Below are 72,089 nucleotides of genomic sequence, written 5' to 3'. Positions count from 1 at the left end.
CCTGTAATCTCTTCTCAGAGATCAAAAGGTGCTTCAATCAGAAAGTCAGTCATAAGCCGCAGGCAATGCATGGTGCGGGATTTAAATAAGCTCTTTTGTCTTTTGGTTTTATTGCTTGCAAGTTTCTGTTTGCTAGAAATTTTCTAAGTTTTTTTAAAGGCCTTGTAGAGAAAGGAGTAAGCAGGCGCCCTGAACCACAAATGAACCAGAGTACGCAGAGTGGAAATTGATTAAACCACGAATCAGCCGCGGTCAACGGAGCAGCAGCTGACAGGGTGCGATGGCCCCTCCCTGTCCCTTTCTGGTGTCTGGTTCCTCTCTGTCTAGAAGGAAACGTTGTGTTAAAAAACAAAAAAAGAAACATCCTGCACTTTTCATTGGCAGTCTTTCTAGACGGTCTTTTTAAAACAACACACCACCGTCAAAGCTTCACCTCAGTGCGTTGCTCTATTCTAAATCACTCCAAATCAACTTATAGGTTTATTCACGCTGCGCGAGAAATCGGGAAGCCAGAGCTGCAGGCTGCAACAAAATACGCTGGTGCAACTTCCGGGCGCATCTTGCCACTCCGATGTTTCCAGTGCGCTCGCGTACCGAGCGCGGTTTGCTAGCAGGAAACGCTGCGCTGCAGGCCCCGCTCCTTGCGCATCAGTAATACGGGGACGGGAGTCCAGTAGGCGCTTGCCGATCGTCCATTCCTAGTCATTCTGACCGCCAATAGATGACGCCAAAAGCGGACGTGCTTTAAAGCCTCTTGATACCGCCGCAGAGCACGGGCGACGCGCTCGCGTGTTCCCTTTCAAAAACGACGACCCTGTACATTGTGTTTTTACGTTCCTTAGAAGAAGGTCAACTCCCGAATGACTGCAGAACAGCCCAAGTAATACCACTTCATAAACACGGTGCCAAACAGTGTATAAAGAATTACCGTCCGGTCTCTTTAACCTCTAACACTTGCGAATTATTAGAACGCATAATATATAAACATATGGTGGATTTTTTAGATACACATACCATCTTAACAGAATGCCAGCATGGATTTCGGAAAGGGTACTGAACTTGTACACAGCTAGTTGCTACCATCCATGATTTTGCCGTATCTGTAAATAACGTAAAACAAATTGATGCAGTTTTTATGGAGTTTTCGAAAGCTTTCGACAAGGTATCGCACAGTAAATTGTTATTTAAATTGCATAGTCTGCTCAGAAACTCTCAACTTGGTGTTAAAACGATGGTGTTAAAAGAGACTGTTCTTGCAGTCAGAGGGGTTGACGTGTCCTGATGCGAACTCAAACGTTTAATATGCTCCTACATTGACTGGGCTTCCGTATTTGGAGACGGTGTAAATAATGTAAAATAAACCATTTTCCCTTCATTCCTACTACCGGACGTACTCGTCCATGGGCTTGGTGGATTCCTGGCCCAAACGTCACCTCGAGCCACAACAAACTGGTTGACAGCGGTAGGATCAAGAAGGCAGTACTCACGATCTGGGATTGGCGGACCTGCGAACCTTCGGCGAGCTTGAGGGGGACACAACCGTCGCTGTAACGACGTGTAGTCTTGGACTACTCGAGGAAACCTGAAGGACGAGCAGCAGCAGGCAGTCCTCGCAAGCTGGCATCGGTGAACCTGGGAACGTGGCTCCGGGAAATACGACCTTCGCAACTTCGAGGTTGGGTGAATGCTAAAGCGACTACGTTTTGCCGCACGATAAAGACAGGGTTCGTTCGGGCAATTAGCTCTGATTGATCGCCACCGGTTGTGCGGTCAACACAGGGGAAGTTGTAGTCAGCTCTCGGGAAAGCATGGATATCACAGTGTTAAAGAAAGAGGAGCTGTTGCTCTTGGCAGCAGCCCTCGGTAGAGATCAACCACAAGTTGAGGAATCCCGAAATTTGTACTGCAATTGACGAAGTGGGTTTCGATGAGGACAAGCTCACGGTTGTCTGGGAAAATATGTCACGAGAGGTAAGAGAGGGCGGAAGAGAAGGAGAGGCAGGAAAAGAGGGAACAAAGGCAGGCAGAACTTGAGCTCGCTAAAATAAAACTAGAGCTCACGAAAATAAAACTAGAGCAAGCGAGACGGCGCGCAGGGCGGATGCGGCACCGCCACAACTGGAAAGCATGAAAATGACGAGTTTGCTTCAGCTGTGCAAAACAGGATATGACATCGGTCTCTACCTGATTAATCTTGAACGGATTTGTGCGAAGCAATCATTTCACCAATTCGCACATGGCCGGAGCGGTTGCTTGCGTCGTTGCAGGGAGAAGCCTCGCAATTCGTATACCCCGACTGAGCGCAGCCGAGGCAGGCGTATACAGTTCAGTGAAGACGAGTTTCCTCGCAAAATACAAGCTTTCCACAGAAGAGGAATTTCGGAGGAGATTTCGTCAGGAAAGAAAGAAGCCTAACCAAAGCTTTGCTTAGTTTGCATGTATGCTGAAGGATAATTTTTAAAAGTGGGTGAAAGGAGCAGAGGCAGATAACTTCAGTAAGCTGTCAGATTTAATTTGCTTAGAGCAGTTTTTCGAGACCCTGACAGATAACGTGCGCCTTTGGATTAAGGACAGACAAGAAGGAAGGTGTGTGACTGTAGAGTGCGGCACAGCTGGCCGATGAGTATGTGACAAGCTGTATATCTTCAGGCCACAGAGCGGTAGCGCACAGTACTTCCAAAAGCCTTCTCCACGGCCGAAATCTTATCCTAGAGGGCAGCAAACCACAAAAAAGAACGAGTCGTCACTAGTCGCAGTTCAGCGCGCACCGAAGGCATAGCGATATCACCCGAAACGGGTAGAAAGGAACCTGGAAATAATTCGGAAGAGCTCGAATCGAGAGTTCAGCTGGCATGTTATTGGGGGCGAGCTCCACCACTGGAAAAGCTGGCGTCACCGTCGGCGTGACGTGGCATGAGGGATCATGTGGACACAGCGGCCGCGTCGCCTGCTCCGGAAGCGCCGAAGCGAGCTGAAAACGAAAGTTTAAAGTCCCACCTGCGCTGCGGTTCTGATTAAGTTATGAGGCTTTCCCACCTCAGGGGTCTGCGTGACAACATTTGAAAGCACTATAATAGGTAGTGGTTACCTTTGGAGGCGTGCAGCATGGCAGGCTACTGCACAATGCCGCAGTGTCGGACGTACGCAACGGAGCCCTGTGTCAGCCTTATTCACACGTAGCCGCAGGACAAGAAGCTGCGTGAAGCTTGGCTCGCGAAACTTAGAATCGGCAAACAGCCATCGGCTACAAACTGGGTATGTAGCAAGCACAGAAGTGAGGAATATTTCTGCAGAAAACGCGAACTGACACGTTCGCCCGCTCCCGTTGCCCGACTAATGTCATGACGGTTTGGTCTATGAACTTGTCAATGCTAGATACTGACAAGTTCACTGGAATTCAAAGGGAGCGGTAAGAAGCACAAAGGCACGGCATATGGTAATGTTTGTGTTATGAATTAATGCATTGAATTTCAAAAAAAGCAGCGGTAAATCGCACGCTGAGAAGACCGATAAACATACAGTGCGACGCAACTCGAGAAATAATATTGAAACGTCCAAGAAGTTAGAAAAAAAAAGATTGAGTCGTCGCGACGGCACATCATAGTCCCCTCCCTGTAAGAGTCGAAGTCTCTACAATGAAATTACTTTTGAACAGCTCTGATAGCGCCCACGCAACAATGGTTGCTTGTATACTCTCAAATGCTCATATTCTGCGGCCTAAAGCTCATGGCACGGCACGAAAACGCGCACGCAGCGAAAGCGAAACAGTGCGCGGACAAGCATATGCAGACGCGCAGTCGGTCGCTGCGAAGCTGTGCGATCGCTGCATTGAGGCTTCATTCTATTACGCTCTATTTAGTTATATAAACACTATAAGAACATATTTCACATAGTTTGCTCTCAGCGTTTGCCTACCTTTCACGCAAGAAGCCGGTTCGGGGTACTCCATCGCGGCGACCGCGCGCAGTGGCGTTCACTGTACGTATTCGGTAGATAGCGTCTGTAAATGATTCTTTCAGTTTGTCCGAGAATATTATTTCGACAGTAAAAAACTTCCCTCGTTTTGAGAGTACTTACAGAAATGTCCAGGAGGGCTGCCGCGTGACGTTTTCATTTAGCGCCGAAAGCCAAACCTGTGAGGAGCGCGCCGCGTGATCCCTCATACTACGCAAGGGAGGCGCTTCCGACAGATGCCGACTCTGTAAGTCCTCGCCCCCAATAGCTGTAAGGAAACGGGTCACTTCGCCTGAAACTGCCGAAATAAATGGCCAGTATTTGCTTGCATAAGCAATCATCTGACTTGCATAGATCTTCTAAAGCCATACGTGACGGATCTAATGGTAAATGGCAAATAGTGTAGGATACTAGGGACTCCGCCGCCACCGTGGACATCGCGTCCATCCAAAGTATGTGAAAAGTGAAGACTACGTGCCCGAATGTGCGCGGATAAGGCAGGCCGTCAGCGAAGACTCAGTGTGCCTACCGATGGCAAATGTACAGATTGAGGGACCTTTCGGAGATATCGAGACAGTGGCAGCAGTCTCCATTGGGCTACCGGAAGGATGCCCTTACCTTTACTCGAACAGCTCAGAGTCGCTACTGAATAAAAATGGGTGCATATTTGCAGAAGCCCAGGTCATGGCTTTGACAAGGTTCAAAACACGCGAGCTAGCTGCGCAGATAAGTCACGATGATGAAAAAAGTGCACAAAAAAGAAAAGGATGAAACAGCTAGCACAGGAGACGTAGTTAAGCCGGAGGAGGAAATATTTACGATTTCTCCCACAGAAATTCTGAAGAGCCGCCAATGGGAAGAAATAATATAGACACTCGAAAATGAGCACCAGAAAGCGTGCTATGAGAAAAAGGAGTCGCAGAGTCAGGAATGCGGCAGAGAAGGCAACGTGGCCGAATAATGTGAAAGCCACTATAACCGATGGGGAGCGCAATGAAAGGTTTAGAAAGGCACGTTTGTCGTTTGGAGGAGGAGGAGGAGGAGGAGTAACTTTATTATTGCAGAAACCGTTGCGCGGTTTATTCCTGGGTGGTTCCCTCTGACAGGGCTCCACTGCCGATCGCGGCTCGCCGGGCCTGGTCGAGGGTCGCCAGTTGGCTTCCCAGGTCCAGTTCGGAGAGTCTCGCCTCCCAAGACCACGTAGTGAGTGTGTGTGTTGTGACTCGTGGCGAAATTGCGTCGCCCGGACGGTCGGTACATTCGTGTGTTACGTGCGCGAGTGTCGCTGTGTGGTTGCTACACCAGGGACATGTCCGGGACGTATAACTGTCTGGGGAGATTGCGTGTAGATGAGACAAGTGTGGGTATGTGTTAGTTTGCAGGTGGCGCCGGTCCCTTGCCTGGAGTTTATTGAGAGCTTTATGTGGGGGAGCGAATTGCGTTCTTCCGAGAAGTTGGTCCTGTAGTATTTGTTGACCTGTCGTTAATAACTCGTGAGTCGCTCGTCAGTTCGGGGGCTGAAGGACGGTGTGCTCTGCCGCTCGGCTAGTGAGACCTAGAGCTGCGCAGTCCGCCTCTTCGTTGCCCCGCAGGCCCTCGTGCCCGGGGCACCAGACGATACCGTGGGTCCATTCTAGTGGGCGACCCACGATTCGAGTGGCTTGTATAGTGAGTGTTTTATTCATGTATAAACGACACGCCGCTTGTGAGTTCGTAAGGACGCGGGCGGACATTCCCTTGCTCTCGGCGTCGCGAAGTGCGAGAGCGATCGCTGCTGCTTCTGTTGCTGCGCTGCATGTGGCGCGGATGGAGGCAAAGGCTACCAGGTTCCCCTGATTGACAACGGCGAGTGTGCATTTGGGCCCGCAACGTGGCGACGAGGGATACGGGCTAGCGTGCGTGTAGATGTATGTGGGTCTCTGAAACAGCGTTTGTGCAACATGCGGGCACGCGCTGCTCTTCTCTCTTGATTGTGGGTGGGGTGCATATTCTTGGGGATAGGGTCTACTACAATGTTCTCTCTAATGTGGTTAGGCAAGAGTTGTGTTTCGTCTTTGCAGTACTGAGGTGTCAGCGGGTACCCTAGCCGTTGAAGAATGTGTCTTCCCTGTTCAGTCTTGTTGAGGCGCTCCCTCTGCGCTATGAGCGTGGCACTTGCTAGCTCCTCAAATGTGTTGTATACGTAGTTCTTTGTGCTTGTGCTTGACGGTAGCTGTAAGGTCGTTTTGTACGCCATTCTTATGAGAGTGCCCATGCGCTCTGTCTCACTTTTGCGCTTGACTTGATACGGGAGCGCGTACGTGACACGGCTGGTGACGAGGGCTTGTACCAGTTTCAAGATATCGTCCTCTGTGAAACCATCTTTGCTTGCGCGCTACTCTGGCGATGAGTGATGCGATGCTTCTTATAATGTGATTTAATTTCTCTGAGGCTACCTTTATGGCGTTGTTCTCCTGGACGTGCATACCTAGTAAGCGTGCGGTCGGGACGCGCTTTAAAGGTTGCCCGGCAATCTCGAGATGTATAGGCGGGGCTCGATGTTCCTTAGTTTGCTTGGGCCGGACTTGAAGGTACTCCGACTTGTGTGGGGCACACCTCATTCCTGCTGTGGTTAGGTATGACTCGATGTGTCCGATAGCTGTGAGTAATGTGTTTTCTCTGTCGCCGTATGAACCCTTAGTCGCCCATAGGGTGATATCGTCGGCATAGAAGGCACATCCGAGTTTTGGGATGTTTTCCAGTTGTAAAGCAAGTTGTCTAGCTCCGATGTGGAAGAGGAAAGGAGATATTATTTATCTTTGCGGAATACCCTTCTGCGGTAGATCATAATACCTACGTTGGAATGAATATGCATAAAGGTATCTCTTTGGGGTCATACCCTCGTTATATTCGCAATCTACAGAACTCCTGACTCCCCTCCTGAATTTCTGCATGAATTACGGTCTTGTATGAATAACTATTTACACAGTAAGATTATCCTACTAGGCGATTTTAATTTGCCCGGTGTAGACTGGATGCGCCTTCAGCCTGGGCCACATCACAGTCAGAATATTAATGTACTCTTTGATATCATGTTAACACATGATCTCAGGCAAGTTGTTCTTGAACCGACACGTGTGCAAGGTTCTTCATCTTCAGTTTTGGACCTTGTTTTCTTATCTCGGAAATTCGATGAATTCACGGTGGTGATCGAGCAGGGGCTATCCGACCACTGTCTTGTTTGTGTTTGCTTACAGCTTGTTTCCTGTGCTAAAACTAAAAAATCATCTGTCCATTTTGTCAAAGATTATTCTCGCGCGAACGACGCATGCGCGATTGATTACTTGGAAAATTGTCTAACTGATTTTGACGAAAATAATGTTAACTTACTTTGGACCCGCTTTAAGGACATGTGTCATTTTTGCCTCGATAAATTCATACCAAATAAGAAAAAACAAGTTCACAAGCAAACACCATGGATCAATCGCAACATCATTCATATGAAACGTAAAATTAAGAGATTAAAAAAGGCCCGTACGCAGCCAAACTTAATATCTGAACTACAAGACACGCTTGCACTTGCCGTGCGTAAATCAAAGGATTATTATTTTAACTCATCTCTGCCGAATTTTATTACAAACAATCCAAGTAAATTTTGGAATTACATTGCCGAGAAGAAGAAACCAATATCCCAAATGACAATAAATGGACAGATGGTTACGGAGAAGGTTGAACTTGCTCATCACTTTAATATGTTTTTTCACAGTGTCTTCTTAACTCCCAGTAATTGTTCACGTAACTGCCCAGCGTACCAACCGTTCGATGTGAATTTTATATCGTATGCCGGTGTACTGTCTATGGTGCTGAACCGAAAACCGAAATGTTCAAGTGGACCTGATAATATTACCTAATTTGTTTCTCCGAAGATATGCTGTAACCTTATCAAAGTTTCTTGTTATAACATTCTGTGCTTCATTATTGTCGTCTGAGTTACCGAATGACTGGAGAACAGCCCGAATAGCACCAATCCATAAAAAGGGAGACCGTCTACTTGTAGATAATTACCGTCCTATTTCCTTAACGTCATCATGCTGCAAACTCATCGAACATATCATAGCAAAAAGCATAACCACATATCTAGAAAAGCATTCAATTTTAACTAAATTCCAGCACGGGTTCAGAAGAGGGTATTCGACTGTCACACAGCTGGTCACTGTAGTTCATTCGTTTGCATCAACCCTTGACAAGAACGGACAAATAGACATAATTTTTCTTGACTTCCGTAAGGCATTCGATACGGTCCCTCATGATAAATTAATCCTAAAACCTGAAAATGCAGGGATCCCTCAGATGTTTATCTCTTGGATTTCTGCTTATTTGTCTAACCGGAAACAATTCGTTGAGATAAATGGCGAAAAATCGGGCTGCCTTCCGGTCACATCGGGTGTTCCCCAGGGCAGTGTGCTCGGTCCCCTTCTTTTTGTTCTATATATTAATGATATTGTTAACACGGTTGAAGGTGGTGTACATATTCGATTATTTGCCGATGATTGTGTGCTCTTTAAAGATATTGTTTCTCTCCATGATCAAACTAGTTTATGTTGTAGTTTAAATAATATTCTTGCATGGTGTGGGTGCTGGGGAATGACACTAAACACAGATAAAAGCGTGCTACTGCGAATGACACATAAGAAATCACCCCTGCTTTATACTTATAAGTTAGGTCCATCACCTCTTCATGAAGTCACTAGCTATAAATACCTAGGAGTGACCCTTAACAATTCACTATCATGGAATGATCACATAACTAACACTTGCGCTTCAGCCTTCAGAAAACTATGCCTGCTGAGACACAAACTTAAGAAAGCTCCACCTAACGTTAAAATGCTATGCTACATCTCCCTAATTAGACCTAAGCTCGAATATGCTTGCATAGTTTGGGATCCATACACAAAAACTAATATCAACAGTCTTGAGAGAATTCAGAGAAAAGCGGTCAGATTTATATTTAACAAATTTTCCAGATGTGATTCCCCCACCGAACTTATGAAAATTAACAACCTTGAACCACTAGAACTTAGAAGAAAAAAACAGAGACTTGAATTCCTTAAAGTACTTCACACTAACAATTTATCCCTTGACCCATCTGAACATTTATCGCAGTTATCGACCAGAACTACACGCCACCGCAGACATGATGCATTAACGCCTTACTTTGCAAGAACAAACACATATAAGTTTTCTTTTTTTCCTCGAACTGTAACCGAATGGAATTGTATATATTGAATCCACTTCCTGATCTTGTTTTTCATTGTTCTGTTTGTTTTGTCAATCTCATTTTCTTTGTATGTACCATATGTCGCCCTCCTGCTTGGAGCACGTGTCCACAGTATTCATAAATAAAAAAATATGTGTCTGATTGTAGGCTTGCTATGCCGATGCGGGCTTTGCGGTTGCTGAGGAAAGCCACGGTATAATGATATACTCGCTCTCCGCATCCTATGGCGGCGAGGCCATCTGGGATGGTTTCGTGTGCTATATTATCAAATGCTTTTTACAAGTCGAGGCAGGCACGTACCCAGGGGGGGGCCCAGGGGGGTGCGCCCCCCCCCGAAATCAAGGGGCATACCCCCCCCCCTCCCCAACCACGCCACCACTCTTCACACATTCCTAAAGCGCCGCCAGATCAATGTTAAGACTTCGCAGCTGTTCATCGGTCAGCATTATGCTGCCTTTTTCACTCCTTTTAGATGGCGGTAGTTATCGGCATCTCTTGTAATGTGAAGGACAGTTTTCTCGTAGATTCCGCACCCGCGCGATTAACTCGAGATACGTTCAGTTGTCACCATCTATTCAACCGTCACGCGCATAGCTGTTGCTTTTGTTAGTCCAACCTTCTTTGTTTAGGCTGATCCTGGGACGAGGAGAGGGATGCGGCTGTTACTCAGCTGGTCTGTACTCTCATGGAACGAGTTGCGGCCGGAGAAAACGCCAATTGCGTTTAACTTATCCCTTTGCATCATTGTTTCCTTGAGTTACGGCTCGCCGCGACGCTGGCAGATGCCTGGAACCATATACACGTGATATGAGTTAGATAAGGTGGGAAATAAAATAATGTGAAAGAGCGTCCATCATGAAACCCTGCAATAACCCTTAAACCCATAAGCAAGATGACTGTCGCCCGTTACCTCGTCTGTTTTTCCCTAACTGTATAGCACTTTTCGTTCAAAATTGGCAACTGGGAACAAAAATAGCAAGGAGTTGAGAAATTAAGCGATCTACTAAGGGAGAGAGCCCAGGCAACAACCAAACTGGAAGCAAAAGCGAATAATAAAAAAGTTAACCATTGTTTATGAGAATATTTATGGATTAACATCTTTTTATTTAAAAAGGAAGTAGAGAAAACGCCGCCGGTAGTGGAGAACAATTACTTGTTTTGAATGACGCTTCTACAGTTATCGGTCGAACCGCCTCACGTAGCCACTTCTCTGCTGTGCTTATGTGGGTGTTTTTCTAACCTTTCGCAGTGAGCGCAGTACGTCTAGAATCGCAGAGTCCTGCGCTCTACGCGGTTGTATGGGACTGGCGGCCGCACAGCGTTACGCAATTCGCGGTACTGTCAAAACTGATCAACAAGGCGAACATAACTGATATTTGAAACTATAACATGAGAAAGACTGAAGAAGCCGTAAAAAATGAACGCAGCCTGAAATCAGTAAAAAAGAAACCTGGCATAGGACAAACCATGATGTATGCACTAAAAGATAAGAAGGATAATATCATCAGCAATCTCGAAGATATAGTAAAAGCAGCGGAAAAATTCTAAGCTGACCTGTATACAATACCCAGAGGAGTCACGATAGTTCACTTAGAAACAGTAATGAACAGTATACAGAAACCCTCCTATAACTAGCGATGAGGTCAGAAGGCCCCTGCAAGACATGAAACGATGAAGAGCGGGAGGATAACGTGGAATAACAGTCGATTTAATCAAAGATGGAGGAGACATAATGCTTGGAAAACTGGCGGCTCTTTATACGAAGTGTCTATCGACTGCAAGGGTCCCAGAAAACTGGAAGAATGCAGACATTATACTAATCCACACAAAAAAAGGAGACGTCAAAGAATTGAACAATTATGGGACCATTAGCTTGATCCCAGTATTATATAAAATATTTACCAAAATAATCTCCAATAGAATAAGGTTAACACTGTATTTTGTCAACCAAGGGAACAGGCTGGCTTCAGGAAGAGATACTTTACAATGGATCACATCCATGTCATCAATCAGGTTATCGCGAAATCTGCAGAGTACAATAAGCCTCTCTATGTGGCTTATATAGATTACGAAAAGGCATTTGATTCAGTAGAGATACCAGCAATCGTAGAGGCACTGCGTAATCAAGGAGTACAGAACGCTTACGTAAAAAGCTTGGAAAATATTGCTACATGCTTGAGGTATTTGTTTGTTTGAACGAGGCGCGTAGGCAAAATCACTCCAGAAAAGAGGAGGAAGAACGAACTGTGCTCGCGCTGTGAATCTAACCGGTCAGCGCTGCAACCGTTGTTGTAAATATAATCTATAAATAGTTTCTCGTCTTACTGACTCGTCTTTCGCGTTAGAATATCTACAGAGGTTCTACAGCTACCTTAATTCTACACAAGAAAAGCAGGGAGATACCTATAGAGAAAGGGGTCAGACAGGGAGACACAATTTCTCCAAAGTTATTTTCTGCGTGCTTAGAAGAATTCAAGCTATTAAACTGGGAAGGCTTAGGAGTAAAGATCGACGGCAAATATCTCGGCAACCTTCGGTTTACCGATGACATTGTTCTATTCAACAACAATGCAGACGAGTTACAACAAATGATTGGAGACCTTAACAGAGAGAGTGTAAGAGTGGGGTTGAATATTATTATGCAGAAGATGAAGATAATGATAAATAGCCGGGCAAAGGAACAAGAGATCAGGATGGCCAGTCGGCCACTAGAGACTGTGAAGGAGTACGTTTACCTAGGTCAATTAATCAGAGGGAACCCTGATCATGAGAAGGAAATTCACAGAAGACTAAAAATAGGTTGGATCGCATACGGCAGACATTGCCAGCTCCTGACTGGAAGCTTACCATTATTATTGAAAAGTAAGGTGTGCAATCAGTGCATTTTGCCAGTGCAATATGTCCAGTGCCAATGCATTTGCCAGTGCATTTCCCAGTGCATTATGCCAGTGCATATGGGGCAGGGACTTGAGAGCAAGTTAAGGACCACGCAAAGAGCGATCGAACGAAGATTGATAGGCATAACGTTAAGAGAGAAAGAGAGTGGTTTGGATCAGAGAGCGAACGGGTATAGACGATATTCTAATTGACATCAAGAGGAAAAAATGTAGCTGGGCAGCTCATGTAATGCGCCGGTTAGATAACCGTTGGACCATTAGGGTTACAGAATGGGTACCAAGAGAAGGGAAACGCAATCGAGGACGACAAAACACTAGGTGGAGCGATGAAATTAGGAAATTCGCGGGCGCTAGTTGGAATCGGTTGGCGCAGGACAGGGGTAATTGGAGATCGCAGGGAGAGGCCTTCGTCCTGCAGTGGACATAAAACATGATGATGATGATGATGATGATGGAGGTGGTGGGCCCCCCCCGAAAAAAAATCCTGGGTACGTGCCTGAGTCGAGGGCTGCCCGGTTGTGGGCTGAGGACCTCTTCCTTGAGCAGGAGGAAGACATCCTATGCTGACATGCCTTTCCGAAATCCGTACATGCAATTGAGGTGTAGTCCGTGTTCTTCCATGTGTTGTTCTATTCGAGTGAGTACAATTCGTTCAAGAAGCTTGCCCAGGCAAGAAGTGAGCGAGATCGGTCGTAATTGATCGAGCCTGAGCGGTTTTCTTGGTTTGGGTATAAGGACTATGTGAGCTGTAGTCCATTCCTCGGGTAATGTTCCGCCCGGTGTTCATATTTCTTCGTTCAGCTGCTTTGTAAAGGCTCGCAGGGTTTCATCACTTAGGTTTCTCAAGATGGCGTTGGTGATCCCGTCGGGACCCGGTGCCGTGTTTTTCTTGAAGCTCTGTGCTGCCACGTATACCTCCGCATACGTGATGGGTGCATCAAGTATCTCGTTCGGATGTCCCGGATATTGAGGGTATGGTTTCGGATGCCCCGTCCGGATTCCCGTGTATGTTTGCTGTAGTTCCTGTAAGAGTTCATCCTGGGTTCTCGGATATTCGCCAACGAGTTCTTGTAGGGTTGTGTTTGTTTCTGTTTTCGTATTTGAAGGATCGATGATGCTGCGGAGTATGTTCCACGTCTTTTTGGTGCTTAGCGTGCCTTTAAGCGAATCGCAGAACGTGCGCCAATTGTCTCTGTGAACCTTCAGGACATAATTGCTTGCCTGTTTAGTGACGTTTGATATCCTAAGTCCAAGTTTGCGATTTAGCTTCTGTTTGCGCCATCTTTTTGTGAGGCCTCTGCATGTTTCCCATAAGTGTATTAGATGGTTGTCGATTGGAATGTTTCCAGTCAGAGTGCGTCCGAGCCTACAAACAAAGAAGAAAGTGAAGTTCGGCACGAGGGTAATAAAAAAAGCTTTGCGAGCTGAAGAAGAAGTCATGTCACGCGAGCAGCTCGTTCTAACCGCGGCCCTGGCAAGTAAGCTCGGTTCTGACTTCTCCTGCTTTGGAGGCTTAGGTCAAGTATCGGGTGGTATTTTCTTTGCTCAGCTTGTAATTTCACATTACCTTTTTATATATATACATTTTTCCTGATGTGTTTTTCTGTTAGCCTTGCTTGATGTCTGTAGCATCACCTGGCTACGGGGCTTCCCCGTGGTCAGCCTCGGTAGCTCTTCAGGAGCTGCCGCTTGAGTTTTTTCTTCGCAGTGGAGCCGGCACTGTTCCTGTGGCCATGGTGCCGACCGACGGCAGTACGATCAATGTGAAAAACCCAAAAACGATTCAGGGCGAATTGCAGAAGGCCTCACCCTACTTCCGACAGATCACAGAGGTCCGTCAGTTCGGCAGAGGGGGTATACTATGCTGCTCACCAGACCAGACCTGTGTCAAAGAATGACTCAATTGTACCACCTTCGCTTCACATCCGGTGAGCTGTTTCGTACCGCCACATCTCGCATTCTCTAGAGGCATTGTGCGAGGGGTAGACGTCACTTTAACCCTTGAAGAGATTTTAGACATGGTCTCGGTGGCTGGAGTCATATCCTTTTACCGGTGTAGCCGTGTAATTTACAATAAAAAGATACCAACAGAGTCGGTTATAATTACATGTGCTGGGACGATGCGGTCAATGGAAATTAAGGTCTGGCCCCTAATTTACAAGGTAGAAGCTCTGGCTCCAAGCATTCTACAATGCAACAAATGATGGCGATTTGGTCACAGCGTCAGGGGCTGCAGATCTGCTACCGTACTTGTGGAGACAACCACAATTTAGTGATTATTCGTCAAAAGAAGAGAAATGTCTCTGGTGGTGGTCACCCCGCCAACTATACTCGAATTTCCCTGCAAGGTCACAGGAAATGCAAATTATGGACGAATTGAAAGGAGACGTTGCTCACGCCGTGTTGCTGTTGTTGAGGTCGAGGGGAGACCTAAGGGATATGCAGGTGTGACAGCCCGTCAGCAAATGGTTGCAGACTCAGCCCTTTCCGATTCTATTGCGACAGTGGTCGAAAAGGCGTTGTGAAAAGCTATGGAACAATTAACACCAAACCTGTCGGAGACTCTAGCTCAAGTGTTGACTTCACAAATGATTCAGCTGTTTAGTCCTTTAGCGAGTTCTAATGCTAGCTCGCAGATTCTTACACAGACCCTAACATCGAATGCTCAACAGCTAATGGATCCCTTATCAGTTATTGTAGAAGACGCAGACAATGCGAGGCCATCAACTTCAACTCAACAGACCGACAACGGATGCTTCTCTGGATCAGTGTCGGAAAACAACCAGGATGTAGAAATGGACCTTCCGACGCTCAAACGCACAAGATCACCTAACGATAATTGGTCGGTCTCTGTGCCGCACTCAAAAAACAGAAAGTTTGTGAAAGATAGCCTTTCCAAGTCAGATTCTAATCCTAACTCTTCCAGCTCTGTCCCTGAATCAAAACCCACAAAGTACGGTAAAGACAGTATTTCGAAGAAAGATTTTCTAAAAGACAGTATGTTAGAGCAAGCGGTCTCTAAAGTAGGCATTAGGTTATTTAGAGGTATTACAGTGGAACTGCCGTTCCATTATTTCAGCAGCTACCGATTCAATATATTTTTGTTCACAACTTTCTCCCGACATTATTCTTTTGCAGGAAACTTGGCTCTCCAATGGCCAAGATTTTCATATCAAGCATTATCGCTTATTTCGATTGGATCGTCCATCGAGAGGCGGATGACTTGCTTTCTTGATAACAACTAAAATATGCCACAAAGTGAACATTTCCTAGCAGTATATGTCTACGGAGTGTGAGATACTAGCAATAGATGTAACTATTCCTGGTTGTTCCCCATTTTTCTTAGTTAATACATACTTTCCCACAGGCGTGCATGATATTCGTTTCCTTGATACCGTTGTCAAATCTTGTAGGAAGGAAATTGTGGTAGCCGGAGACTTTAATTCGCATCATGTGTCTTGGGGTTTCAAAACGGACTCATGTGGAAAGCGATTGTCGGACTGGACAATTAGTCAACATTTTTGTTGCTTAAACACGAATTCAGCTACCTTTATTCAGGGTCTTTCTAAATCAGCATTGGATCTAACATTTGCCAGTTCAGGAATTTCCGTAACTTCCTGGTCTACTGTCGACTCAGCCTCAATTAGTGACCATCTACCTATTAGGTTTGATATTATCTGCCCTGTTATTCCTCTGAAGTCTCCGACGCGGACTTTTGTCAACTACCAGAAATTTCAGAGTAGCTTGAAAACGGTCCTCAACTCCCAGAAAACGGTACCCAATGACATCAAAGCCATGAGGCTTTGCGCTGTATTAAAAAGTACCTTTAAAAAGTCCCAATTTAATCTTAACATAAGCAAAAGTACTACCTCTCCTTGGTGGAATTCGGATTTCACGCGGGATTATAGAAGACGAAAAGCTGCGTGGAAGAAATTACTTTACAATCAGTTTCTGAGTAACTGGAGTGATTATAAATTCGCAGCTGCTGCGTTCAAGAGAACAGTATCGAATGCCAAACACGAGTATGACAAAAACATCATGACTTTCTCTCTAAGCCCAACAACAAAAAAGCTCTGCTCAGATTCCTTCGATACAGAAAATTTATACCGACACCAGCGAATACTGAATCGATAATACTTTCACCACGCGAGATATCTGCTTCATTAGAATTCATAGGAAAGGGCTTAGCGCAACGCTTAACATCACGTTTGCCGAATGGGCCACTAAGGCCTCCCATCGCCGATGACTGTGGAAGTCACAGTGTCAGAACTGTCTAATATCCTTAGATCTATGCCTGCCTCAGCTCCAGGTGCTGACGGCATTTCCAATGCCATGCTAAACCTATTGTTTGAAATGTCTTCTGATGACATTCTGAACACAGTAAATTATTCTCTACAAAATGCTTGGATTCCACAAGAATGGAGGACAGCCAAAATTATTCCGTTGCTTAAAAAACAAGGAGCCGGCTACAATCTTGACAAGATTAGGCCTATCTCTCTTACGTGAAATGTGGTAAAAGCAGTTGAGTTTTATATGATCCTATGATTGATCATATATCTCAAAATTCGTCACTGAGCCCACGTCAGATAGGTTTCCGGCCCGGTCTCTCCATTTGGTGTGCGCATGTAGATTTAGAAAGCCGCATCCAACTTGCTCAACATAGAAAAGAAGTTAGTGCTTTAGTGACTCTTGACATCGGAAAAGCTCATGACAGCGTTGAGTGCTCTCTACTGCTGGACAGATTACAGTCCTACAATTTTCCGAGATATATAACGGCATGGATTTTTGAATTTCTAAAAAACAGAAAATTTCATTGTTTTCACAACGGTTTTTCTTCAAGAATGTTCGATCAGACAAGAGGGGTGCCCCAGGGAGCTGTTCTGTCTCATGTACTATTTAACCTATTGATGAGTTCAGTACCACTGCACCATGGATGTGAATCTGTATGTCTATGCAGATGATATTGCATTTTCCGCGACCAGCTAGAGATATCAACTCTCTTCACCTGTCTTTGCAAACGTACCTCTGTACTCTATAGACGTGGCTTCACAATCTGCATCTGTCACTAAACGTAAACAAAAGTGCAGTCCTTGTTTTTCCGCTTTCCAGGCCATTACAGTTGTCATTAGTATATGAACAGAGAACCATTCCGCAGGTGGAGTCGCTTAAATACTTGGGTATCATATATGACGGAAAACTTAACTGGCGTTCTCAAATAGAAAATATTGGAACGAAGGGGAGACAAGCCGTAGGTTTACTGCGTAGAATCAGTAACCGACGTTCTAGTATGCGAAGTGACACACTAATTATGATTTATCGTATGTATGTACAACCAATTCTAGAATTTGGCTGTGTTTTATCCTCCGGAAGTGCAAAATATATATTAAGACCCCTTGTTCTGTTAGAAAGAGAAGCTCTTTGACTATGTTTAGCTCTCCCTAAATTCTTTGCTAATAATGTATTATACCAGGAAGAGCGCCTACCTGCTCTTCACACGCGATTCCGCATGCTTACGGTTCAAACCTACTTCAGAGCTTATGAATCTTCGCTGCGACGTGGACAATATGCATTTATTAGTGAACCAAATCCATTTTTTGAGGACACGTGGTCACGGTTGCATACCCCACAAGTTGTATTTGTGCAAGCACAATTAGCACCTTTAAATGTTCGCCTTAGAGAAATAATTCCGTTTCATAGATCTCCGGGGTCGCTGAAAATTGAATTTGCAGACATTTTTCCAAACAATGTAAAATTTCTGCCCACAACATATTTGAATGACCGTTTACAGGAATATTTGGCCCGTTTCAAAATAAGTGTAATAGCGACTGATGCTTGTTCGTGTGAAGAGAAGGCAGGCGTGGGTATCTACTCACCATCCCTCGATTGGTCTTTTTCACTTCGCCTACCAGATTACACATCAGTTTTTCATGCCGAACTTCTGGCAATAGTTCTTGCCTTGCGGAAATTACCCCTTAATACTGCAAGAGCCATTATCGTCACAGATTCTCTATCTGTATGTAGCGCACTTACTGCGTCTACAAAGTCGACAACATTGAACACGTTTTATTCATTAGCTCCGCCTCACTTAACTTTAGTTCATATGGTATGGGTCTCAGGCCACCGAGACATTCATATTAATGAAATAGCCGATTCCTTAGCACGAGCTTCTTTAACAGGTCCTGTGCTATCTGTGCTGCCGGTAACGGCGCACATCACTGCAGCGAGATATAGGCAATTTTCTTTGAGCGAAGACAAAAAAGCCCTGTCATTAGCAAAATGTACAGATTTCTCGCACCTAAATTATTCTTGGAACTGGAAATGGTGTACTAACCGGAAATTCGAAGTTTCATTTACTAGGCTGCGTTGCCGTATTCCAACACTTAATTTTTACTTGCACAGATGTGGTCTGGCGGTATCCCCTCTATGCTACCTCTGCAATGAACCGGAATCTATAGATCGTTTTTTTATTATCCTGTCGGCGGTTTTCTGCTCATCGAAAAATATGTCTAGAAATCCCACTTCAAAATTTAGGATTGCCTTTAAGCAGCACTGTTATTCTCTCCCTTGGAGCAACAGTATTGGGATACAGCCACAGGAAGGTTTGCCTAGCCATTTATAGTTTTCTATGTGGCACAAAAAGAATGCCTCGTTAATAGTTCTTAGTTTCCACAATTGATTTACTTCTACTGCAGTTTAGAAAATTCAGGAAGTAAAAGCACAAATGCACAGTTTAAATGCACAGTTTACTAGTATTATTATTCAAAATTTACCTTACTCAAGTTTAAGTATTTTTTTTTCTCTTTCCTTTTTAGTATTCCTATCAACGCAAGGCTTACTATAGTATTGATCACTACTTTTACTCATGTATTCACTCTTTATTTTTCGTCTTGGATTATATAATTATTTTACTTTTTTGTGTGTTATTTTTCACCAATTTCTTTTTTTTATTCAATCATATTACCACCCGATTCGTGGCCTATCCCCCATAGTGGGTTTGTGCCAATGATTGAGGCTTCATCATCATCATCACAAAAGCCAAAGCACAATTATGTTCCCCCTCGTTTGGTTTTTTTCGAGGCGTAACCTGTAGAACACAAGAGAGCGCGGCGGCAGGCGACGCGAAATGGTCATACCAGGCAGTGCATTCGCATTGCGATGCCTAGAAGGCAAGCGGACGGTACGTAAAGTGTCGGGGATCTGTAGCGAATGGATAGGCCTACGTGCCCTTTGTTTTCCCTCTGTTGCGGCTCGAGGTGGCGTTTGGGCCAGGCATCCACCAAGCCCATCGACGAGTACGTCCGGTAGTACGAATGAAGGAAAAATAGTTTATTTTACATTATTCACACTGGCTCCAGCTGCGGAAGCCCACTCCATGCAGGAGCGTCAGAACTCGTCAGAACCACTCACTGCACCAAAGATCTCCGCTTTTAATATCGTCGTCTTCCCTAGGTGACTAGACTGGGGAAGCTGATGACTGCATCGCAGCCAATCACAATCGCATCGCGGCCAATCACAATCGTCGAATCGGTCTCAATATCCCGCCTATGATATCGCACCATTCTGCCGAACTACGCCTCCGATGTTGTACCTCCACCGCATATTTAGCAAGCGGGTAGCACTTTGGGAATCCGAGGTCGAAGCCTTTCCCACGATAGCATTCGACATTGGCCCTTTTCATCATTAGTTCAGGTTGTCAGGTGCAGGTAGAGGGATCTTTTGTTGACCCGTCAACCGTCGATGTCAACGCTGCGCTGACTGCTAGATAGGCGCTGATGAATTGGTGGGGTTAACTCGTGGTAAACGTCTAATTAATGCCCTTGGCTGTGTTGAGACGTAACACCTGGTTGACAAGGTTGACAAGAGCTTTCAGACCGCTCCCTCCTTGAGTACGGCTTAAAGAGACAGTTTTCGCACGCATAGATTTTCGAAACTTTGTTTTCTCCATATGTCGTTGTTTCTTTTTAAGCAGATAGGCACGTTGTCGCCGTGTTTGTCTAGCAACTGTCGCGATGCACACACTCGCGTTACACACACGCACACAGATTTACTTGGCGTACACAAAAATGTTGGTACATGTGGTAAAGCTTCCCGTATAACCCCAAACGATACTCCAGATAGATAGCTGCCTGCAAAATGATTCACGTAACATTGGTTCTCACAGTGCATGCGACCTGCATAACTTAAATGTTTTGGGGGGTGGGGACGAAGGGGGGGTCATGTCGCCACGGAATCTAGCGTGCTTTTGCGCAGGATTGCATGCAGGATTTCGTGCAATGATTTCGTGAACGACTTAACTATCAAAGACATTTCCTTTATTATTGCTTTTAAATATGACTCAAACTGAGCCTTATCGCTGCACCATGTTACTCGAATCTGGTCAGCTCATGAGCGTTAGAAGGACAAAACGATGTCCCGGCGTTTTCCCAGAGAACTCGTGAGCGCGAAGCATGAAGGACAGCGTGGGCGGAGACTTTAGTCCTTAATTATGACAGCTTGAGAATTATAATCACTGTCATTCTTTCAGCATAAAAGCTTCCACCAATCACAAACTTGCAGGACCAAATTAGAGTTCATGGGTAATCATGAACCGCCTTGCATACAAGCTGCATACAAGCCGCCGCCGCCGCCTTGTATGCAGGAACGGCGTTACCGGGGGGGGGGGGGGGTGCTAAGAGATCCATGTTACGGACCATTCTGGCATGAGGGAAATTGATACCTCTTCCGCCGCGGCCTTTTTTTTTTTCGTGCACGTTCCGTGATCGTCATCCACGGAAACAACCGCAATATATGGGCCCCCTTCTGTAGCCAGAAGTGAGCGGACCTGGAGGGGGAGGAAGCAGCCACTAGCTCAATCCTGCCCCGCATGGGTGGTTCGAAAAGAAACTGCCTTTTCGTGGCTGCTCCTTCACGCTACAAAGGAGAGGCTCGTCCATCGTGCGCGGACCCGCACCGTGCAGCGCGCCGTCCGTCGTTGCCCGCTCGCCGGGCAGCGCTGCCATCGGGGGAGCTCGGCACAAGCACCACCTGCGTTGGCAATACGTCGGCCCCGTCGGCCGCGCAGCCGATGGGGGTGGACGAAGAGAAATGTGGGCAGCAATGCGTCCTTTTTTTTTAACGATGAGCTTTTAATGAAACCGCGTGATTATTCTTTACAGGCGCGCTGGTCGAGGCACGCAAATACTATTTACATTGCTTATTCAACACTATACAACCGTCGAAATTCTTGGCGAGAAATTCGACATGGGGTCTGTCGTTGGTGTGCGCCCCAGGCTGTGACTCTCGTTTGGACCTGGAATGGAACAGTAATGAGAACAGGCGAAAGCAAGCCGCTCGTCGAAAGCAAGCAATTTACAGAGCCACTTCAGTCTCTTTAAGTGCATTGAATGCGAAGGCAGTATGACTCTTCCGCGCGATACTTTTCCCTCGGTCATGTGCTTGAATTGGACAAAGTCAATTTCGGGAGCGGGCCAGGTCGGTTTTAAACGTGGGACAACTCAATGTTCGAACTGGGCATAGTCAATCTTTAGGGTGGGCCACGGCGTCCGTCCCGCGCAGTGGTTGTTCACCGTGGGATTTTTCAGTGCGAGCCGCAGCAGGTCTAGCGCCAGGAACGTGACGTCATCACTTGGTCACGATGGTTTTGGTACTATCGGATGTTAACGCCGGACGCTCGCCGGACTTTCCGCTTGATGGGGCATATAATGATTTCGCATTGAAAAAGCAGCAAGCACGGAGGCCTCTAGTCAAGGCCTTGTGCCACCACGGCCGCCTCTCAATTCGTAGGCTGCACTGCGCTCTCCCATACGGTGGTCAAATGCGACAGCATTCTCTGGCTGTGAGCCGGTTTAGGTTTTCGTTGTTCCTGTGAATTCGTATTTTGCTTGTCGCTTCGTCATCGTTTTCATGCTGCATCCTGACAAGCTAGAGGTTGAAAAGTCAAACCTACTGTATGCTCGCAGTCCTCGGTAGCCAGTAGGTAAACAGTTGACGTTCACATACATTCGGCCTGCTGAAATATATTTTGCTCAAGTTGATTAATTAATTGACTGTGAGTCCCGAATGGTACAAGTGTACATGTACCGATTACTGGGCGTTGTACGCTTCGCAAAAGCTTACAGGGGAAATAATGTTTCGTTTGCATTCAGGCGCGCAGCTTAAGTTACATATCGAAAGCTCACTAATATGAAATACTTAGAATGTCAAAGGCCGCGTCCTGAAGGAGGCAAACACGTTTCAAAGGTTGTAGCTAGAGCTGGGTTCTCTTCAACATCCACTGGTGTAAATCCGATCGTCAACTGCTTGATATCACATACCCGGAGCGATGATATTGACACTACATTCTAATCGTGCATAGCTGCGAGTTAGTCACAGCCGAGAAATGCTGCAGCGATATGAACAAGTAAGCTGCACGCTCCGATAGCTCGACCGAGTCGAGGGTGGCGCCCGCGCCGCTGAATTGAGGCATGTTCCTTTACCGTGGCGTTACTGGGCCTCGACAGACGACTGGGCTCCTCCGGCCTGTTGAAGGCTTCCCTGGAATTGGCTCTGGAAGCCGCCGAACTGGGGGCGGCTGTTGGAAGCGGCAGCGGCATTGAATCCTTCAAAGCCCCCAGTGAAGCCGGAGGTGTCGAAGCCGGCGCCGGCGCCCGCACCGTCAGCGTCGCCTCCGCCGAAGCCGCCACCGAAGTCGCCTCCGCCCAGCTGCGCGCCACCGTCGGGAGACCCGAACGAGCTGCTGTCGAAGCCGCCAGCGCCAGCGCCGCCGTCGTATCCACCGCCAAACTCGAACTGGCCGTAGGACAGGGCCACGCAGGCGAACAGTGCTGCGACAACCTGCGCGCACGACGGCTCTCTATAGGGACCGCTTGCTTCCCGGACGCCGACGATTGACTTGGCCGGCCGACTTTGTTCGCGGGAACGGTACGCTGCGCTTCGGTCGGCGCCTGTTCTAACGAAGTGTGCCATAGAGCGTGCTGTCGGCGAATGCATTTCCCAAGTGTACCCGTGAACGCCGGCAACCGTGCGCATCGCTGGAGCTGCAGCAGCCGTATGTGTGTGTGCCTGCTCATAGCCGACATGTGCTTTTAAAAATGTCCCCTGTGTGCTGCCGCTAACAACCGTTCAGTTGAGCATTCATTCTGTTGCCTCGAACTTCGGCATTCGCGAACGCGGTAGTCGAGCTTGTATTTTTATGGCCACAGGACGAATGTTAAGCATCGCAGGTTGCGCTAATAGGGCCTACCGTTAGCGATGCGTTTTCCTTCTCCTAAGAAGATGAAAGACGCTGTCTAGAGGTCAGTTGAAATTGTGCAGGTTGAGATATAAGCACGGAAATTGTGCCGATTCTCAGAAACGCCTGTCTATGGTCTTGCGACAACCTCTTTGTTTAACAACAATATGAAAGCGGGACAAGCAGTAGAAAGCAACAATCCAAATTCAGCTTTGTTTTTCGCTTGAAAAGAAACTATCATGTTCGGATTAGACTGTTATCTACGGTAAACAGCTGATGAAATCACGAATGGAAATTCATGCGACGTTCTTTTTAAAATTCGCTCATGGACAGAGTGCCGTGCGAGTGCTGGCCATGTCCAGATTTCAGAAAGCTTCCTAATTCATGTAAGTGAACCGATCGAACTTTAACCACATTAACTATAGCCAATAGTGACTTCTTATGTATCCGGAAGTAGCCGAGGTACCCATCTCAATAGGGTCAACTTAGGACACGTGCTGCTTAAGCTGCTCACTAGCTGGAAATGTGCGCACGGGCTATCGGGATAGCTCAAATATTCTTGAGACATTTTAACCATACCCCTGGTTGTTATACGACTGCAGATGTCGTTGCCGTAGTAAAACCGCATAGTAAGGGGCTTAATAGAGGTGACTTTTTTTTTCTTACACAGTGGAGGGACATAATAAAATACGTAGCAAGCTTTAAAAAATGGTTGAAATAAAGTTGATCTCAAGTTAGCGGTGATGGAATGCATGTTTGCAGTTTTTACAAGAGCCATCTCGGATCGAGGCGGAAGTGCCTTACCGGAAATGTCGGGTGATTATTAGCAACACCCGGAGTTTCAGAGATATATAGATATTACTTCGCGTAAGCTGTCTATGTAGAGCTGGCTCTTTGAAGAACGACGGTACGATCAGACGTATCCACGAACTCACTGCGGCGCACTGAACTGACCAGTAAAAAAAAAAAAAAGAGGGGTGCGGGGGCGGGGCAAGGGGGACACAGTCCCTGTCTCGAGAGGCACCGAGCGGAGGTGGAGTTGCGAGCACATTCGGACCGAGGTCAGCATCGAGTCCAAAGAGAGCAAATCCAGACTTCGATCAATGCCTCCGCCGCGGATTTACAGCCCCGCTTGGGAACGGGTTCTCCGGCCGGCGGGCCGGCCCAGCAAAGCTTCGTGTACGTATCCTGCAGCTGCGGTCGAGGGGAGGGGGGCAGGGGAAGTTTTCAAGGCCCACTTACCAGAGCGTTCATGGCTGAAGTCTTTGTGCTTGGCGTGCAACGAACACAAGAGAACAGGTCGAAGACGGCTGTTGAGTGTGCTGACTGCTGAGCTGCCGGTCGCTTTTATACGTCCAGAGGTGACCATGGAGGCCCGTTCTATCGAGGCTATTTTCGAACTGGCTCGGTCCGGATTGGTCCAGCAGCTCGTCGCTTCTTTTTATTTTCCTGCCCCGCGTTTATTGTGATTATTTTCGGGGGGCCCCCTTCCACACCCCCTTGCATCTTTCCTCCCATCAGGAGCCCCGCGTGAAGGAAGAAGTGCTCCCCCAACACAAGACTAGGTCAGCGCCGCCATTTCGGCGGGGGGCGAGGGGACCGCTCCAGATCGCCGCCTCATCTCGCCGCCGCCGCTCACTTTCGTTGCGCTTTTGTCTCGCCTCGCTCGCCTGGCGGAAAGCTGCGCGCCGCCGTCGCGGTGCTCCACTGGCGATCCTCGCGTCGTGGCCAGGGCGCCAGTCTGCGCCGCAAGTGCCAACGCCACGGAAGCGCGTAATCGAACGCAATGGAGGCGCCACCGAGAGCTCGTCTTAACGCCAGTCACTTGCCAAGCATGCTAGGCTGGCGTCAACACGCAAAACTTCGGGTGGCGCAGCAGCGTTGAGGTCCCGCCACTGGGGTGCGGCTTTCTGCCTTATTTTTCGGGAACCCCGCATCATTGAAGAAGAAAAAAGAAGTTACACAGATCCAACGCATATGTTGCAATCCATGTGAAGCCAAGTTTTAGTGAGGCGATTAATTAAATGCTATGCCAACAGTCCTGAGAACGGGCGCCGGCCAATCGTGGCAGTCATGACAACTATGTCGACGGCATAGGTAACAACCAGAACGAACAGCTTTGTTGGATCCAGCCGCCATGCCCAAGCTGCGCGTCGAACACTTTCTGAGAAGTTCACAAAATTAAGTAAATCGCTCCGAAAGCTGTTTTAACACAGGCATGACGTCGCCCTGAGACTCATGTCATGAGCCTGAGAAAGAGCCGAGTCGGTAGGCACAAGCAAGTCAAAGTTTTTCATCGGAAATACCGATCAGGAGGCATGACAAACTGAACGCAGTGAGCCTCCTTATCGAACAAACCCAGTTTTTCAACTTACACTGTTAGGCGGCTCCTCAGGAAGTTTTCCCACGTCATGTGATGATGATGATGATGATGATTACAATGATGATTTATTGGCATCCCCTTTGAAACGGGGCAGTGTCAAATAGTCACCTGGCCCGCTTGAGCTAATCGGGTATGCTATGCATGCTTATCGTTTTAGCATTTTGCCTACGTCTCCTTTATATTTTTTCTCTTTAAAAGCTCTATATCTACCTTGTACAGTTATGCATATGCCTGTCACGGATCCGGTCCTATCAATCTCTTCCTTTCTTTTCCACATCTAAACGTCTCTTACTAATCTCGACTGCTAACCGGTTGATGCTTCCATCCGCTTTAAATTCCAGCGCTTCTGGAAGGTGGACGCTACCTACGGGTCTCGAATGCCTTCGCATTCCACGCTGAGTTGTCTCCGGTTTTCTGCTGCAGGCAGCGCATCATGCCTCATCCTGTTGCGAGCATTTGCTCCGGTATGTTTTTTGTCCTGAGGCAAACGGCTGAGGCCTCAAATAGCAAGGCCCATTGTGTTGTCGTCTGTTATCGATTGACGTGCAGTGCACTCCACCTGGTAGCAACAAATTCTGCGACGGTGCACGCACCGCGTTTGGAGTCGCCAGCTTGAAATGAAGCTCTAGCTCGTTCAGTCCCTCCAAATTTTGAAAAGCAGGGATTCTTTCATTAGGCAACCGCTAAACCACTTTGGAATAACTTTCTCATGCAAAATTAATCGTTAAGTTCTTGTCACTGTTGAAACCATATGTCCTGAATAGGAAACTAAAACATCGAAAATATGTATTTAAGGAAGTTGAGCGTTAAATTCCCAACGCCGTAATTATCCATGACAGGATTTCCTCTTGGGGCCAGTAGGTCAAACATAGCTATTAGAAGACAGCCGCAAACCGACAGGTATACACGGAAACGTCTATCCTTTATGGTTATGTGTCTGCTTTCGCTTGTGTTGTAATCGTTTTATTGTAGTGCCATTTTGTGCATTGTAGCAATAAAAAATTCATATAAATGACGTTCGCATGACATCAGATTTGTGGCATATACTTGCTAGAAATTGCTGTATCAAACAAGCCACACCGCCGGTATTGGGTTGTCACTGCTTTTGTGTGTTGGCCATAAATCTACTTCACTTTCCCAATGTTCAAGGATGCGGCGCAGTAATTGCCACTCAATAGGCAGTTTTAGTACTGCGTACGTTGCGTACGCAACGGTGTTGCGTACGTAAGATCGCTGCGTTCTGCAAAGTGCGCATGTGCAGAACCCAACATGAACGGTATGTGATGCGTACGCGGCCGCTGCGTGCGCTAATATCCGATTCTTGCGTGCGTACGTGGCGAGCCTTGCGTGCTGCTCTCATGGTTCTCGTTTGTTCGGGAGAGCGCGAGACAAGGTTTCGCAAAATGGTGGCGTCAAAGGCAACCAGCGGACGGCTGTACTTTTCAATGGCCTACGACTTGGCTTTGCTGCGTCAAATGAACGCGCAGAAGCCATTCCCGGATCCTGCATGGTGGGAATACATAGCAAAAAATAGGAACTAGGAATAGGAATAGGAACTAGGAAATAGGTTTTTGAGAAAGCGTTCAGTGTGCGCTCTTTGCGCGAAAGGTTCGACCTCCTGTTGGCGCAGTTCGTCGCAAATGACCGTGCCAGCCTGAGAAAGCGAGTAATCGGCTTTTATTTTTCTCGATATGATTCGTGTATGACATCCGTATTAAAGGTAGAGTCTCCTAAAGGCCTGAATACAGTTCGACGTAGCTGCGTACGTATCGTAATGGAGCAGTACTAAAACTGTCTATTATATACTGTACTGCAATTTAGCAGCGATTGGCTCCAAATGCGGAGCTGTAACTCATCTCCCAAAGTTAACTGGTGAATTTAGCTCATTAGACAGCTAAATATGCGCGGCATGACATGCCTGACGCCCACCGCTTCTAATATGTGTTTCGACGAGAAAAACTATTTTTATTCCTTCTTCACCGTCTTAAAAAATATTTTTCATCTCATTTGTGTGTTTGTATGTATCTCATTTGTTGTATGTTGCACAGACGCCAGGTACGATTCCGTCGTTGCAAGGCCACCGCAAGGGCAACGCGCAAGCGAAACGCATATGAGGTCGCCGAGGAATACTGCCATCTTTGAAAATATCGTAACTGCATTTAGAGCATCGACCACATCGCAACGTCCCAATGCGAACAGATCGTCAGGCAGCCATGAGACGGATCTCTCGATCCCGAATGAGCACCGAAAAAAACCGGTGGCTTGCACGAATTGCACTTTACCCGCGGTTGAACTTTCACACGTTTAAGAAGCTTCGGGCTAGTGAAATGTCGCGCAGCACGCAGTGTTGTTCTAAAAAAATAATGGGTTGCAAAAATAATAATATGGGCCCAAAAATATTTCTTTCCGCGCATCCGTCACTTTTTGTCACCAGACGACTTACTGCGCGGCAACTGCGTGTCACTTTCGCGAAACCGTGGGTAAATTTACGCACGGGTAAAATGACCGCAATTCGTACAAGCCGCCATAGGATCGAAAACAACCTTGAGCTGTCTATCGTATGTCCATTGAATAAATGACTACCGCCCAGTGGCTACGGCGTTGCGCTCGAGGTGGCGGCTTCGACCGCGGCCGTATTTCTATGAAAGCGAACCGCAAAAAAAAAAAAAAACTTACATTTAGGCGCATGCCAAAGAAACCAAGCTGATCAAAATTAGTCTAGAGTTCCCCACTACGGCGTGCCTCATGATGAGATCGTGATTCTTGCCCGTAAAAGCTCCAGAATGTAATTCTAATTTTAAAGAAAGGACTCAAAGATGGGAAAAAAATTTACACCCAGCCTAAATGATTTTCCCGCACACTACTGTATTTTCAGTTTGTAGAAATCACGCTGGAGTTGATACCAGGACACCAGGGCCGGTGACAATACTGTGTAAGCGGTTGGGCCAGCAAGCCCTCAATTTAAAGCGAAATACAAGAGAATGCAAATTACGCATACCCAAATGCTGTAATACCTTACAAGGAATATCGCACGATTACACAACCCATAGTACCAACAATCAGCAGAGATACGTAGCAATTATCGCAAGAGCTCAGATGCTATCACTATGCCAACAGCGCTAACTGTATACTGCATTAACGGGAAACGAGCAGCACACTTCCTACACGCTTTGGGCACCGTCCGGAAAACGAGGCGAGCACAGCGCACCGAAGTCTCCCAGAAAACCATTGAGCGCAGTGTAGCAGCCGGCTCGTATCCACTGGACGAGAGAATGCCACCGTGTGGCCTCGTAAAACATGCACTGCAGACCGAATATATCGCAACGAATAAAACGACTCGAAGACGACGCGAGGAGCGCCGGACAGGAAATTTCTAATAATAAGGTTGTTTTCGCGACTTCTCGACGTCGAGCTGCCTTGGAAAGGCTGGCACCTTGAGGCATGACTATAAATGTAATTTATAACCGGGCGGAAACCGTAGCTTTGCACACGGGGCTCGTTGTTGAACGCACGCTTTCCTCGCACAATTAGATGTGACGCACAGGGCGGCAGGATTTTGAAAAGATCGAAGGATATGCGAAATTTCGAGCGCGAATCAAATAGTATTTACTGTCCAATTTGTATTCAGTAATGTCGAATATTCGTTTCTATTCGAACATCACTTATCGGAGTCTGCAGGGAGACAAAGAAATGTCCGACAGACCCCGCTGCGGCCGCGGTTGCTGCCCAGAGCCCGAGCAAACGCGGCAGCTAACTTTTGCTTAATCTCATTCAATTCCAGTCGCCTTTAGGCGGCTTCGCTTCCTCGATTTGTGCAAAAGAATTTATCATTTGGAGAACCTGACCATGTTTTCATCTCGATATAGTACACGGGGCTCCTTCAACGAGCTTTACGTCTGTTCCTGTGTTTTGTTATATTGTCGTTGTGATCGTACGCTCGACATTTCAGTCGTTCCTCATTCATAAGATCCTTGGTTTACTGGAGTTTCGAACGGCATTACACCAATCAGATGATATGAACAAACGTTCTTATTTTAAAGCGAAGCTGGCTTTGCCTTTAACGCCGCTGCTGTTATCATACGAGCTGGTGTCCATTGTCGCGCAGCGATAAATTTTTAGCTTTCCTTTCAGAACTCTCCTTAGCATAAACAAAGACAGTTAAAAAGCTACATCCTTTAGAATGTCGATTAATCTTTTCGTTCAATTAACAATTAATCATTCATCATTTTAGCCTTTAATCGCTTTCGATGCAGGGTATTACATCGATTAATTGATCAATCGAAATATTGCCGGGCACATTAAAAAGGTTGAAACACAGTTATTTACTTTTGTATGACCCTATTTCAATGTTTGAGAGGTGGAACCAAGTTAGAAGTACAAGTGTATAAAGTCTGATAAAGAATAATCTTTACTTTGTTACAGACTAAACAGAGTTGGCACTTTGAAAAGATAAACAATATATATTAATATATTATAAAATGGCACTTAGAGCAGAAATAAACAAGATACATAACACTTGGGAATCCCAGTACATGCAGTACAGTTAAACTAGAAATAACATGACTTGGAAGGCATATTTAGCGCCAGCGAACAAGGACAGAAGGGAGACGACACCACAATGCGCTACCCTTCTGTCCTGTTCGCTGGCGCTAAATATGCTTTCCAAGTCAGTTTACCAACACGCCCAACAAATGGCAATGAAGAAATAACAAAAATGTCAAATGTGCAAGGTCAAGTCCAACTAAACTATGCAAGAAATTTAAATATGCATCGAAGGAAAGGAAATTACTGGTTTAGGATTTTAAGCCACGTGCTCTTTTCTACAAAGCGAAGGAATGTCAATTGGCTAGGATGTTTCGGTGAAACGCATACCTTGTTTGAATGGCCACCCAACCAGCATGCGAGAATTAGACGCTCGGAAGCTATATATGTATATTCGCTGCAGTCGATATGAACTCCATCGCTATGTCGAATGGATGCTCCAAACCAGCGCGAATACTGTGCCACGACGATCAAAGACTGGGTTGCCAAAGTGTGCCTTGGATTGCAAGGGCATTTCAAGCCTTCGGCTTCGGGCTGCGTGGTGGCGTGTGCGGTGTGAGGGAAGAGAGGGGAAGCGCTCAGCCAACACCACCTAGATAGCGCAAGGCCTGTTCACTCCGATCCACTACGTTATGTTGCCTGGCCCGACTGCCATAGAGTTATAATGGGGATGCTCGCGAGTAAGCCGTGGTGATATTGTCATCACCGCTTTCGTCACGCCAGCATTGGCAACGGAAATTGCCGACCAGGTAAACATAACGCCACGCGTCGGAGCGAACAGGCCTTGAGCTATCTAGGTGGTGGTGTATCAGCTCAGCATCACTCGGGACTGGCAAAAACAGTTTACAGTCGCTCTACCAATACGATTTTAGTACCAGTACGATTTCAAAATTTTCGAGCCATTCCTGTCAAACTGTGGAAAACGCTTAATCGAATATGTTTAATCGATTAAGTCGATTAAATGAAAGGTGGACATCGATGAAGATTAATCGTTTTGTGGGATACTTTTAATCGATCAATCGATTAATCGTTCATCGATATTACCAGCCCTAGTCTAGAAATGACAACATGCATAAACAACTTAATTAGGATCCTAACAAGCACGAATAATCTGGGTAGAAGTCGTTGCGATTACGCATACTGTTCTTACCTATCTAAGGCAAAAGCCTGCATTCTTTTGATCAATGCTGAATAATCGAAGTATAGCTGATAGCGTAATGCTCTCCTTAACAAAAGGCAAAATCAACCATCGAAATGCACTCGCGCGACATGGAAATGGGCACTTCAAGGCAGGCATTCTGTCTGCTTTGTCTGTCTGTGGAGCAAAGTCCACAGTATACCACTGCGCCTGTGAATGACCCCCCCCCCCCCCCCATCCACCCATGCCGCGTTAAAGCCTTCACCTTCCTCCTGGGAGACTGCGCTGACCAGCTCAGACCCGCAAGAGCAGCGACGGCTGATCCGGCTGACCCAGCGGGCACGCAGAGTGGCTCGAGCCAATGGGGCCCTGAACTAAGGGCTCCACCCCACCTTATCAGAAATAAAGAGTTTTTTTTCTCTCTCTCTCTGCTTTTTCTTTCACCATTTGTATTTGATTTAATATTAAAAGACTTCACTGCCAAAACCCTCCTAAACCATGATTACATGTTGACGGTAATGACAACAAACCAACAAGAAATGAATATGATGATGATGATGATGATGATGATGATGTTGTTGTTGTTGTTGTTGTTGTTGTTGATGATGGAAGTTTGCATCCCAAAGCATGGCATCGTGCATTACGAGAGATGCCATGAGACGGGCGCATTTTTCCAAATGGTTTCTGCTAAATGGTTATTTTAGCAAACGCCCAAGTAAAACCCCTATTTTGTTTCGGTTTTGTTGCTTTTGTTGTTTTTATTCGAGGCCTTCTATGGGGGTGAAGCCTACTCCGCAGCCTGAAGAAGCTTGCAGTATTTGTTTTTGTTTCTCTTTATTAGTAAGCTTTCAATAATTATTTTACTTTTTAATTAATATGGCAGATAGGGTATGCCATTGTATTTTAGAACACCTTCGAAAAACATCAATATTAATTGCTTGCGGCGTGCTATGTCTATTGTGCGTTGAGGCGCGTAAAACCCCATAATTAAATTCTATCCTTGAGTGGCTCTTTTTTGACAAATCCCTCAAAATCTTCGAAAAGAAAAAAGAAAAGCCGGCCCGGTATCTTGTTGCTGCGGCGCTGTTCTCAAACACGCTGCGAACGAATTATTTCCGCCCGTGTAGTAAACTGCTTCGGTGATAAATATGACATATCGAGTCCATGTTTCGTTGGCCTCACGGGACAAATCAATAGCGTGCGCTGCGAGTTTCGATAACTTGCCGCTGTTGGTCGTGCGCTGAGACGCGAGGCTCGTGCACTGCTACAGCAGCAATCTTCGGGGCCACCGAGGCAGACGAGTCGGCAGAGCGATGCGACCGCCGAGTTGGGCGCAGAGCGCGTTTCGTTTCTTGGCAGCGTGCGCGAGAGCATCACTGCTGCGGCGCGCGAGTCGTGTGCGTTTTTCTCTTTTCAAATATATTTCGCGCTACATTTCTTTTATATGCGGAAGAAAGAGTCGCGAGAAAGATAGCAGCGCCCCTCTTTCGACAAATTTGCTCGAAGGCGGCACACGTACACGATCTCTCAGACGCTTCAGGATCTCCTCATCGAAAAGCATTGGCAGTTGCGGCACTAAATCGTGTTGCTCGGTTCCGCGGCAATTAAAAAGAAAAAGAAAAGATCAACGCGTTTGATTTTTTTCTTCATTCTTCCACTTTTTTTTTTGCTTTCTTTTCTGATTTTTGTCTTTGGCTCATACTTCTTTTTCCGCCTTGATCTGCGACTTCAACTCGATATCGCATTCGTAAACCCAAATTTTGTCAGCGGTGACGACCCCTTGGAAGAATTCATTGCCTCTCGTCTGAAGTTTTCCAATCAATGCAACATTCTTTTCATCGCAACTTTTGCCCGAAACTCGACAGTTCCGGCACCATCTTGGATCTCAGGCTGTGAACCTTATGTGTCATCGACTTGTAATGACATTAGCAAAATTATCATATTCATACGGTGTGAACTGACTTACGTTGTTCATCCAGTGCGGCTACATGACAGTAATCAGTATGTCTGTTTGACCGTGAAAAAACAGAAATTTGCGTTTACTTTAGTGGGCGCTTACCTCTCTCCATCAAGTCGTTTCGATAGACAGAGACTGAGTGACATTATAGATGCGACTCTTGGTCCCTGGGTTGTTCTTGGGGACTTCAACGTGCATCACTCACTTTGGGGAAGCAACAAGGTAAATTCCAAAGGAAGAAACCTCGTGTCCTTTGCTTGCGACCATGAACTCTGCTGTCTAAATGATGGACGTACAGTAGTAGTTTAGACTTGGCTTTTGTTTTGCGATGCCTCACTCACTGCGACCATTGGTTCACAGATATAGAAACCCACGGAAGCGACCACATTCCTACTTACCTGAAGATAAAAGGCCTAACAAAATCCGCTCCATCAAATTTTAAACAAACAATAGATTGGCCCGTGTTGAAATCACTTATGGAAGACACATGCCACGAAGGCTTTTCGTCCACACTAGAATTTGAGATTGCCAAGGCTATGCAGCATGCTATGCATTCATTTCGGCCATTGGAGGAATACACAGATTTTGACGTAGAAATACAGAGCCTCCGTGCAATCCGCCGTAGAGCGGAGCGACGGTACAGACGGACGAAATCGGTCTACGACCTTAGAGAGGCGAGACGCATTCAAAAGAAAATTCAGCGTCGCCTTATACTGCAAAATCAACGCTGGAAATAATTTTGTGAGTCTCTCGATCGGCGTAAACCTCTGTCGGTTGTCTGGAGAACAATCCACGGACTTCTGACAGCTCCTCAACAGCGCCGTCCATTTAAATATTTAGCCCTCCACCAAGGACGCCGAGAAGTCGACGTAACCGAAGATTACTGCGCAAGGATCACGGGTCCGGCGTTCACGTATTCACCTTGCGCACCTATTCCTATTGTCTCCCCTTGCTCCCGAGATTCTCGCATGGACGCGCCTTTCTCCATCGAAGAACTGGAGGCCGCACTTGCTGGGTGCAGGCGATCTTCGTCACCAGGACTCGATGGCATCCCATACTCTGCGCTTGCAAACCTTGGTCAAGAGGCCAGAGATGCACTCCTTGGCCTATATAAAATATCATGGCGTGACGACCTGTTCCCTACCACGTGGAAATCCAGTCGCTTTGTTCCACTCCTCACGGCTGGCAAATCTCCATTGGAATTGTCATCTTACCGTCCAATAGCACTGGCCAACTGTGTCGGCAAAGTAACGGAGAGAATGGTCCTTACACGGTTGGAATGGTACTTAGAATTTTATAACCTCTATCCAGAGGTAATGGCTGGTTTTCGACGCGGACGCTCGTCAATAGATAGCGTTATCGACCTTGTAACATACGTACAACAACAGACACATCTGAAACGAACCACTACGGCCTTATTCCGTGATGTTAAAGGTGCGTACGACAATGTAGATCATCATGCAATTATGGACGCATTAGAAGCTGTAGGGATTGGTGGACGTACCCTTCGCTGGATACGCAACTATTTGAATTGAAGATCGTTCTTTATTTTTACTGAAGACGGACCAACGCCATCTAGCTATACCTGTCGTGGTGTACTGCAAGGCGGAGTACTCAGCCCTACGCTTTTCAACCTGGTGCTCATTGGTCTCACTGATACGTTACCGAAAACCGTTCAGCTCTCCGTATATGCAGACGGCATTTGCATACGGGCTTCAGGAGTGACACGTGTACAAGTCCGCGCGCGACTTCAGAAAGCTTCAACGGCTGTGTCGACATATCTAAGAAGGCAAGGCCTGGAGCTTTCAGTTGAGAAATGTGCACTCGTTGCTTTTACTCGCAAAGCGATGGCCCCATATGCTTTGCGGATTAATGACCAAACTATACGATATAGACGAACGTATATATGGATATGGCGTGATCATTGATAGAGACTTGTCTTGGAGCCCTCACGTCTCGTACATGACAAAGCGTTTGGCCGCCATTGGGGACCTTCTTGCGTTCCTCAGCGGGAAGTCCTGGGGCGCAACAGTACCATCAACGTTGCAACTGCAGTGGCGTAGCAACGGAGGGGGGTGGGTGGCGTGGGCCCCGGGTGCAAGGGGCCAGTGGGGGGGGGGTGTCATATACGTCTGAAGACACCCGGAAATTGTCGATATCCTCACCTTCCTTGACTACACCCGGGAGGGGGGGGGGGTGACAGAAGACCTATGGGCCCCGGGTGCCAGACGGCCTAGCTACGCCACTGTGCAACTGTATAAAGCACTGTTTTTGGGCTTCTTGCGGTACCAGCTTACCTGTACTAGGAAATACTTGCATTACAAATATTCGCAAACTCCACAGTGTGCAAGCACAAGCACTCAGAACTTGTCTCGGTCTCCCAAAAACTACATCATCGATTGCGACATTGGCCATTGCCAGAGACGGTCCTTGCACAGTCTACATCGATACAGATGTCCTGAGAGCGCACATCCGACACCTGACTCGGATTCCCTCCCACCATCTTGCTTGCCTGCCAGCAAAAAGGCCACATTCAACTTTTGCCAAAAGTATTGTAAGACATCAGTCCTACTTGCCATCACAATTTACGCCTGCTACACGATTGTCAGACCCATTGTGGTCCCTGCACCGGCCACAAGTGCAATTGACAACTGCGGACATCAAAAAGAATCCTGTAGCACCGTTGCGAGCTTTGAAGCAAGTATCTTTTGAACGCATTCACAACATGCACAGATTCCGGCAACAGGTCTACACAGATGGTTCGGTGAAACTCAACAGCTCTCCTGCTGCAGTCATAATCCCGGCCAAATCTGAAGAAATCAAATTAAGAACTTCATGTGCGACTACATCGACGGGTGCAGAACTTGCGGCACTCCGTGCTGCACATGATTTCATTAAGCAGGAACCACCGCAACAGTGGACTATCTTTAGCGACTCGAAGGCCGCCCTTCAGTGCATACAAAGCCCAATGCGCCACGGACCAAATGAACAAATGGCCTCAGAAATCCGACCCATATATCATCACAGCCATGAAAAGGGACACAACATAATCATTCAATGGCTTCCAGGACATTGTAACATCAGCAGGAATGACCACGCCGACGAAGCCGCCCGATCTGCGCATGAAAGTGGTCAGCGAGTCTTCATTGCGCTTTCGCGAACAGACGCTGCGGTTGGGTTGCGATTGATGTCCCGTGATTGTACTTTGCCCCTGTGGGACTCGACCGTTTACACCCATGTGTCGTTTGCGTTCGTTGTCCCCGGACATACGGATGCACCTCCCGCCTGGGTTACCACGACGTGAAGAAACAATGCTGTACCGTCTGTGGCTAGGCGTTGCCTTTACAAACTCTTTTTCTCTCCTTATCAGAATGGTCAACAGCCCCACGTGCGACACATGCAACAGCGAAGAGACGCTCACACATATCTGTGTCTGCCCGCGATATAGTGCTGAGAGACAAGTGAGGTGCAGAGTACTGGACCAGTTGGACAATCGTCCACTATCAGAACTGAAAGTTTAGGTCAGTGCTCTGAAAGAACATCCGCGTTGAAGGCCTTAGAACGCCGCCCACTACCGCACTATAGTGTGCGCGCTTTGTTAGGGCTCGTCTCGCTTTCTCTCTATCTCCCCCTTCCACTCTTTTCTCTTTTTATCCCCCTTAACCCTCTCTCTCTTGATAATCTTTGAACTATTCTTGCCCAATTTCACAAGAAATTTGATACTGACCTTTTGTTCAGTCCGTTCGTCGATCTCTATTCCGACAAATACTAAAAATGGATTGCGCAAATATTGAACGCATAAAATTCCGCCTCGTCATGCAGCAGTCCGCCTCGCACCAGAAGGGTCCTTTCGATCGGAAAGAGCGGCGCCGCTACACCTTCTTCCTTCTCTTCTTCTGCTTTTTTTTTTTTTTACCGGTTCACTGCGTGGACTTTTGGGACAAACTTCGCATATATATACAATGGCTTTTTAAAGTTTAATTATCAGTAATTTTAATAAAATCGCTATGCTAGTGACATTGCATTCTGGCGTTTGACGTGCCATAGCTACGATATGATTATGAGGCGCGCCGTAGTTGGGGACTTCGGGTTAGTTTTGACCTACTGGGGATCCCTATTGTGCACCCAATTGATGCACGGGACACGGGCGTTTTTGCCCCCATTGAAATGCCGCCGCCGGCATTCGATCCCGCAATTTCGGGCTGAGCAGAACATAGCTAGTTGCGCAAATGCTGCTTGCAAAGGTTCTCTATGCGCTTAGGCGGGCACAAGTTTGGCGAACATAAGCAAGAACATAATAAGCATTCGTTAATAAACTTTTTAAATGTTGTGATTACGGTATATGCTTACATTAGAAACTTGAAGTGAATTGTATTAAGAGGCAACTTCATTTTGATTGACACTTCTAAAGCGTTTGTATTACGAGATAGATATCATCACGTGTAACGCTCAGTATACATTCATTCCCCATTCAGAGGCGGGAATCCGACACAAAGACGAACACCCCGTGTGGCGTAGCCGATTGTGGGAAAAGGTTGTAGCCAATCACACATATAGAAACGGCTCAACTGACCATGCTCTCTTTCTTTCTATAAGTTGTGCAGCAGGCAAAGACCCGCTGTCTTTATGCATGAATATAATCATATATGAACAAGAGGAAAGGGGGTTAACCAAGGGGCCCGATTTTTATTAATGATATCATGAGAAGCCCACAAACAAAGACACCAAGGAAAACATAGGGGGGATTACTTGTACCTACAAATTGAATTAAATAAATGATAAATTAATGGCAATGAAAGTGGATGAAACGACAACTTGCCGCAGGTGGGGGACGATCCCACGTATTCGCACTGGTAATGAGAGCATCGCACGCGTAATGCGAAGACCTGGGATCGTTCCCCACCTGCGGCAAGTTGTTTAGGCAGGTCGGGCTGACTCAGCCTATTTTCCTTGTATGTGCTCCCCACAGGAAAGCCTATACAAGTACAATATAATTGAGCAGGCGTGGTGAACCCGCCCCGCGCAACACCTGACTCGCTCCACCCAGATAGGTTTCATCTTAACGCATTAAATGTCATGAGGGACGCCGCAGTAGTGGACTCCGGTTAATATTGGCCACGTGGGGTTCCGGTTTAGTGTCGACCACAACCCCATCGGAATGGGCGGACGCCATGGCCGTGTTCAGCAGCAAAACGCCGTATACCTACTCGGTCACCGCGGCGACTCAACCAATGAGCGCTTGCACGAGCCATGTAGGCAAATTTCAGCTCGACAAACCCATTCGACACGTTTCCGTAGAGTTTGTCGGGTTCATATAAATACACCTCATATGTTTCTTTATAAAAGAATCTTTATTAGACGAGCAAGTCCTCGCGCTGTTAGATTATTTGTCGTCTACTAGCTATATGCTGTGTGTAGTGTTTCAGCTCAATTCTGCCAAGTTTAAAAAGAAAAATATGCGTGTACGTTACGCGCATGCAACCAACTCAGCATTGCTCATTATTTTCGCGAAAGCTTAATTGACTAATTAACGATGATTAATTAGCATCGAATGAAACGGAATACCTTCAGTGAAGAAGTTGCAAGAACAGTATCTTAAGAAACATCCAATCAATTTGTTTTCATTAAGGTAGAAATATTGTAACATGGAAAAGGTAGCCTAAGTACCACGTCACTATAGGCGCTTGAGCGTAACGGCCATTACATTACTGCCAAATAAACTTTAGGATGAACAATCTGGGTAGCTCGCAGATTAAACATATGTGAACGAGCCACATAACCGAAAACGGTGCATCCGAGGCGACTGTCGTCGTTGTCTCAGTTGCATTACCGCCCACCGCGGTGGTTTAATTAGCGGCTATATGGCGTTGCGCTGCTAAGCACGAGGTCGCGGGATCGGCCGCGGTGGCCACACTTCGATGGGGGCGAAATACAGAAACGCCCGTGTACCGTTTATTGGATGCACGTAAAAGAGCCCGAGGTGGTCACAATTAATCCGGAGTTCCCCACCATGGCATCCCTCAAAATAATTTTTTTTTTCAGTTGCAGTTATCGTCCGCCGCCACTTCTTCGCCGTCTTTGCACAGTCAATGGCTAAAACACTGACACAGCCTCGCGAGTTATTATGCGCGTTTTGCACCTATCTCGCCTGGCGGCGCGGCCGCATGTCAGGCAAGTTATCTCGGTAAGATTAGTGGCCAAGGACGTTCTGTTCGATCCGTCACCATCGCATTAACGACCTATCCATACGCACGTTACGTGCATCAACAGTGATTCGTTCTTGGCATATATATTCGAGAGCAGTATATAACATGGCTGCGCGCAAGCACATATACTATATTCACGTGGTGCTTTTTCATATGTTGCGCTGTTTTCTCGTAGCTGAAAAAAAAAAAACTGCCATAAATATGGAAAAGAATCACTTGAACGTTTCTCAATACGTTCTACAACTTTCCGATTCAAGTTTTTGCGCTTAGATCAATGTACTTTGAAGCTTGGTTAATTAATCTTTAATATCTCATCGCAAAGAGTAGTCGGAGCTGCAGTTCAAGTGAACAGTGACACCTATATAGTGCAACGGGCGCGTGCTAGTATCGTGCCTTCTTTTTTCTTTCTTTCTTGCTTGCACGCTCTCGATTTTATAAATATTTTTTTCCAGGTGGCACAAGTTCGCTGAAACACCCTGTATCGATCTATAGCTTGGCGCTTCGCTGCGGAAGACGCGTTGTCTTAATTCTCCGCTATCTCGCTTCCGCAATGGTTTGGAGATCCGCACTAAGCAGGGGCCGGTTACCCGTACTCCAGTTTATACTTTCTGTCGCTGGCGTAAAGCCGGGCAACGAATGCGGAAATTCTCTCGCCAGCGGTGCGGCCTCGGCCGCTCGAGCAATACCGAGGCAAGTCGCACTGTTGGCAAACTTGCCGGAGTCTAGCAGCGTAACGCGAGGGCCTCCGTATCGCCATATCCCATATGCACTCCCCCTGATAAAGCATTTTATGTGTTCACCAGTTTCCTTCGCGCGCTATAAAGCAGGATAGACTCCGAATGGGTATATATACTTTGCTTGTTGGGCTGCTCGTGGCTGGGGTGTCCGTAAGTGTACGGTTGACCGGGCGCTTTCCGCAGAGCGCACCGTTGCTGTCTGGGAGAACGTGGAACGCCAAATATTGCTGAAGGGGGTGGCAAGGGAGAACAAGAAAACACTGTTGAGGGAGAACAAAAAAATAAGGTTGGTTATAAGAACTGTATAAAATGAGATTTGAGGTGCACCACACCACCATGCAGGAAGGGTTACACTCCGGTATGGCACGTCACACGTGTTTTCGTTGTGTTCCAGCATGGTGTGGTTACACTGTGGTCACATGGTTACATTTCCGCAGCATTCCTCAACTCTCCGTAGGACTGCGCATAGAACATTTTTTTCCCGTTTATAAAACAGAGACAAGCACTGTAACTTGTTCGCGCTCATGCAACTCTTAATTATTTTTTAAATTTAATATTTCTTTTTTTACCCCATTGCGCACCACTCTGTCGTTCATATTAGCTAGAAAAAAAAGTGCTCTTGCGAAGATGCCGGTTACAGAGTACAAGTCTACTGCTGTAAGAAATTAAGAGCAACAAGGTTAAGCACATTAGTCACACACATTACACACATTAGTCGCAAAAGAGGCAAACTAACGTGTGGGAGCACAGAAAAAAAAAACACCTGTTTAGCGGCCATGTTTCATAGATGGCAAACTTGCGCAGTAATTGTAGCAGCCCTATTTTCGAGGCTTCCAATTAAGGGACCACTTCATTCGCGGAGGAACTTCGCGCATGTTAATGTACGGGCTTAACACGCTAGCTCAGACCCGGTCGTCCAGACCAGGGCCGTGGAGTGGGCCACCCAGGTCGCCGTCAGCCATGAGTTGATGGCCATGTAGCGCGGAATCGTCCGCACATGCGCTCTGACGATAATCAAGTTTTTCCGTCCATCCATTCGTATCAAGCGGTTGAACTGTTCAAGCTGGCACTGCATGATGGGAACGAGGACGGCACGATGACAGCACAACAGCTCCCACTTGGCGCACCCGGGATGCAATCCGTAGAGGGGACAAACAGTTTTCTATTGAGGCTTATGCCGAGGAAACCTAGCGATAAGAACTATGCATACGACATAACAGCGCAAATTCGCGCGGGGACGATGTTATGGTCGTTTTCAATTCAGTGACCGGGGCCGAATCCACGAGGCTTTCCGTTCATAAGTGCCCCTTGCCATTGGCCGGCCGGCATCGCTAATAATATTACGTACAGCAGGATTGGCTGGCATTTGCTCTTACGAACAACTCTGGCGCGACAGAGTTTTGTGAATGCGGGCTTCGCTTTTCTCCGCGCTACAGCTGAACACGGAGAGACCGTTGTTCGCCGCCTGCACTTCGCTTGCGCCCCTCTCACCACAGCAACTGTGCTACGGTCACGCGCGGGTTGGCGGCAACACGAAAAACCACGGATAACTGCGTACAACCATGCATATAGAATTGGAACGTGTGCGTGCGTGCGTGCGTGCGTGCGTGCTGGTTTTACGTTTGTCGAGCAGAACGCTTTCATGGAACCGGGGCACATAAACCAGCGCTTTCTTCGTGACTGAAACGCATGCTTCCCGGCTGCCTTCAGCCGCCATGGATGACGCCCTTTAATGTGGTCAAACTACGGCCACGGCGCGCAAGACCGGTTGACGAAGCGGTGACGAAGCAGGCTGCTGACGGCGTCAGTTATAATTACGCAACTCCCCGCAACATTGAGCACGTTCCTCCAGGACACAGGCTAGCGGCGAGTCGATGAATCGGCTGTGTGCGGCCATTATTGGAGAGAGGTAGGTATTACTACAAAGGAGGGAGGTTACGGGGTTGTGCCCCGTAGCGCGGAAGCTGCCATTGGGGTGGCACTAACGCGGCAGCGCATTGTCGCCCGGGTTGTTCAAGGATCAGCATCCGAAGGCGGTTCGCGATCGGCCAGGTGTCGCGTCTCGGAGCTGAGTGAACATTTCCTGGCCGGAATGACGGCACCGCCGCGGTCCTATTACGCCTGGCGCTCAACCGTGAGTGCCCGCCGCGCGTCCATTACGGCGCTCGAACGTCGTTCGGAAATTAAGAGCTGCCTCGCGCTCCGCCCGGAAAACACTGTTCTGCCGCGAAGAAAGTGGGAGGGACAAAACGCACTCCAATTTTCAACTTCCGGCCGCCCCAATAAGCACCTCTTGCGTAACACAAACGACGATGGTTTGTTGCTATTGTTATTATTATTGCCATTTTCCGCGGCGTGCGCATATATTTCCTCATGCATTTGAATTGGCCGCATCGGAGTTGGCCTCAAGCTAAAGCTTCCTCTTAAGATCTGAGCTTATTGCATAGCGTATTGCCAGTAGTCCTCATTTTTCCTTCGACTGCGAAGCTTTCTTTCTTAGCGTTCCTTTTTGTATAGCTTCGTACACTGGCTATGCTCTTGGGTGGATGACAGTTGCGCCCTTTCGTGAAACTTCATTCACCTTTTCGAGGTCATCTTGCTTAGTAAGAGACGCGTAGACTCTGCTTCTTACCATGACTTATACAGCATCAGCATTCAAGTACTATTCGGACTGCGCTAATAGGCACAAAAAACAGAATCTTCGTCTGCGATGGAAAGAAAAATTGATAAACGACGGATATATATATATATATATATATATATATATATATATATATATATATATATATATATATATATATATATATATATATATATATATGTGTGTGTGTGTGTGTGTGTGTGTGTGTGTGTGTGTGTGTGTGTGTGTGTGTGTGTGTGTAATTTACATATGGTAAACGGAATACTCATCGCAGAGGAAATGAGCAGCCCATTCAGCAGAATGGCGAACGAGTACTTTTGCCGAAAGGGTGCCAAGCCCGTCACGACTGCCGCACTGGGGACGGCAGGGCTACTTCCGCCGCGCCGGAGCCGTTGGTGCTCTGCCGCCGCGCAAGACCGTGAAAGGCGCACGCTTCCAGGCCCGAGATGGGCGCCCGATGCCGCCGGTCCGTGCACGCCGCCGGCTGAGTGAGCTGTTGTCCCCGTTCGGCTGCAGCGACTCGGTTCAACCCGAAAATTACAAGCAGGGCCTCCGGAAAAAGAAAAGTAAGAAAGGAAAGAGAGAGAGAAATAAGGCGCGCGTCTGTCTGACAGACTAAAACGGGTTTTGCCGTTGCCGCGTGTGTATACGCGGTGTCTACTGTTTTGTGTGCGTGTGTGTGTTTTGAGACGCATTAGCGTGACAACTGCGAGTGGTCTTGGTTATATATGAAAGTGCTGTCGACTATGGTTGGGCCATCTCGCAGTGCGTGTGCATCTCCGAATGCGCAAAGCTGCATACATCTGCGGAGAAGCGTGATGAACGACATCTGATTGGGAACAGAGCATGCGCAGGTACCCGTATACAAACTGGCGACTCGAAGAACACTAGTCTTGGGTAAGGCGTAAACACTACCGATGAATGGTGCAGATAGTTTTACGACGACGCATGACGAGGCAAAGGTAGCGTCGAATTAACAACTTATGAGCAAAAAAATAAAATTGGGTAGGTTGCACAAGGGACGCAGCCTCAGTGGGGTACACTAGGGTACGGAAACGACGTTGTATAGACCTTATAAACTCCTGATGAGCACCAGTATGAGTTTCGTAAGTTGCACCTACTGCGGTATAGTGATCTCTCTCAAACGCGACCATTCCTGCTCAGACGGACAAGCGCACTGCCGAGCTACTCTCCGAGCGACGAGCGCGATGCTAAATGTTGCTGCGACCGTGTCATGCATGGCGCGACAATGGCGCCATCTGCGTACGCGACACATGCATGATCGATTAATGCGTTCTTTCCTCGACACAAGGATACTAAAGCAAGGCGCGTAGATAGCCGTGTTGTGGAGTTACCACTCCGGAATTGTAATGACTCCGGAATCACTCCACATTTTCTTGACCCCGGAATGGAATGGCGACAACGCTTGGAGGAATGGAATGGGAATGGAATTAAGCGCCTTTTGCCCGGAATTCAATGGGAATGGAAGAACGTCTTTTTCCGAAAATAGAGCGCTGTTTCGTCTACGCGCCGTTTTTTGTCAAAATATGCCGAGGGACCAACCAGCCCACGTTCAAACACTAAATTAGTAAGTCAGAGCCTCGAATTTAACTATAAAGCAGTATTTTTAAAATGGCATTGTTGATTATAAGCACGGTACATTTATAAGCAACGCGCCTACCATAATTCTGTCCTTATTGACTGAGTTGCTCCGAAGTTCGTCTCGATTCTTCGCGTAACCGCGGCTCTATGCCGTTAGTATCCGTCGTGCGGTAATACGGCGGCGACATAGCTCCCCCCCCCCCCCCCCCCCTTACGCCTTGAGATTTCTTTTACCTCGCCGGCACCTTCACCCCGGCAGCCTGCTGTCTCCCCACCCTTCACTTCTTTGTATTTGCTTCTGTTGCCGTTGGTGACTCGGACGCATAGTCGAAAAAGCGCTTCTCTCAGTTGTGATGCGTATTGACGCTGGCGCGATGTTTGTGTTCACTGCAAGCTTTCGCATACCAGCCTGCGAACCGTCTCACCTCGTACTCCTGCCCTCCCCGCCCCCTCCCCCCGACCCTTTTGCAATACTGTCCCTCCTGTCTAACAAACGGACGCATTCGCCCGAAATGATGTCGACGAAGGTCTGCACGTCAGCGCTGCACACAGCCGTACACGATTAACTGTGCGCCCTCTCCCTCCATACACAGGGAGAGAGAGTGAGAATAAACTTTTGAAAGCATTGGTTTAGGAAGCCAGCCGAAGCAGGAGAGCCCACGGAAGTGCGGCCACGGCGGCGCCTCCCCGAGCCCCGATGCGTCGATTCACGCCGATGAAAACCCACGTACACTCTGTTCTAGGGTGGGGGGGGGATGAGGGGGGGGGGAGATCCGGGTGACGCCGCCGCCGCGTTGGCGCGGCGGCTAGAGAACCTTAACGGTTCATTTAGTAGCTCACTCATACTGTGAATGCTAGACAATGTTTCGAAGCAACCCCCTCGGCTTTCTGTACTACCACCCCCACCCTCCTTTCCAGCCTTCTACTGCAAATAAAAAGCGCGCTTCCATAACCAGTGTCTCCATCTTAGCGCATTTTCCACTAGATCTAGCGATGTTTTTATAAGTTTAGCGGATAGGAAATTGCATTTAGCGGTTAGTGGATTGTTTAGCGGAATTTGAATAACATTTTAGTGGATAGTATATTTTTGGCAAATTTTCATGCGTGGTAGTGGATTTTCAGCTGATTTTAGTAAACTGGACTCGCGGGTGGTGGCGCTTCTGTCTTGCTTGGAAAGTTTCGATTTCCGCAGTGCACGGCGTGCACGTGCCAACGGCTAGTTGTTTGCAACTAAACCTCGCCATGCCGAAAGCTGCGAAAGTACGCTACACTAAGAAGTTCCGAGAGGAATGGCTGAACGACCCATACCTATGCATATGACTTGTCTCTAAGCGAAAGCCAGACGGAGTGAAGTTTGCCGAGTGTAAGTACTTCAACTGTCAACTGGCTTCTAAGTACAGCGATTTGAAGGCGCACAAAGCTAGCAAGAAGCACCTGCGGGCAACGGCAGTACTTTGTGCGGCGCAAGCGGCAAATTGTTGTACAAGCGGCAAATTTGTTTCACGAAAAAAAGTGAAAACAACTCTGTTGGTACAGCGGAAGGCAGGGCAGCATTGTTCATCGCCGAACATTGCAGCACTGTCACGGCCGATCATTTGACAGAATTCGTCAGGAAATCATTCCCTGACAGTGCGGCCGGCAAGGATTATCGAATGGAGAGGACAAAATACGTAGCAATTATAAAGAAGGTATTGTGCCCACACTTTAAAGAGGACATCAAAGCCGACATTCGTTACAGTAAATACAGTATTATTGTCGATGGTTCCACAGACATAGCCATCACGAAGTATCTGGCTGTGTCAGTTATATATCACAGCACTCAAAGGTCAGAGATCGTAACAACTTTCCTCTCTCTTTGCATGCTAAGAGCCTTCAATGCAGTTGGCATTGTCGAAAGTATAAAATCCGCACTAAAAGAATACGGCCTAAAGCTCGAAAACATGGCTGGAATTGGGATTGACAATGCAAGCGTCATGGTGGGAGTGAACAACGGAGTCTACAAGTAGCTCAAGGCTAATCTGTCACATCTTATCCTGATTCGATGTGTCTGCCAGTCCCTGCAGCTGGCGACTTCGACCGCTGTGGCAGAAGGGCTCCCAAGAAGTCTTGATTACTTCGTTGGTGATACCTACAATTAGTTCACCAGGTCCTATCCTCGGCAGCAAGAATACAAGGAACTTTTCCTTCTTTTAAACGATGGAGAAGAGCCCTTGAAAATCGTCCAAGCTTGTTCCACGAGATGGCTGTCAATTGCAACAGCGGTTGAACGGGTGCTGAACCAGTGGACTGAGCTAAAAGCTCACTTCGAAGTTTTAAGATTGGCAGAAAAGTGTTACAACGCAGATCGACGTGCTGTACTCCATGTATTGTGACGACATCAACAAAGCTCATTTGCTCTTTTTGAGGCCAGTATTCTTGTATGTTCAAAGAGTTATAAGTCTGTTGAAGCACATACCGCAGACCAAAACAAGCTTATGGACGACCTCGTACAACTATAGTCCTTGCTAATCAAGAAAGTAGTGCTTCCAACTGCGACATTAGATGTATACGCGATGAAAGTGGAAGGCTATCTCGATCTCAAGTCGTACTTTGGCTATTCATTTGGGAAATACATTGATGACACGAAGAAAACTGACTTAGGTGCTGATGAAGAGCAGGCGCTGAGGAAACGATGCACCAAGTTTATTGTTGTCCTCATTGACCAGATACGCCAAAGGCTGCTCGATAACATCCAAATACTCAAGAAAGTGTCCCAACTATCAGTAGAAAAGGCGTTACGCGTGCTGAAGCCGCCACTAGCTCCACTGTTGGAAGAAATGGGTGTGCCACGTACAAGAATTGACGTCATAGAAGGTCAGTAGACAAGTATCATGCCTGTTGCGTGGATAGGCACGTAATCGACGCAGAACTTATGGTGTGATGTAAGCACTTATCGCGACTCCTCTGGTGAAAACCCGTTCCGCGAACTGGCAGACTTTGCCATCTCAATGCTTGTATTACCGTACTCGAATGCTGAAGTTGAGCGATGGTTCAGCCGATGAACCTGCTGAAAACCAAGCTTCGAAACAGGCTCTGGCCCTCAACAGTTAACGCCATTACGGTAATCAGAGCTGGACTGAAAAGACACAAAAAGGGGTGCTTCGAATGCGAGCTTCCACAGGAAGTTACCCGCCTCATTGGAAGTCGTGACGCCTACAATGACGTGAGTCAGCCGTCAACTTCGACTGTCGCTGCAAGCCAACCAGGAAAGCCGCTCTGCCAAGGGGAAGACTTGGATGTAGACACTGATGATGACGAGCTAGACATTATATTTTGAGACTTCTGCGCATCTGTGCCTGCAGCGAAAGACGGAGCGTCGTGGTCACTAGATAAATGAGTGCTCGTGGTATAAAAATGACTATACAATATCTTGCATTTCTGTGAGAGTGTGATATATAGTCAGATGACCATTGTCATGTGGCCAAGAAATCTTTACATGCCGTTTAAATTCTTGTCCCGCAAGCAACGCACCTGCGGAAATTTCTCATCGGCAATTAATTTATTTGCACTTTATTCATTGCGAATAAACTTTCTTAAATTCACATTTGTGTTGAGCACTTCTCTCGCTACTTGAATTCGTGCTTTCCTTTCACGAGGGTTCGAAAAAATACCTATCAGCTTCTATTAGCGCTTTAGCGGAAAACTTGGTGCTTCAATTAAGAAAGCTAGTGGATTCCAGCGGATTTTAATGCCTTTTTTGGAAAAATTCTTGACAACCGAGATGACAACACCGTCCATAACGCACTGCCACACTGGCTCCTGCGTCCAACCGGCTCATCGCACACCATATGTCTGGTATGCCCGCCAACATGGCACATTGGAAACAATTTTTTTCAAACTACCCGTGAAGAAAACAAACAGGCTGCACGCTGCAAGCTTTGCTCCGAAACTATACATGCTGTAGTCGGAGTTTCATATAATTTGATTCAGCACGTAAAAAGGAGGCACGAACGTGAGTACACGCAAGAAGAGAAAGGGCTGGCAAGCCAGCCGAAGATAACGTCGGCCTTCACCGCTGGGTGTAGCTCTGTGCCTGCTCATCCAAAGGCAGCTCTTGACGACGCCATAATCAACATGATTTGTACTGACATGGAGCCCTTTCGTGTTGGCTAGAGGGAGGGATTAAAATAATTCGTAACGGTAAGTTTGAAAATATTATAAGCCGCCTTTCATCAATGTATCTGTTTTGTATTCTTTCAGATTCAGGTCGCCGTTCCGGACTACAAGTTGCCATCGCGGGATGACCTCAGAGAGAGAAGTTCCTGCCCAGGAAAGTATCAGCGCTGCAGACCAAATTATCATCGCCTTTGGCGGGAGTGGAGTACGTCTGCATCACACTGGACGTGTGGACGTCGTGGTCTACGGAGGGCTTGCTGGCTGTCGAAGCAACATTCGTGGACAGCGACTTCACAGCTCACACGTACTACCTCCTCAGTTTCACCCACCTGACGGGGAGCCACACAGCTGCTCGGGTCCACTCCGAGTAAGACGTAGCGTTGCTGCATAGGAACATCGCTGACAAGGTTACATATGTATTTTCGTACAATTTCGCCTCCTTTAACTGTTTTTATTTCATTTCCCAGGTCCTTCGCGTGGTGACAGATAACGCTTCATCAATGATAAAGGTATTTGCATTTACCGGGTGGGAGACTGAAGAGGACGATGATGACGACGATTTCGACGACTGCCCAGAACGCTTACCAAAGGAGCTTTTAAGCGAATTCCATCAGTTGGAGCAATTTCGATTAGGCTGCGCCGCCCACAGCCTGCAGCTTGCCGTAAAAGACGCCATTCGGCAGGTATGCGCTATTAAATAACATATTGGTTTCATCTTATGTGCATTGATACGTCGTTCATCTATTACTGTTTTCATTAACAATTGTTTGGGCCAAGCTTTGTTAAATAATTTGTCATGAATGCATGGACAAAGAAAGTATGAATATAATAATTGCAGTTTGAGAAGTATGGGCAGACAACTGTGCTTATTACAGTTTGGGTGTTTTAAAGCTTTATTATGCAACTACCGTTTAGCCGAATTTTCGAGTCAATCAGTCAAGAACTTTATTGAGGTCCTGAGGGGGTTTAAGCCGTTGGAGATCGCACGCGGGGAGCTCCTTGGGCCGAAACCGTAGGCGACGCCCAAGTCAGGACGGGAACGTGGTGACGCTCCGCCAGTTCTTGGGCCCTCTGGACGGCCTTGAGTTGGAGTTTGAGGTCCGGGCTTTTGAGGGCTTCTTCCCATTCGGGCTCACTGGAGAGAGGGCCCTATGGTAACGCGGTACATTGCCAAAGCATGTGCGAGAGTGAGCAATAGAGTGTGCTTCGTTTTTTCATCTTGGGGATTCGTGGTGCATTTGCTGCCATGGTCGAGGTCACGAACCCTGCTTCCCATGAAATAGTGGCTGTGGATCATTTTTCTGCCGCAGGCCAGGCACCAAACTTACGCGACTTCGAGGTCTGCTCTCACCACGACAATCAACCATTCTGAAATGCCTCTAACGACAAACAAAAACAAAACTGGCACATCATCTAAAGAACGCCGACGGTATCCCGAAGTTATATTTTGAAAGGTTTAAATTTCGTTGATTCCTTGTTCAAGCTATTTTGTCTTATTGTATTTTGTGCTCCTTGCTATTTTTCTCCTTTCGTGATCTCCCTCTCCTTTTTTGGATTAAATCCCCTCCACCCCACCCCGGGAAAATGAAATCCTGCGTACGTCACTCCTTCTAGTACTCGCTTTGCCCGTAAACACAGTTGCCTGGCATATAGAACCAGTCAGCGAGGCGGTAGTCTGCTGCTACTATTTTTATTTGAATTACGAAGGCCCATTTCATCGAGATAATACCAGCCGTAATGTCGTAGCTATGGCACTACGTGCACAACATTTATTCCTAAATAACACGAAGGTGCAGCCTATGCATTAATGGGCAATCAATTTATCGTAGGGTTGGAGAAAACGGCTGTGTCTGTCCCCACATTATTTTGCCTAATGCAGTCTTGAAGGGTGTCAGTGTGTCGTCGAGTGCAATACCTTAGGATTACATTGTCATCATTCCCTTTCTGAAACTCTAGTGCATTGTATGTTTGCCATTTGCGCTACCTGTACTTGCAGTGGCAATGTTCACTAATTGTCGTCCTCGCTTTATTTTAGGACCCAAATGCCGAGGAAATTGTACAAAAAAGCGGCGCCATCGTTGCATCTATACGCAAGAGCAACGCCGACACGAAAGAAGTGTTGAATGTGGCCAATCTGCATTTGGAATCTGACAACGCGTCGAGGTGGAACTCGCAGCTGCGAATGATGAGAAAGCTCGTTACCACTTTTTCGAGTCATCCAGGTCTGACAGAAACTCTGCACGCGTTCAAGAAGGCTAAACTATCTAAATATGAACAGATGCTGGCGACATACTTTATTAAGCGTCTCATCCATGTGGAGGAAGCCACGGAGTTGCTGCAGAAAAGGGGCGAGACAGCCGGGCTTTTGCTTTCCGCGCTGCGAAATATCGAACTTTTTCTTGTGGAAATGTTAAGCAAAGGCAAACTTCTTTGCAAGCGGTGGCTAAAGGCCTACAGCGTAGCCTGGAGAATCAGTTCGCAAGCACGAGGACTGTGTTTTTTTTTATAGGTGCCCTTCTTGACCCGCGGTTTATGTTTTCTTGGTGTTCAGCTGCAACAGCCGAGCAGATGCGTTCTGCTGTGCGAGGGAGGGGGCCCGTTTTGTTAGGGCAGGACAGCGTAAACAACGCGAATGCAGACTCTGAAGCAGGGCCGAGCAGATTGATGCTTAAAATCATCAGGTAAACTGAAAATACTCACCAAGACAACATGCCTGGATTCATTGCAGGGGAAATTTCTCTTTACCTTACAGAGGGAGCTTGCGCAGACACGGTTAAGACCATGACCTAGTGGAAAGCGAATGCTGGCCGCCTTCCCATGTTTTGCAGCTTCGCAAGGGCAGTTTTCATTGCGAATGGGACGTCAACTTACGTGGAACGCGTGTTTTCTACGGCATCTCTGATAATGACAGCGAAGCGAAATCGGCTGTCAAGCGCCTCTTTCGAGCAGCTCATGTTTGCGAAGCACAACACATAGTTAGGTAGAAGGCAATCGTTTTATCTCACTTCTTTTTTTGGTTTCAGAACAACGGTTGAAACAGCCGTCACTTACACTTCGGGTTTTCAAAACGACGAAACGCTCATTTGGCTCATGACATGTTGTTGCAAAATTTCGATGAATAAAACCAAAATAAAGCTTCTTTTTGCACCTTCCACTGTTTGCGACCTTTATTGCAGCATTTAAAGATCACGAGGACACCTAAGCAAAAATACGCTATGTCATCATTTTAGCATTACCACATTTAAGCTTAAACAATATTAAAACATCACAAGCCGTTAAAACATGCTGACCATGCAAATACTATAGGTAGCGGGAGAACTGCCCCTATGTGAATTAGCAGGGCGGTTGTACTGCACGAGATATCTCAACAAGCTACTATCCCTCGACCTTGGTAATGTGTTTTGCGTATTTTTGGCGTTCTTAGCGCGTGTAATGACATCAGCTTTATGGTGCGTTGATTACGTAATGCATCTATGACTGCTGGTATCTCTACTGAATCAAATGACTTTTCGTGATCCATAAAAGCCATATAGAGAGGCTGATTGGACTCTGCGGATTTTCCGATTACCTGATTAATGACATGGATGTGATCCATGGTAGAATATCCGTTCTTGAAGCCAGCCTGCTCCCTTGGTTGGCTAAAGTCCAGTGTTGCCCTTATTCTATTGGAAATTATCTTGGTGAATATTTTACATATTACCGGGAGTAAGCTAGCTAATGAGTCTATAATTTTTCAATTCTTTAATGTCTCCTTTCTGTGGATTAGTATAACGTTTGCATTCTTCCAGTTCTCTGGGACCCTTGAAGCCGATAGCCAGTTCATACGGAGAGCCGCCAGTTTTTCAAGCATTATGTCTCCTCCATCTTTGATTAAATTCACTGTTATTCCATCTTCTCCTGCCGCTTTTTCCCGTTTCATGTCTTGCAAGGCCCTTCTAACCTCATCGCTAGTTATAGAAGTAGTCTGTGCCACCTGTTCATTACTGCTTCGAATGGAGGTATCGTGGCTCCTCTGGGTACCGTACAGGTGAGTATAGAATTCTTCCGCTGATTTTACTATACCTTCGAGATTTTTGATAATATTACCCTGCTTATCTTGAAGTGCATACATCTTGGTTTGTCCTATGCCAAGTTTCTTTCTCACTGATTTCATGCTGCGTCCATTTTTACGGCTTCCTGTCTTTTTCACGTTATAATTTTGAATATCCCTTATTTTCTCCTTGTTGATCAGTTTTGACAGTTCCGCGAATTATATCTTATCTGTTGAGTTGGACACTTTCATTCTTTGTCGTTTCTTTATTAGGTCCTTGGTCACTTGGGAGAGCTTGCCTATTAGTTGCCTTGGTTGCCTCCAACTTCGATTGCTGCCTCTGAAACCAATCTAGTTACGGTTTCATTCATTACCTCTATGTCATCTTCATCTCTCTGTTCTAAGGCTGCATATTGGCAAGTAGCAGCCTGAATTGGCCTGTTTTTGCCCTTACTGCGTCTAGGTTGGCCTGTTTCTTCCTGGACCATTTTGCTTTTTCTCTCTTCAAATTGAGGTGAATCCTAGACAACACTAACCTATAATCACTGCACTTTACCTAACGCTTCAACATCCTTCACTATGCTGGGATCACCAGAAAATATGAAATTTATTTCATTTCTTGTTTCACCATTATGGCTTTTCCAGGTCCACTTTCTGTTGCTACGCTACCTGAAGAAGGTGTTATTATCCGCAGCTCATTTATTTCCGCGAGTTCTACCAGCATCCCTCCTTTAGCGTTCCTAGAATCGACTCCGTAGTTGCCAATTGCTTGCTCACCAGCCTGATTATCCCTCATTTTTGCATTGAAGTCACCCATTACTGGAGTATGCTGAGTTTGCACTTTTCTCATCGCTAATTCAACATCTTCGTAGAACTGATCTACTTCATCATCATTATGACTGGATGTCGGAATGTAGGCTTGTACTACCTTTAATCTATACCTCTTATTAAGTTTGATTACGACTACTGCTACCCTCTCATTAATGCTGTAGAATTCGTTAATGTTGCCCGCTATGGACTAGGAATCCTACCCCATGTTGTTTCTTATCTGGGAGACCTCTAAAGCAGAGGACATGGCCGTACTAGTCAGCACTGTATAGGCCTCACCAGTTCTTCTAATCTCACTAAGGCCAATGATATCTAAAAAATGTCTGATAGTTCCTCAAAGAGTCCTGCCAAGGTAGCCTCGCTCGACAGAGTTCGGGCGTTAAAGATTGCCAGGGCCAGTTTCCAATGGCGGCCTGTCCGGGTCCAGAGATTCTTGGGGGCGCCCATTCCGCAACGCTGGTGGGGAGAACGGTTGCAAAGATGTGATAACGCTATAATATATTTTCGCTATACGCGGTTTTAGAAAGCGACCCCACCTGACTGATTTTAAATATGTTTACGTTAAAAAATTTGATCGTGTATGCAGAAATAGTCCACAAGTTTCAAGAAGGATGTTTTGCCTTCTAATGGACCTCTCATTTTGATGTTGTTAAGCATCTACACGTTGTTCAGAAACAAAAATCGGTAAGTTCGCTTCCTTTGCTCTATAGTTGTCCACATGCTTGCTGGAAACTAGTTTACAGCGTCTGCATTCCGCGAGTTTGTGTATATAGAGGTATCAGTAGAGAAATAGAGTAAGCACAGTGTTAAGCGATACGTCCCCGGGTCTGCCTATGAAAATTATATAGACTTCACAGTAAGACATCTACAGACTTTCTATAGACTGTGGAAATTACTTTTCTTGAGATACATTGCCGACGGTGCACGTCGAACTCATATCGAGCGCGGATATGCTGCACCTCCGCGAGGAAAAAGAAAACAGGAAAGCGTCTCGATTGATTGATTGATGATTGATTGCCTGCAACGGTCCCTATATTGCTTTTCATCGATGCACATCACCCACCGAGAGTGCAATAGATTCCTACCCAGATCATACTAAATTCCCACATAACAGCTAGGAGATTTCAACGCCCCTGGGTTTTTATGGGAGGACAGCAAAGTCGCCCAGCGCCACGGACTGCACACGTGACCCATCTGTCACACTTCGTTTCGTTCATTGCCTTATCACAGCGTGATGCGTGCAGGCACATCTCTGGAAATGTTCTAGACTCGTGTATCTCTATGTCCGCTACGATCCCGCCGCTGCGGAAGTTCCTGGAAAACGAGCTTGACAAATGACAGTCATCTCGAGCGATCTCGGGACAAGGAAGCCACAATCCCCACTATCTCCAACGATGATGCAGTAAGAGTACCTAATACTGATCTGATGACTCGAGGTAATTATCGCCCTCCTCTTTGCATCTCTTTGCTTCTTTGCTATATGGGCCCCAGAATCTCTGACAAACCCTGTAGTTAGGCTAGCATTGTTCACAGTTCCGCGGACCCGCTTTGTGACTATTTATCTAATACTGGCTGGTCTGATACTTAAGACAGCTTTAATGTTGATAAAGAAGTGGGAGCTCTTTTCTAAGGTTATGCAATACGGAATGATTTTGTCTCGCGTAAGCTAGCTAAAAGACATACATATTCATCTTGTTTTCTGGTGAACCACGTACTCCACGAGCGTGAAGGCTAACTGTATATCTATGGTTGAAAACAAACTTACAATAGTAAAAGCTTGAGCTAAGTGCGTCGTACAATCTTCGGGCGGATGTTCAGAATGAAAGTGACCATGCTATCCTTGTGGAACTGCTAATGCTTCGGCTAAGCATGTTAGCCCTATCATTCGAAAGAAAATCCTCCGTGAGAATGAACATATCCAGCTTTTCTAAACACGTACCTACTAGCGCCCCAAGCGGCTCCGGCACGAAGCTAGCGCGTTTTCAGTGGAACGAGTGGGTTTTTGTGAACTGCTTGCCTTCGAATAAACACCGTTAATAAAAATCGAAAATGGACTGGCCACAAGGAACATGCTGACGGAGCCATACTATTGATGACGTTATCAAAAGGCTAAGTGCGGTCAGGTTGACCGCACTGATTTTTCTGCGTCAGTTACGCTTTAAGAGAGCGTTTAATTGCAACACATGTATTCGGATAGCTCTTACAAAAGCATGTTTAATCAAAACTTCTTCTCTCGGCTAGACAATCTCGAGGACGGGCACCAAACTACTCATTTGCTCTAGCCACCTAAGATCAATTATTGAAAAGTTAATTACCATAGCTTCGTTAATTACCCAAACAACTTCTCAACTTACTCCGCATCTAAAGGTTACCAATCTGAACCATCGAAAGATAAAATGATGTCACCAATATTTGGATTGGTTTAATAGTTTTATTTGGTGCCGTTAAAAGCAGCCGGCATATTTGATGGTGCAGTAGGCTTCTTATAAAGCAAGTGTGAAAGCTTGGACAAGTTTTCATGACGCAAATGAAGTTCGTGAACTTAAACAAATGTGCCCAACCGTGCACTTCTGCCTTTACAATCGATTCTCCTACATTACACAAGAAGCACCTCAGCGCTACGGTATATCACACAAGGTGTGCGAGAACATGGTGCACTCTACCGATTAGATTTCTGAGCGCTGCTGGCGTCAGGCTCGGTCTCCTGGAGTCATTAGGAATAAAAACAGTTGCCTGGGGGAAAGCATTGGAAATATTTTCAGTACTTTGTAACATATGGAGCAGCGTGGATATGTACGTTAGAACGAAAAGTACTGAAGTATTATGATGAGCGTTTTGCTGCATATATTTTGGCTGTCTAATGTTAAGACCTAAAGAAGATAATACTGTGGTTTTGTGACAATTAATGCTGACATACGTACAGTCACGTGAAATATGAGCTCCGACGCAGTGCCCGTGGTGGTACTGGCCCCTGGACTACAAGGCTACATTTGCACACGAAATGCTGGTTTGATAAATACCAGTAATCGGAAAGTGTATAGCTCTTGAATTTTTGGTATGTCGGCGCCGCTGTGCAGTCTTGGGGGCCCACGGTGTTTCAGCTAATATTTAAAGCAAATGTACGTTCTTTCTTTCTTTTTTGAGTGAGCTTTCTTTAGCATCTAATCACTGTTGGGGGCGAAATGCGAGAACACCCGTGCACTTAGATTTAGATGCTCGTTAAAGAACCCCAAGTGGTCCGAATTTCCGGAGTCCGCCACTACGGCGTGCCTAATAATCCGATTGTGGTTTGGCACGTACAGCCCCATAATTCTGCCAACACTTCTGCCGCGATGCGATGTGCATGTGAGGCAATGACAAGGCTCAACCATCTCATAGATTCTAAACAATGGCGCTCAACAACGCCTCAAGCTAACACGCCTCCCTGTATGTTCTGTGTATTATGCAAACAGCAGTGGTACACGCAAGGTAACATTTGTCATCAGCTCACCACTCTCGTATTGAACTAAACTTTTGTTTTGTTATATTTATTTTATTTTATTTAGCTACAATTAGGGCCGTTGAGGCGTTACAGATGGGAGTGGTAAATATGTATAGATATCAACAAAAAAGGATAGTTTTAACGTAGGTAATGAAGAAGCGCAGATTTGAAAGCTTCAGGTTCAGGAATGGAGACGATGTAGGCGGGCAGGTGGTTCCAGTCTGAGCTGGTCTTGGGGAGAAAAGAATAAAGATACTGGTTAACTCTGCAACTTGGAATGCCTAATTTGAATCGATGATTAATGCGCGATGATACGTAATTTGGACCAGTGAGGAGACTTTGTTTGAGTGATTCGTTTGCGTAAAGACGGGGAATGCGGGAGATGGAAATTCAAGACGATGAGCAAAACGTGAACAAGGTGAATGCAGGAGCCAACGTTTCGACAAGTGGACTTGTCTTCTTCAAGGCGACCATATGCTTTCCTCGCCACAGTATATATAGGTGGGGTTCTTCTAAAGGGGAGGGGGTGTGAGGCGGGAGGACGCGGAAACGAGGGAAAATGTGTTAGCGTGTCGAATTGAGAGTAAAGGAACGCTGTGTACAAGGTCAAAGCCAGCCCCACCCCCCTCACCCCGGTCTGTCAACACACGCGCGTTAGCCGGCGTGTCAAGGGCGTCTGACAGGGGTAGACGCCCTTGGTAGGATAGGGTAGGATTTCAGCTGGTCTGCTTCAAGCTGTTCCATGAAAATGTTCGCATACGTGGGAGCGAATGGCGTACCCATGCTAGTGCCGAAAATTTGCAGGTAGTGTATAAAATCGAATACGAAACCCCACGCCTATCTTCGTTACATTGACGACATATTTATAATATGGGAACATGGCACAAGCGCCTTAACCGACTTAATTAGCCATTTCAATCGCTTTCACCCGAGTATTAAATTTACTGTGTGTGTGTGTGGAAGAGGCTATGAGCCATTGCTGACAAAGAAGTGCTCATATCGGCTCCGTCGTTAATGCCCGCTTTCGTAGTGCTAATTAGTTTGGATCCCGAAGATTTTAGTAACACTGTGATCGTGAAGGTATCCGCTATCCTCAGACACCCGACTTTCCATCAAAGGTGCGTTTTTCATCGATTTGTCGGACTTTACCTGGTTCACCGCCAATAGGCATTGCTAGGCCTAAGCGAAGCCAAGGCTTGCTAGGCCTAGCCAGCCGTGCTACTGCCACGACAACATGGAAGTAGAGGGAGAAGAAATTATGCCCGAGGAATTTCATCGCACGCCCGGATGGCTGCACAACGGTGGGCACACGAGCCGAACACGCCTGCATGCAACGCAGGGTGAGTCGAATTCTCGTACCGATACTCCGAGCTCTCAGCAGAAGACTAAATTCATCAAGAACGTCAGGACCGCAGTTATTCGGGTGGCTCGCATGCCCGCAATGCCTGCGGAAGAAATTGAGATCGTCGTGCGGCCCCGCGGAGGGCTCGATATTTCCAAGGCGGGAGCTGCATGCGTGGCTACTGCCATCATGGCGGCAGCGGGAATTGGGAAGGCAGATCGAGCTGAGGATATGGCGTGTCCCAATATCCATCTGAACATTACGGTGCTCAGCACTTCGTGTGAGGAGCGAGCGAACAAGTATGCTCGAATACAAGCTATCAACGTCCAAGGCAAAATATACGAAGTGAGCGCTTACGGAACGACCGCCCACGACACAGTCAAGGGCGTGATCAGGGGCATAGCGCTCGAGGACAGCGAAGCCGAAATAATGCAGCAGATCATTACAAAGTACAAACCCTCGCCGTGGGAGCGAAGCGTATCGGGAACACGACGACAATAATCGTTGTGTTCAACGGTATCAAGGTTCCCAAGTATGCGCGTTATGGATCCACGCTCTATCCGTGCAGTCTCTACAGGAAGCAAATAGAAGTGTGCAAAGTATGCGGCAAGGTCGGCCACAGGCGCGACGTGTGCCCCACACCAAACGTACGTGTTTGTCTTTCATGCGGTGTTTCTAATCGCAGAGAGGGCCACAAGTGTGTCCCCAAGTGCAAGCTCTGTGGCGAAGAACACCCCACTGGAGACCGCCTCTGCAGAGCCAAATACAAGGTTCCGTACGTCGTGCGGCGACGGCGATGGGAACGCCGTAACGCCGAAGAACAGCGAAAGCAAGCACTTGAATCAAGCGCCTTTCCACGCCTAGGACGCTCGCGCAGCGCTTCCCGTGGCGGATCCCGCAGCGCGTCGCGCCATGCCTCACGCCACGCATCACGTTACGCTTCCCGTCATGCCTCGCGCAGCGCATCCCGCGGCCGTGACTCGTCGGACAGGAACAGCTGCGGCGCAAAGCGATCGCGCTCCCGTGACAAAGTCAGCTGGGCCGACGTAGCCAAGGGCGAAGTTAAAGGCAGCAGCGCCAGCTCCAACAGCGCCACTGGTGGCCGAAGCACTCCGAGCAGCTGGCAGGCGTGGACTACAAGCCCCTACTACAAGGAACTCGAGCAACTCCGCGCAACCAATGCGACCATGGTGGAAACCACGCGCCGGCTTGCCGAAGAGCTAGCCGAGGTCAAGAAAGAACTTCAAGCACAGCAAGCCCATCCAAGGACAGAGCCAGCTCAGTCACCCGAGACACCTACACCCGCCACCGACACGCCATCACACCAAGGCATACAATCAATGGACACAACCCAAGACGAGCCCCAGGAGGAGAAGACCACTGATCCAACCCCCAAGAAACGAGCACGCACCGAACCAACACCCACCGTTGTCCCCGAGCAGAACTCCGACACGCTATCGCACCAAGTCACAGAATCAAAGGACAAAACCCAAGACGGGCCCCAGGAGGAGAAGATGACTGACCCAACCACCAAGACACGAACACGCACTTCATCACGACATAACAAGGACCTGACCCAATTGGAAACTCAGCTCGAAGCCAAAATTGAAGCGCTCGCCAACACCTACGCCAGCACGGCTGCCGTGACCGACCAACGACTGGCACGGCTGGAGGAACTGATCACCACGTCCTTCCGCACCATACAAGAGCGTTTCTAATTCATTGAACACACCCTCAAGCCCATAGTCCGCAGCCCCATCTTTTCAGCGGAATTCGCCAAACACCCATACCTCCAAGGACAGACGCAAGCCCCACCCTCGCCACAACTATGTCCCAAAACCAATCCACAATAGCATCGCTACCGGGCCTTACGGTCTGGCAGTGGAACTGCCACAGTTACAACAACAAGAAAGCAGTGCTGCAACAACATATTACCACAGTAAACAAGAAACCCGACATTATCCTGCTGCAAGAAACGGCGACGGTGACCCCCATCCTCGCTGGGTATCGCGCTCACGTTAGCCAAGCGGAGGGACGGGGCGTCTGCACGTTCGTCCGCAAAGGGCTCACGTTCATCGAGCACCAACTCAAACACGGCCGCAGCAGGGTGGAATACGCCTTCACCGAAATCATCCCAAGCAAACAACGGAAAGGCAGCCTGTTCATCGCCAACATCTACAGTAACCCCAAGCACCAAACAGAAATTCAAGACCCTACTACACACAGCCAGCACCCAAGCCAGAAACAACACGTTGCTGATTGGAGGGGACTTCAACGCCGCCCATCGAGCGTGGGGTTATGTGAAGGACACGGCCAAGGGACGGGACTTATTACAGGATACCCTGGACCACAAATGTGTCCTAATCACGGACCCCGCGCATCCTACCCGCATCGGCAACTCCGTAGCACGAGACACCACACCAGACCTTACGTTCATAAAAAATGACCACACGGGCAAAGTAACATGGCACAACACGGGCGTCGACCTGGGCAGTGACCACTACATCCTCGAAATTACGATACCCAACCAATCACGGAGAAATACCATTATACATAAGTGGACGGACTGGGACGAATTCCGTAAGGGGCGCCTCACCACAGCACAAGACATCACAGAGATCGAAACCTGGACGGCGGAACTCCGCGATGCAGTGCGCTCAGCCACAAAGACCATAGAAACAGACGAGGACGTCATCATCATGGACAGCCGCCTGGCCCATCTGATAGAGGCCAAACGTTCGATACAGGCGCGTTGGAAGCAGCACCGGCTGAATCGCAAATTGAGGAAGAAGGTGGCTGACTTAAATAGGGCCATTGAACAACATTGCAGGCTCCTGTGCCGTCAACAATGGAACGAGATCTGCAACCGAGCTGACAGGGAATTGCATCGCAGTTGTACATGGAATCTATTTCGGCACCTCCTAGACGAAACAAAGACCAAGTCAAACCAGCGCGACCGCCTGGCCCGCCTCATGCACACCATCACACAACAACAAGGAAAAGACGCTGTTATCAGGAGCCTGGAAGCCAAGTATCTGCCAGACACGCCAACGGAAACCCACCCGCCGTATGGGGGCTGCCCAACGCGTGGCTCGACCGAGACATTACCATATCAGAGGTACGGGTAGCGCTGCACGAGCTCAACACCCGCTCAGCAGCCGGCCCAGATCTCGTTACAAACAAGATGCTACGCAACCTGGACGACGCTTCGATAGAGGCCCTAACCGATTACTTCAATGAATGCTGGCATTCGGGCAAGCTCCTCCGACAGCGGAAAACGGCAAGAACGATCCTGATTCCGAAACCGGGCAAACCACTGGGCATCAGCAACCTGCGTCCCATCTCGCTGACGTCCTGCGTGGGCAAGGTGCTGGATGGAGCACGTGGTCGCCAACCGGTGGCAGGAATACCTACAGAAGGAAGGCCTCTATCCTGACACTATGATCGGCTTCCGGCGCAGACTCAGCACACAAGATGCCATGTTACAACTCAAACAAGAAATCGTCGACAACAAGACACAAGACAGCAAATTAATTCTGGGTCTTGATTTACAAAGTGCATTCGACAAAGTCAAACACTCAGCCATATTAGGACAAGTATCAAGACTCAACATGGGGGTAACGAGCTACAATTATATTCAAGACTTCTTGACCAACCGCACGGTAGAACTGTACGCCGGAGACCTCAAGCTCCCCGAACACAAGCTCGGCAGTACTGGTACTCCACAGGGTTCGGTCATATCGCCGTTGCTCTTTAACCTCGTCATGATCGGGGTAGCGAGGGCAGTAGCGGGGACCGGCGTCTGGCATACGATCTACGCCGACGACATTACCCTGTGGGCGGCCGGCGGCACCGACGCCAGCATCGAGCAACAGCTGCAAGCGGCGGTTACCGCCATCGAGCAGCACCTTGATGGCACAGGCCTAATGTGCTCGCCCGCCAAATCCGAGCTGTTCGTCGTCACACCGCTTCGACCGGGACGGAAGTGCGCTCCTCTTCGGGAGTGTGATCACATCAAAATTGTGACTGCATCGGGGCAACGCATCCCCGAAGTTCCCAAGATCAGGGTCCTGGGCCTGCTGCTCAACAAAAGCGGCCGCAACGACGAGACCATCAACAAGCTTACCACCAAGGCAATGGACGCCATCCGGCTCATACATCGAGTCTCTACACGACGGGCGGGCATGCGTGAAGACAGTCTCGTGCGCCTTGTCCAGTCGTTCGTGATCAGTCACATCGCCTACGTTGCGGCCTACCTTAACTGGCACGTCACTGACAGGACCAAGATCAACACGCTGATCAGACGGGCTTACAAGACGGCGCTGGGTTTAATGGAGACCACGAGTACGGCTCGGCTCTTGCAGCTCGGCGTCCATAACACCCTAGAAGAAATAGCCGAGGCGCAGCTCACCGCGCAATTCGAGCGCCTGTCTACCACCAAGACGGGCCGCAGTATCCTGACGTCCCTGGGTTACAACCCCCAAGCTCCCAGCCGGCAACCGTGCGAGATCACAGATGAGGCGCGGGCCCACATTTACGTGGACCCCATCCCGAAGAACATGCACCCAGAGTACAATCAAGAACGGCGGCAGGCGCGGGCCAAGGGCCTCATCGAACAACACGCCCAAGACCCGCACGCCAGGTACGTGGACGCAGCGGAATACAAGCGGGAAGGCTTCGCGGCAGTGGTCGTTGCGGCGGCTACCGGCACCAGCACAACGGCAGCGAGCGTGCGCTGCACGAACGCCACAGACGCTGAGGAGGTTGCCATCGCTGTGGCGATCACCGAGGCCGAGTGTCGCACCGTGCTCAGCGACTCGAGGAATGCCGTGCGCAACTTTGCCAAGGGGTGAATATGCGCGCCGGCGGCCGCCATCATCGGCAAGCTCCAACTTCAAGACCGCGGCAGCACCGTCCGTATCAAGTTGTTCCCGGCGCACGCCGGCGAGTGTGCATCCTCACCGAACCACAATGAGACGGCCCATTCGGCGGCGCGAGCGCTTACCTTCCGCGCCCCCGAGAGTGACCGTTCCGTATGGTGGTTCGAAACCAAGGACAGATTGACTAGTTATGCCGAAGTAACCAACTGTTACCGCTTAGCTCGACGGACAATGCCGCCTCCCCACCCGGCACTCAGTCGGGAGGAGGGCGTAATCCTAAGACAAATACAGACCGCGTCACTCCTCGCCTCCGCAATGCTGCACGTGCTTCACCCAGAGCTCTATCCGAGTGGGCTGTGCGGTGTTTGTGCAGCGGGTCCGGCGAACCAATGGCACATCATGTGGGACTGTACCAGGTTCCCGACGGCAGCTACCTCCAGGACTTACCCGCCAGAACTTCAAAGTGCACTGCAGTCTGCAGACAAGGACTCACAACTATGGGCCGTCCAGCAGGCCCGGGGTGCGCTCGAAAAGCACAAGCCTCATGACCCACTACAAACAGGCCCAACTGGGCTAGTGCAGAGTAGGGTATAACCCCGGGTCGACGCTTGGCCAGCGTCACGACTCGTTAAATCGTCGTTTGCCGGCACTTTATTAAAGTTATTCCTATCCTATCCTATCCTAAATTTACTGTTCACCACTCTCCTAGTCAGATCAACTTCCTGGACACGACGGTCTACATAGAAAACGGAAAACTGAGAACGACACTTTACCGGAAGCCCACAGATAGCCAGCAATATTTAGACTACAACAGTCATCACCCGCGACATTGCAAGCAAGGAATTTTTGTCGGACAAGCGAAACGTATAAGAAGAATCTGCAGCGAAGACCACGATTATATCCACCACCTAAATGACCTTAAATCAACGCTAGCAGAAAGGAACTATCCCCAAGTTGCTCTCGATAGAGCTTATGATATCGCGTCAAGATTGGAGAGACAGTCGGAATTGTCGAAGAGACAGCCCACATTAGAATCTGTCTGACAGCCGGCCTTTATAACAAAATATTCGAATGCACTCCCAAACATAAACAACATCCTAAGAAAATACCACCCAATATTATCAAGTAACGAGCGTCTGCGAAAAGCGTTCCCGGATGTACCCAGGGTTACCTATCGCCGAAACAAGAACTTTAAAGACATGTTAGTTCAGGCAAGGGTCAGCCAGCAGCATCCTCCCGTGTTGTCATGTCATGTTGTCGCCCTAGGTGCAAACCTGCAGGCACCTTCAAAGTGACATTAAAATTAAAAGCACCGCAAATAGTTATACACATGACGTCAAATCTAGCTTCACTTGCACAAGTTCGGATGTAATTTATATGCTTGAATGTTCCTTCTGTAAGAAACAATATATCGGTGAAACAGGACAATCAATGAACGTCAGATTAAACGGACATCGCGCGGACACAGCTAAAAAGCTTCCCAAAGCCGTCGCCGAGCATTTCAACCAACCAGGTCATAACTTTGATGAACTTAAACTCTACATCTTACAGTCAAATTTCCGTTCTGAACGAGAAAGAAAATACAGAGAATCATACCTTATCCATAAGTTCAAGACATTGCAACCAATAGGCATAAACGTTTCAAAGGGAGCTTTAGAATCTATTCGCTATGCTAAACTTCAAGCTATAGGCAACAACGCTTAGTTTGATTTCTTGGCGTATCCCCCCCCCTTTTCTTTTCCCCTTTCCTTTCTTTTTCTTTTTTGTCAGCCGGAGTGTCAGACGCCCTTGACACGCCGGGGGAGGGCTGGCTTTGACTTTGTACACAGCGTTCCTTTACTCTCAATTCGACACGCTAACACATATTCCCTCGTTTCCGCGTCCTCCCGCCTCACACCCCCTCCCCTTTAGAAGAACCCCACCTATATATACTGTGGCGAGGAAAGCATATGGTCGCCTTGAAGAAGACAAGACCACTTGTCGAAACGTTGGCTCCTGCATTCACCTTGTTCACGTTTTGCTCATCGTTTGCGTAAGGTATTTTATGGAAAGTGGATAGCCAAGAAAGCTGACGCCGCATGAAAAAATCTGGAAAGTCTAGGGTTCTTTTCATAAGTGTGACACCAGATGGACAAGAGTAGTTAGTCAAAATAAAACGAGCTGAACGATTCTGAACAGACCAATGACTTTGTATTACGGTCCCATACGGAAGACACATATTCCATCTTAGTTCGAACGACCGTTTTATACAAAAGTAATCTTAAAGCAATCGGAGCAAGGGAAAAATTACGGCGAAGGAAACCAAGCATGCGATTAGCATTGTTAGATATGTGTTCGATATGCGTTTTCCATGAAAGGTCACTGCTGATGTGTACGCCAAGATATTTATACACAGAGACAAAAGGATGAAGGAGAGCCATTAAGAACAAATGGATGCGGGTTAGCTTGGGAAGGAACTCGTGTTACTTCCATTGTCTTGCATTTGGATGTATTAAGTTTCATGAGCCAAGTGTCGCACCATGCAGAAATTCTATTGATGTCATTCTGAAGAACCGTAGTATCAGAAGGGTTAGAAATTTCTCTGTATATAACATAGTCCTCAGCGAACTGCCTGATAGATGAAGTTACGACGTCAGGGAGATCATTAATATAGGTTAGGAAGGGGAGAGGTCCTAGTACAGTTCGTTGAGGAACACCTGACCTTACTCATGAAAGATTAGAGTTATGGTCATAAGCTGTAACGTACTGAGTGCGATCACGAAAAAAAAAAAACATTCAGTCCATTTTAAGACGGCATCATTTATGTTTAGTTTGCTAAGTTTAAAGAGCAGAAGAGGATGAGACTCGGTATCAAATGCTTTAGCGAAATCAATGAATATACAATCAACGTCGGAGGAACGGTCCAAAGCTACAAAAAGGTGATTAGTAAAAGCGATTAACTGCGTTTCCCAAAAATGATTTAAACCATGCTGATTGTCTGTAAAAATGAATTGGATTCAAGGTGACTGACGAGGGCAGAATAGATAATATGTTCAAGAAATTTGCACAGAATTGATTTTAATGATATGTTAATGATATGAAACGCTAAAGAAATAAAACATTGGCCGTCACCATCACCGCTGAATAGTGCCAATCAAAGCAAACAGCACAGAGAGCTTCGCTTACATCGATTCCCACTGTGCGTGGGATCTGCATAATTTTCTAAACTGGGAAGTGATATACTTAAGGATCGCGCTCATGAATGAAATAGTTACTTTCGAAGTGGGAAAAAACGGCTGACGTGTCCACGGTAAATTTGATTTAAACGACTTCAGTCAAATGACTGTTGCGTGATTGCCGACTTTCCTAGAAATATAGTCGTTAAAATTAGCTACATTTGATAGTGGATTCAGGAAGTTAATGAAAGGCAAGCTTGCAGAAGCTTGCAGACATCGCTCTCTTCCTGTGCTTTAACGTTACGCCTAACATTTTTCGATCCATCGCTCTTTGTGCAGTCTTTAACTTGTTCTCGAGCTTCGAATTGTTAGCCTCCAGGTTTCTGCCCCATATGTTAGCACCGGTAGGATGCAATGGCTGTACACTTTTATTTTCAACGACAGTGGCAAGCTTCCAGTCATGATTTGGTAATGCATGCCGGGGAACGTATAGAAAGAGATAAAAGTGTGCGGAATATTAATTTTCAGAAATAAAAATTTCAAAGCACCAGTCTCAGTCTTCATTGAACAACCAGTTTATGTAAGAACTCTACTCGATGGGCCATATTTCCGCAGCTTGGAAGAAGACATGTGCTGATCTGGTATATAAATCTGAATCAAAACAAATATCGAAGATTGCAGGTCAGTATTTTCCCCGCCGTTCCGTTCTGGCACCTGTACTTCTTTGTGTATCTGTAAATGATGTCAATACCTTTATCGAACATTCTTCTATTCTCTTAAACACGAATTATATATATCAAAAGAATCAAAGCAGTCGCCTGTGCTCGCGACTGCACTCTTCACAAGCAGACGCTGTCGCATTTAATGACTCGTATCGAGAAAACACACTTTTATTAGAAGAAGCAAAAACAAAGGTGCGGCCGTGCACCGGCAACACATTAGGCGCTTGCACAGCGAATAGTGGCTGTGCTGAGAAAATGTTAATAAAGTTCTTGCAAGTCTATGCGCCGCTTTTCTTTACGGGTCGACAGTTCTAACCTGAATGGCATGCGACTACTTGCCACCCTCAGATCGGGGCGCGTTAAAGCAGACCTTGCAGGAACAAGTGTTACCTTGTTCCGACTTGTGCGGTCATGTAATTGAAGCTGCCATTCATTTGTTTTTAAACGACACCTTGTGCGAATGTCCTCTTTCCGGTTACACCCAGCCTGCCAACACTTCTCTACACAAATACGCGGTATTGTTCTTTTCCTTTCTTCTTTTTCTTTCTTTCTTTTTTTTCTTTCTCTCACGCTTATTGTCGCATATACCTATCTGAACTGTGTTGTTGTCGAGTCGAATGCTTGTTTTTCCACCTCTCTTGCGACTGCCCATCTGCTTCGTGTTTCGCACTTTCTTTTTCTAATCGGAGCGCCGGATGAAAGTGCGCGTGGAACAAGTGACTGCCGCACTCGTGGTGTTCCGTAGGGCAGCGTTTTATCGCCGTCCCTGCCGCGCTTACAAGCCGTTTGCCGCAGGACTGTGACTTCCGAATGGGCATAAAAGTACGTATGCGGATGATATCGCTCTATGAATCAGCGGTTTTTCGCATCTTAGTCCGCGCCTCCATGCATGTTTGCAGAGAGCTCTGAATGTCGCTTCGAAATACTTTGGTGGAGTTATGACTTCATATAACTTCAGGATATTTATGCCTTCATATACGGGGTAATCGTACTTAAGTTTTCCGGAATTTTCAAAGATCGCCATTTTGCAGGTAGCATAATTCTAGTCCTCGAGCTGGATTATTCAGAGAGGCGGACATTACTTGCGCGAGAAATCTAAACACATATACAACTAATTAAAAAGCCGCTAATTAACTTCTTAAATAATTACTTTACGGCGCATAATGCAATTTACGATTTGTAGCCGGTGAGCATGCAAGGCGTATCCGCTTGAAATGAATTTACAGGATGCACGTTACCAGCTTGGTGATACACGCTATCAAACTTGCCGTAAAAATGCACTGTGGTTCCACTTACCTTCTTAACAAAACGCTTTTTTATGCATTGAAGCACAAAAATAACCCGAACGCTCATACATTTTGTCTCACACTTTGGAAAGTAATATCTTGAAACTGCTATCGTCCTACATATTCATTTCAAGTGGATAAGTCTCGCAAACTCACCGGATACAATTCGTAAATGGCAATAGTTTTATTTATTTCATTTATTTACATATACTGCAGCCCAATATTGGGCTATAGCAGGAGTGGGAACATTATACATTACTATACATTAAACATTAAAAACGCACATAAACACAAAAAGATGAATGATCAAAAAAGAAGCGATTTACATGTTAGCGAAGTGCTTACCATTGGTAGCTATAAAATCTTTTAATGATAGTGAATGAATGTTACCGGGTAGAGAATTCCAAAGCTCTATTGTACGTGGAAAAAAAGCTGTACTTGAATGTGTTAGTACGGGCATAAATAGGTGTTATATTCAAGGCGTGAGAGCTACGGGTACAACTTTCGTTAGTAAATGTAATATGGTTACAATCAGAAAGACCAGAGGTGGAGTTATTTATTGCATACAAAAGTTTTAAGGCTTCAGTGCGATAGCGTGAATGTAATGGCTCAATGTTCAAGGATTTTTGAGCCTGAGTTGGTGAAAAATTGCGGCTGTAATTTTGGCAAATGAAACGGATAGATCTTTGTTGAACGTTATTGAGCGAGCTTATTTCGCATTGTCTGTAGGGGAACCAAACGACAGATGCATATTCTAGAGCAGGGCGAATTAGCGTTTTATATAATAGCAGTTTAGTACCGCGGGGGGTCTTAGCTAAAGTGCGGCGCAAATAACATCATCTTCAGGGCTTTCCCATTTACATATTCAATATGTTTAGACCATGAAAGATGTTCGGTTAAAGTGACACCTAAGTATTTATACTGAGACACTCTTTTAAGTTGGATGCCATCCAGAGAATAATTGAACGACATGGGGCTTTGTCAATTGGGAAATGACATCACGACTGTTTTACTACAGTTGATATTCATTTGCCGCGTTTTGCACCAAGCGCCAAAAGACATATGGGATTGGGCAAGGCGGTGGTGGTCAATAGTGTCATAAAGTAATCAATTAAGAAGTTAATTAGTGACTTTTTGTTAAATAGTTGAATATGTGTTTCGATTTATCGTGCTAGCAATGTCCAACTCTTCGAATAATTCAGCTCCAGGACTAGAATTATGCAATCACGCCATCCCTGAAACGGCTTTTCAATAAAAAAAGAAGAACAAAACGTCTTTACAGAAAGGCTAGGTTATCCTACAGCGCTTCTCGTTGGGTAGCTTATCACATCACGGTGAATGACTGTGCTGATGCGCTGTCATTAGCCAAGAATTTATTCTTTAAAACAACACTTCCCTCTTATTAGGAATCCACACAAATGCTGGAAGATGGTGAAAGGCGATAGCGACACGGCAGTTGAGCTCATTGGTGAAGGTGGTGCAATCGTTTAAAGACCTAATTGTTGTTCTTTGTTAAACGACGCATTTTCATCTTTCTTTACTGATATTGAACCAACCTCACTTCCCATGCTTGCTCGATATCATTTTCCTCTAATGTATTCAATTATCATTGACTCGGTTGGAATCGAAATGTTAATAGAAAAAAAAAACTTTATTCAGCAGGCGAAGATGCTATCAATCCAAAGTTCTTGACAAATACAAAAACTTGTTCTTCCGTAATGTTGTCGATGCTTTTTGCTCAGTCACTAGATACCTGTGAACTTGCGAGTGATAGGAAGGTTGGGAAAGTGGTTCCCTTGCACAATGCAGGTACACTCTCCTGACAACTATAGCCCAATTTCCTTGACAAGTATACCTTGCAAATTAATAGAGCACATCACCTACAATCGCTTAATGACATTCATTGAAGAAAACTCCTTCTTTATTGTGCATCAACATGGCTTCAGGAAAACTTATTAGTGCGAAACACAACTCCTCTTTTTTACCCACGACTTATTTGCTGGACTTGACTGTTGCTTATTCTTCGACCGCAACTTCATCGATTTTGCAGAAGCCTTCTACTCTGTTTGCCGCAGGATCTTACTCTTATAACTCGGCGTACTCAATTTGGATACTGATATCTTACAATGGATTGAATGCTTCTTGTCCTCTCGCACGCAGTTCGTGTCAGTTAAGGGCTTAAAACAGCTCTCCTGTGACATCCGGCGTCCCTCAAGGGACACTTCCGGGACCTTTACTCTCCCTCATATACATAAACGACCTACCCAATAACGTTTCCTCCTCCATAAAGTTGTTCGCTGATGATTGCGTAATTTACCGCGAAATATCAACAACTACTAATAGTGTCATCCTTCAGGCAGACCTAAACAGGGTTTCTGCATGGTGCGATACTTGGCTGATGAAACTGAATGTAACCAATTGTAAAGTAATGAGAATTTCTCGGCATGTTAGTAATTTTCCACCTTGTAATTATTCTCTTAACAACACTCCACTGTCTGAAGTTTCCTCGCACAAATACCCAGGCATCCACATTACCGAGAAACTTTAATGGCAAGTACACATAGACCACATGATCAATAGCGCTAATCGATCACTTGGATACTTGAAACGTAATTTCTCGCTTGCCCCTAGAAGCTTAAAACGCCTACTTTATAAAACGTTAGTGCGTCCTAAATTGGAATGTGCGTCCTCTATTTGGGATCCCCATGTTGATTCCCTCGTCCTTTCTATCGAAGCAATCCAAAATTGCTACGTACGCTTTATTCTATCGAACTATTCACGAACAACTAGTGTTACCCTAATGAAATCATCTCTCAATTTTCTTGGCCTGTCATTTCGCCAGGAAATGTCCCGTCTCTGTCTTTTCCATAAGATTTATCATCTTAACCCTATCTTATGAGACTCACTGTTCTTACAGCCCGCATATATTTCCCATCGCATGGACCACCGTTACAAGGTCGGTGTACCTCATTGCCGCAACAATTTCGACTTTAACTCATTTGTTCCCGCCACAAGCTCCGACTGGAACCACATTCCCGCCGTCATTGCTTCAGCAACAGATACAAATGCCTTTAAAACTGCCATCACCGGAATCATTGCATAATTGTATTATCTTGTACTATATATTTTGTCTGTTTTACCCACTCCTCTCTGTAATGTCTTGACCTTGAGAGTAAATAAATAAATAAAAAAGGGCGAGAGTTATGCTATCTGCCACAGGCGATTTTTAAATATTCCCGAAATCTTAAAAATGATCACCCCATACGTGTCTAAGTTATTCAGGCTGTCCCAACTATCATGCACCAAGATTTCAAAATATGCAAATGCCACGCAGCTGGACAGAACCAAGGTAAGGTTGTTTGCCGTCACTTGGAGATACTCAGATTTTTTTTGCATGCCACCTAATTACATAATTAGCCTTAATTTATTAATGAACTTCTCAAATATTATAATTAGATGAGAAATGTCAACGAGAAAATTGTAGAGCAACATGAAAAACTCCCGATACAGCTTTCTGTTGCTCGATACGAGCTACATAAAGGTGCTTTTCCGAGCGTGAAAGAAGCTCGCGAATAGACGCAAAATTGGCGCGCGACTGGCTGCTCGGGACATTTTGTATTCGCAGGCTTCTTCATGTTTCGCAGTCTTCAAGCATACTTTACACTA

The 72,089-nt window shown here is 46.9% G+C and overlaps 1 protein-coding gene across 1 annotated transcript; it reads right to left on the bottom strand.

Moving 5' to 3' along the window:
* Positions 1-21,220: 21,220 nt before the first annotated feature.
* Positions 21,221-24,677, bottom strand: LOC142572533 (uncharacterized). Its single transcript, XM_075681704.1, has 3 exons — positions 24,581-24,677; positions 22,584-22,941; positions 21,221-21,397 (listed from the first exon to the last, which is right to left on the bottom strand). The coding sequence occupies exons 1-2, from the start codon at positions 24,590-24,592 to the stop codon at positions 22,591-22,593; spliced, it is 363 nt and encodes a 120-aa protein (XP_075537819.1). The 5' UTR covers positions 24,593-24,677; the 3' UTR covers positions 21,221-21,397; positions 22,584-22,590.
* Between the last annotated feature and the right edge of the window lie 47,412 nt (positions 24,678-72,089).

Source organism: Dermacentor variabilis, chromosome 1, assembly GCF_050947875.1.
Source record: "Dermacentor variabilis isolate Ectoservices chromosome 1, ASM5094787v1, whole genome shotgun sequence".
In the NCBI taxonomy this organism is placed as follows: domain Eukaryota; kingdom Metazoa; phylum Arthropoda; class Arachnida; order Ixodida; family Ixodidae; genus Dermacentor; species Dermacentor variabilis.
The sequence above is the reverse complement of the archived record's forward strand: the minus strand, read 5'-3'. Positions and strand labels throughout refer to the sequence as shown.